The sequence below is a fragment of the Dasypus novemcinctus genome, chromosome 12, assembly GCF_030445035.2.
Source record: "Dasypus novemcinctus isolate mDasNov1 chromosome 12, mDasNov1.1.hap2, whole genome shotgun sequence".
Classification (NCBI taxonomy): Eukaryota; Metazoa; Chordata; class Mammalia; order Cingulata; family Dasypodidae; genus Dasypus; species Dasypus novemcinctus.
The window spans coordinates 6081585-6153673 of NC_080684.1; the positions used below are offsets into that span (position 1 = coordinate 6081585).

The window sequence follows — 72089 nt, forward strand, 5'->3', positions numbered from 1 at the left end:
CAGATTTGGGTCCACGCTTTTTGTATGGGTTTTGTCTATGAATTTTTAAAATAGCAGTTTTGTTGATATATAGTCATATACTGTGCAGTCCATCCAAAGTGTGTAATTAATGGCTTTTAGGATAATTGTAGAGTTGTGCATTCATCACCAAAATCAATTTTAGAACATTTTTCTTTCTCCAAAATGAAACACCCTATACCCTATAGCACTCACCTCTCAATCTCCCTATCTTTCACAGGCCTAAGTAACCACTAATCTAATTCTGCCTCTACAGATTTATTTATATTTTCTTTTTATACAAATGAAATCATGCTATATGTAGTACTTTGTGCCTAGTTTCTTTCACTTAACATAATGGGTTTTTTAAATTATTGTAAGATTTTTTTAATTAGAAAAGCTTTAGGTTTACATAAAAGTTATGTAAAAAATACAGGATTCCCCTATACACCTTTATTGTTGACACTAGGAATTGGTGTGGTAACTTTGCTACAATTGATTTAAAAAAACAAAATATTCCTGTTAACTATATTCCATAGTTTGCATTAAATATATTTTTTCCATATATGAGTCTATTATTAACATCTTGTAATAGTGACATATTTTGTTACAGTTAATGGAAGAACCATCTTATATTTGTGCTATTAACACAATCATCATCCACAGCAGGGATCACTGTATTATACAGTCCCATGTTTTATCCACCAGCCTTCCTTCTAGTAACAGACACGACCCCATTCTTCCTTTTTTTCTCTTTATTTTTTTAATATTACATTCAAAAAATATGAGGTCCCCACATACCCCCCCACCCCCTCACTCCACTCCCCCACCCATAACAACAACCTCCTCCATTATCATGAGACACTCATTGCATTTGGTGTTTACATCTCTGAGCACCGCTGCACCCCATCGTCAATGGTCCACACCATAGCCCACACTCTCCCACAGCCCACCCAGTGGGCCATGGGAGGACATACAATGTCTGGTAGCTGCCCCTGTAGCACCACCCAGGACAACTCCAAGTCCTGAAAACACCCCCACATCTCATCTCTTCCTCCCACTCCCTACCCCCAGCAGCCACCATGGCCACTTTCCCCACACCAATGCCACATTTTCTTCAATTACTAATCACAATAGTTCATGAATAGAATATCAGTAAGTCCACTCTAATCCATACTCTATTCCTCATCCTGTGGACCTTAGAATGGTTGTGTCCACTCCACATCTATATCAAGAATTGCTGGATGCAATTCTCCTGCTTTAAGTTGTAGGCACTCTTGGCTCCCTGGTGTGGTGGTTGACCTTCTTCAACTCCATGTTAGCTGAATGGGGTAGGTGCAATAAACCAGAGTGTAGGAGCTGCAAGTCTGCTGAGGCCCAGGGCCTGGCTATCACATGGTCATTCCAGAGATTCAGGTCCCCTGGGTATACCCAAAACCCCAGCACCAACTACAGTTATGGTAAAAGTAACCAGAGAGGCTTGTGGACAAAGATCACATCTGAGTCCAGCTCCATCACACAGAAACACAAACTCCAAAGTAGGGCCAACTGACATGGCACTGAACTCCATCTGCCATGACCATAGAACCTGTGGGTCTCTGTAGCCCTCAGAAGAACCAATACCTGGGGTTGTATCTACTTTTATCTGTGTTTGGGACTCTGCTGAGGTATGCATAAGGGCAACCCCTCTGATAACATCCTGGCTCTTTTTTGGAAACTCATAGCCATATAAACTCATTTGTCCTTTCCATTTCCCCCTTTGATTCAGGTCAAAAAGCATTTTTAACTCCTGGTATTATATGTAGACTGAGATACTCTGCTGGTCTGAGTTGACCCTTTTATTCAAGGTCATTTTCTAGTTACATCATCAGCTGGTACTTGGTAGTAATCCCTCGGCACCAGGGAGGCTCATCCCCAGGAGTCATGTCCCATGCTAGGGGGAAGGCAACACATTTACATGCTGAGTTTGGCTTTGAGACTGGCCACATCTGAGCAACACAGAGGCTCTCAGGAGGTAACTCTTAGGCACCCTGCAGCTCTAGGCCTAGTTCTTATTTCAGGTGCACAGGCTCACAAGGATAGTCCTTAGTATCAAGGGCTCATTGTTGGACCTTCCTTCTTTTTTGGTCTTTGCCATTGCACTTGGGGGATTGTTGCTGTTCCTTTAGGGACTGTGATAGAGCTCCCCGGCTAGGAACTCATCACTCCCTCAGTTGTTGTTTTTAATTGTAACCAATATGAAAATATCCAAACATTTTTATGTACCCTGGATATATGCCCTTGAGGACTTCCTGCCAACCATGTGTCCCCTGTCAGTAACATCCCTACCTGTCATTGACCTAGTTTTTTTCTCTCCCAGCGTGGTTGGGTGTGACAGCCTGCCTGATGAGATCCTCTCTTTCCTCTTCCTGTGGCCATTTCAGTGCTGGCTGTTGTCTTTTTTGAGATTCAAAGGAGGCTCAGCTGGCCAAATTCATTGAAGAGAAAGCTCTCTCTATCCTCAGTCTGACCCCTCTTCCTTCCAGGGAGGAGAATGCTCTTTCCCCACTTAGTTGGCTGCAGTGAGCCAGGGGTTTTACGGAGGCTGTTAGCCTTGAGGGTGGGGTCTATGTAACATTTCTCGCCACAGGGATGAGTAACTCCCAGTTTCGTTTGTCCTCTTTGTCTCTCTGTCCCTTTCCCTCCTGGATGATGCACAGCTCTCTCCTAGTCTGCAGAACCCCCACAGCAGCTCCTTCATATAGCTTTTTGCCCTTCCTATCTTGTTTTTGTGAGAGAGTTGGATTCTGTCTGCCTACTTCGATGTAAAAACATTCATCCACCTGTTGATGAGGAAGAAGTCTATATGTTGCTTGGCAGTGAACTTTATGTTTCTCAATAGGGTAAAACCCTAGGTAGGTAAAATTCCTCTGCATGCCAAAAATTATGAAAGACCCTATAGCAGGGACAAAACAGTACGGATGGCTAGAAAAGTGAAGGTAATGTGGAGGACTATGATGTTTTCAAACTTTAGTGTTTATAAGGTTCACTGGGGAGCATTAAAATGCAGATTGCAAAGTTCCACTCCCAGAGTTTCTTTCTCAGTAGGTCTAAGGCAGGACTCAATATTTTGCATTTTTAACAAGTTCCCAGATGATGCTAATGCTTCTGGTCCAGGGGTCTCACTTTGAGAACCACTTCGATAAAGGATATTTAGGAATTTCTGCTTTGGATTGTACAGTATAACTTTCCAGGTGACCAACCATCCTGTTTGTTCTGAGACTGAGGGGATTTGGAATTTTCAGTGCTATACCTGGGGAAGTCTCCCAGCAAACCAGGGAGATTGGTGACCCTGTATCATATTGCCAATATATTTTCAGTAAAAAGCTAAACTACTCGTTAACGTTTTCTATACAAAACTTTGTTTATGCTTCTTTTTAATTTATTAATTCATTACTTCAAAGTTGATGTTAAACTTTGGGTTTTTTTCACTGATATGTTAAGAGTGACCTCAATGCTCAAGCTGCATTTTGGAGGTTATCATCTAGGATAGCCTAGGTAAAGTACCCTGCTGTAACTATAACTAATTGTCCCCTAGCACTGAATAAACAATGTTGTATTACTAGTACCATCAAGTTGCCAGTATTTTGGTTCAGGAAGCAAGTAGAAATAAAATAACTTAATAAGAGTCAGGATGGTCCTTGGACTACCATTTCAAAGTGGGTACTTTCACAAAATTCTCAGTTATACAAATGACAAATTTTGGGAAACTCAATGTTCAGGAGTGGGTGTTACACAGTTAAGTATATCCTAATTTGTTGTGAGTTCAACAAATTAGGAATGTCTGAATTGATAAGGATGGGCTAGGCTATACCACAGTAATGGATGCAAATTCATAATGGCTTAAACCAACAAATATTTTTTTCTTGCTCACACTACTTAACCTTGGAGTCCCAACAGAAGTTGCCAATTTTTGCCATGTTACTAAATCATTATAATTCAAGTAGATGACACGAAATAAAGACTCTTTTTCACAAAATAATTATACAAGAAAAATTGGGGTTTGGAATCCTTAATGGAGAATATAAGGGGAATGTCAGTGGTGATACAGTTTTAAGACATAGGTCTCATGATAACTGACATCATAAAAATTCCCAGAGGTAGTTATTTTAATGGAAGGTCTTGATTTAAAGGCAGACCTTGAGGAAGCATTTATACGTTATCAGAAATGTGGTAAACCCAAAGTGAACAAGTGCCAACTACTTCATAATTTTGTAATTAGTAAAAATAACTCATTGTGAAGCATTCTGTGAAGACATCTATTGGGCGCAAAGGATTTCATAACCTTCTTAAGTAAAAATGTTTTTGCATCAATGATTTCATTATCTGAAGATTATTATTCACTGGTTTGAGATGCTGTTCTGGAATCTCCTTTTTTACAAAGCTCCCAAGGATATTTTGATATAATTAATCTGCAAATGAATACTGAAAAAAAAAAAAAAAGAAACATGTATTTCAGGTAGAAACAGATGGGGATGGAAAGTAAATATAAAATTATTGGGCCTAGGGAATTATTCACTTCAGTATAAATTGCATATTAGTATAAAACATGGATCTATGGAGTTATTTTGTTACTGTTGGTCAGATGTTATAATTTCTAGCCCTGCCTCTGCCACTACTTTCTGTGTTACTTCAAGTAAATCACTTATTGAACTTCAGCTTCTTGTCAAGTAGGTTATTAATAAAGATCCTGGGAAGCAGATGTGGCTGAACTGATAGAGCGTCTGTCTACCATATGGAAGGTCCAGGGTTCGCTACCCAGGGCCTCCTGGCTCATGTAGTGAGCTGGCCCACATGCAGTGCTGCCGCACACAAGGAGTGCCGTGCCACTCAGGGGTATCCCCACGTAGGGGTGCCCCACGTGCAAGGAGTGTGCCCTGCAAGGAGAGCCACCCTGCGTGAAAAAGCACAGCCCACAGTGGTGCCACACATACAGAGAGCTGACTCAGCAAGATGACACAGCAAAAAGAGACACAGATTCCCTGTGCTGCCTGACAAGAATGCAAGTGGACACAGAAGAACACACAGAGAATGGACCCAGAAAGCAGACAATGGGGGGGAAGGGGAGAGAAATAAATAAACCTTAAAAAATAAAAATTAATAAGAATAAATATTACAAAATAAATAAATAAAAATCCCTACCAGTTCTAGAACCTCATTTCCTTGAAACTTTCCATTTAAGTTAAAGGAGTGTGTGGGACATACATGCAAGTCAGATATTTAATATAAGATCTTGGTGACAATTATTGTGGAAGGAAATATATATCATAAGTGTCTCTCTTTGTTTTACTCCCTCCAAAAAAAAATGCCCTCTATTTCTGGGGACAGCCAGTAGGCTATAGGGTATGTGTATCAGAGGTTTTTATAATTGAGCATGTCATTACTCCTGGATCATATCAACCCGATCTTAAATAGATAAACACAGCAGTGACTCAATAACAATAAAATGTGGGATAATGGGGAAAACAAAGTGAGCACCATCTTGGACTTGGATCATAACATGATTTTATTCCAGTGTGTTTTAGTTTCCTCATTGATAAAACAAATGCCATCAATGGGTTGCCTTAAAGAACAGGAATTTTGAGCCCAAGAGAAGTCCAAAATCAAGGCGTCATCAAGGTGATATTTTCTCCCAGACCACCGTGAGCGTTGGGGACTGCGTCCTGGTGATGGTGGTCCTTGGCTTTTCTGTCACATGGCAATGAACATGATGGCCTTTCTCGACTTCTCTGAGTTCCACTGCTCCCTGGTTCCTTCTCTGTCTCTATGGCAGTCCCTATAAGATCCCCAAGTAATAGGATTAAGACCCATGACTGAAGTAACCTCATCAAAATGTCCCTTTTCCGAGGGGTTCTTACCCACAGGAATGGGTTACAGTTAGGAACGTGTTTGCTTGGGGGACGTACCTCCCAACCAGGAGTAGGCGGTTTCAATACGTTCTCATGCCCATCCCTTATTCACTCTCTACTACTGAATAGGGGGCCAGTCAGTTTAATTTGAGAAAGTTGCCTAATTGGGACAGACTGAATTCAGTTTTAACCTAGAGGAAGAGCTGAACTGAGCATCCTGAGATTAGTAAACCTAAACTAACCCCGGCTCCTTCCTGATGTAGTAATTAATTCCAAAGCAACCTGACATGTTACCCGAAAGATCACTTTCTACAAAACATTGCTGACCAGACGTTTTCCGTCTTACCTCCGGCCCACAAGCAGCACCAGAATACAGGAATTGTTCCAAGTCTGTTTAACCGATAAAAGTCTACAAATTGAAGAACCACCTACGTGAAAGCCATCTGGGGAACTACAATTCCAAGTGACCATACCACCGCCCATTACGATGCTCATGCCTATGACTTGGTAACAAAGACGAAAGGTGGACTGAGCCAATCATAACAAAAGGATGGCCTGAACAATGAAGCAATAGAAACCGTAATAAGAAAAAACAAACATTTCAGACACAGAATCCCCCCTTACCTAAACACTCCAAATTCCTAAAGAAAAAACAAAACAAAATTGTCTTCTCCAGTTCCCACAGAGGACTGTGATCCGGCTATCGGAGTTCACTGAGAATGCCAATTTAACTAAATACTTTTCGAGGGTGCCAACATTTTCAAAGTGGTCTCTTTTTAAACTAAAAACTCTTCTAATTTTTAGTTGGTGACGCTCATTCAGCAGCGGAAGGTCGCTCCCGTCCTTCAAGTTTTAATCTGAACGTTTCAATTCTTACTCCCACAACCAATAATCCGCCCCCCACCCAACACACACACATTAAAGTTGTTGAAATCAAACATCCCGGAATTGAGGGTGTTAGTAATTCGGCTGACTTGTGAGAAAAAAGAAATACCAGGGTGGGTGCGGGGAGCAGGCGAGCGCCCACAGTTACGAGCTTGGGGATTGCAAACTTTGGGGCACACCGCCACCTACTGGTGATAGATGGGAATGAGCAGGGGTAAAAGCCGCCTAGACTTGCGAGCTGGGAAGCGGATTTTACTTCCGTGCCGCAAGCCGCGCGTCTGCGCGGAGGATACCCGAGACCCGCCCCTCCCGGCGGCTCCGACCACTCTGTGCGCCCAGACAACGTGATTGACGGAGCAACCTCCCGGTCCTTTACCTACATGAGTCCCTCTGGAAACTGTAGCAGTATCCTTCCGGAAGTTCAGCGTTCGTTCTCCCCCAGCATGCTCTGCCTTCCTGTTACTCTCAGTTCCGTCCAGCCACTGCTGCTGGACGCTCCCGTTTCGGTCCCGAATTCTCGGCTCGAGTTTCCAGGCCCGAGAATCTGGCACAGGTTTTCCAGAAGCGGGGTCTTGGGTAGTGACCATGGGAGCAGGAATGGCGCCCCTGGAAGGTTACTACTTCGTGGCTGCTCTGAGCTGTACGTTTTTAGTGTCGTGTCTCCTCTTCTCCGCTTTCAGCCGGGTCCTGCGCGAGCCGTACATGGACGAGATCTTCCACCTGCCGCAGGCGCAGCGCTACTGTGACGGCCACTTCTCCGTCTCGCAGGTGAGCGTCCCCAACCTGTCCCTATCCTAGAGCACACCGGAGAAGGCAGACCCGTCCCCGCGCCATCTTTTCCCAGCCTTTTCCTTAGCGCCCCCGCCCCAGCCTCGAAACATCAAAAGAAGGGCTAATGTTTTGTTTCTGCCCCAGAGATCTGTGGAATATTTGTTAAATGAATAAACAAACGGTAGATCTGTCTCCTGGGAATGAATGGTCAAGGAGAATAGTAAGGGATTGAGGGCCTTACTCTCTTTGGCAACAGATGATCTGTCCCACTGTTCCCCTTCCAACCCCGAGATGAGAGGCAATGGACTGCTCCTAGGAAATGTCAGAAAACTTCCCTTTAGTTCACCGGCCAGCACCTCACTGTGTATTTTGGAGGCAGGGTGGGAATGTGGGGGAACTTCAGCCACCAGTAGGTGACAGTTTACACTAATTCCATTCCTGGCTGTTTTTTGGAACTTCCTGTTAACTGTATAAACTGGCAGCCAGTGACGTGGCATCATTTTTAAACGTATATAAGGTTATAAAACTACCCCAGTGCCAATCATTACTGCAACTGTAAACAAAAATAAATAAGTAAATAAATAAATCATGCATCCCTCCTCTTCTGGAAAGGCAATATAGGATACTTGTTAGAAATAGAAAGTCTGTAGACAGATTTGATTTTAAATCTTGGCTGTGCTGTTTACTAGTTATGTCACTTTGAAAGGTTTCTGAGTCTCAGGTTATTAATCTGAGTAGTAACTAATGACAGTATCTGCTGTAGTGAGTACAGAGGGTTTTAATACAGTTCCTGGCTCAGGACATGTTATTATGGAACCTGTGATAGAATCTTTCTAAACACCTCTTTCTCTCCAAATTCCATCAGAGTTCTAACTGATGTTTCCATGCTTTTTATTTGCATTTAGTCGTCAAAATACAAACTGTCTGAAGTTTGCAAAATAGAAACTGATTTTAAGTTGTTTTCCAGTGGTTGCTGATACCTTAACAATTACAAAGTAGGTGTAGAGGGAAAAAACCAAACAAAACCTCTCCTTAGAGGTGGCATCTGATCTGCCCTGCACTTATTTAAACGTGTGATAAAATAACTTCTCAAAATGCCCAATTGTTGGTAAAGACAAAACTTGTGCTTGGCATATTTGTGTCTGTCTTGTAGTTATTCCTTCTTGCTTTTACTTCATTGTCGGCCTTTCATTTTTTAGTGGGATCCCATGATTACTACCTTACCTGGCCTGTATCTGGTGTCAGTTGGAATGGTCAAACCTGCCATTTGGATCTTTGGATGGTCTGAACATGTAGTCTGCTCCATTGGAATGCTCAGATTTGTTAATCTTCTCTTCAGTATTGGCAACTTCTATTTACTCTATTTGCTTTTCTGCAAGTTACACCCTAGAAACAAGGTATGTTTTCAGAATAATTTATTACAAGTTTATGTACAGTCAGGTCCACAATTCTAATGATGTAGTTTTACAAGATTTGGTGAAAACTGTCTTAGTATTTGTAAATATTTTGTGAAGGTAAAGCAAGTCCTCTTCTCCATTTTAGAAGCAATTTTTATGTAAATACTTTCTTTGCTTGTAATATCTTAAGTAAATTTTGATTATTGAACCAAACCAATTCAGTTAATATTTACTGAACTTACTTTGTTTTTTAGGCACTAGAATTACAGAGACGAATGACAGTCTTTTCCTTGCAAAACTTGTGTCTTTGTTGTGGGAAACAGACTTTACCTGAAAAAAATTTTTTTCCATAAAATAAACTTTGTTTTTATAGATGTTTTGGATTATAGAAAAGTTACATCAAAACTATGAGGGATTCTCATATACCCCCATTCCTTCTTCTTCCCGTATTTCCTCCTATTAATAAGATCTCACAGTAGTATGGTATACCTGTTAAAATTAGTGAATAAATATTGAAGCAGTGCTGCTATTCAAGGTCTGTAGTTTGCCTTATGGGTTACACTTTGCACTGTACAATTTTACAGGTTTTTGCTAAATGTATTGTCCTGCATCTGTCATTGCAATATAATGCAGAACAATTGCAGTGCCTTGAAAATGCCCTGTGCTGGAGGAAGGAACAGATATTTGCAGAATTTTGGTGGTTTAAAAATGCAGGCTCTTGAGGTCACTTGCCTGGTGGTAGATTGACTGGGTTTGAATTCCACCCCTGACCCTTACTAGTTGTGTTACCTTGGGCAGGTTACCTCTTTCTTTGGGAGTCTATACCCAGATGTGGGATTGCTAGATCATATGGTAATTCTTAACTTTTGGAGGAACTGCCATACTGTCTTACACACCGGCTGCACCATTGTACATTCCCACCAACAATGAATGAGTGTTCTTATTTCTCCACATCATCCCCAACACTTGTAATTTTTCTGGTTTTTTATTACTATCCATTCAGTGGGCGGGAAATTGCATCTCATTGTGGTTTTGATTTGCATGTCCCTTATGGCTAATGATGTTAAGCATTGTTTCATTAGCTTTCTGGCCCTATATATATCTTTTTTGGAAAAATGTCTTTTGTCCATTTTTAAATTGGGTTGTTTTTTTGTCGAGTTGAAGGATGTCTTTATGTATTCTAGATATTAAACCCTTATCAGATATGTGGTTTCAAAATATTTTCTCCCTTTATATAGGTGGTTGTTTTACTTTCATGGCATGGTAAAGTCCTATGTTGCCCCTAAATTTTTAATTTTCACAAAGCGCCATTTATCTTTTTTTCCTTATCTTTTTTTCTTTTTTTGCTGGTGTTTTGGGTATAAAATCTAAGAAACCGTTGCCTAGCACAAGGTCTTAAAGATGCTTCCCTGCATTTTTTTCTAGGAGTTTTATAGTTCTGGCTTTTATATTTATTTAGGTGTTTGATTCATTCTGAGTTGCTTTTTATGTATGTTGTGAGGTAGGGGTCCACCTTTATTCTTTTGCAAATGGAAATCCAGTTCTCACAGCATCACTTATTGAAGAGACTATTTTTTCCCAATTGAGTCTTCGCTGCCTTGTCAAAAATCAGTAGGTCATAAACATGAGGGTTGGTTTCTAACACTTACTAGTTTTGTTACCATGGGCAGGTTACCTCTCTGTGCCTCTGTGTCCATCTTTAGTGGAAATAATAATAGAATCTACCTCATAGGACTGTTATGAAGAATAAAGAAGCTAAATAAATGGTAGGTGCTTAGAATAGTGCCTGGCATAATAGTAAGTACTCAATATTAACTGTGATATTAATTTTAGTTTAAATTGATGGCTTCAGTAGTGTAAATATGATAGAGAAGTAGGCACAAGACTGTCCGAGGTTACAGAGAAGAAGCAGAGAAGCACTTCTGGCAGCCTGACTGAATGGTATTGGGTAAGGCTTCACAGAGAAGGTGATACCTGCACAAATTCTCAAATGAAAGGGTTTTAGAGTGGGCAAGGAATCTGGACAGGAGAAATAGCATAAGCACAGGTAGAAAGGCATGGGAACTCCTGTGTGAAATTGCAGGATTGGAAACTCCAAAGAATTGAGGTAGTAGGGGAAAGTCATGAATGTCCTCATATGTCATGGAAAGGACTTTGTGTACTTTATCTTGTAGGTAATGGAGAGCCATTAATTTTAATTGAGGGAATGACGCTGTGGTTTGATGAGTTAGGTTAAGTGAAGGATACAATTACGGGGGATAAGAACACTTTTAAACTCTGAAAGAGTCTGTCAGAAATGCCAAAAGAAGATATTTAACTTTAGATAAGACCCGTTACTTTCAGGAAGACCCCTGTAATTTCATCACGAAATTAATAGGATCACTATTATACTAATATAAATACTGTATGCATGTTTGCATTATTTAGTGTAGTAGACGTTTGAAGGGATATCCTTAAAGGATATTGATGATGGTGCCTAAGTAGAATGCTTTTCAAAAATGCTGAGGCTTAAGCTCAGGGCAGTAGAATTACCTGCACTGTGTCCTCTTTATCTCCATATTCTCCATATTCTCCATAGAACTGTCTTCAGCGCTTTGTATACAGAAACTTCTTAACAAATTGCTGAATGAATCAAAATATTTTAGGCGATAGGCACTTTGGCCCATACATACATTCTTTTAGTGGCTTCTAAACTGATGAGTGTAACTGAAAAGGTACAAGAAGTGGTCTTGTATATGTTATGTTGTGTTTTTTGTTTGTTTGCAAAGCTAGAAATAAGATTATATCGAATAATTTTATTTAATTAAGGTTCAGGTTGTTTTCTGATTTTTTTAAAAAAATAAATATCTTTATTAGCTCAGCAGAAATAACGTATTTGCTTTATCATGAAAATAATTTTAACTGTGTTTTTTCTGCCTCCTAGGCTGCCTCAAGTAACCAGAGAATCTTGTCAACATTAACAGTAGCTGTATTTCCCACGCTCTATTTTTTTAACTTCCTTTATTACACAGAAGCAGGATCCATGTTTTTCACTCTTTTTGCCTATTTGATGTGTCTTTATGGAAATCATAAAACTGCAGCCTTGCTTGGATTTTGTGGCTTCATGTTTCGTCAAACAAATATCATCTGGGCTGTCTTCTGTGCCGGAAATGTCATTGCACAAAAGTTAACTGAAGCTTGGAAAACTGAGGTACAGAAGAAGAAGGAAGAGAGGCTTCCCCCTATAAAAGGACCATTTTCAGAATTTAGGAAAATTTTTCAGTTTCTTTTGGCTTATTCCCTGTCCTTTAAGAACTTGAGTATGCTTTTCCTTTTGACTTGGCCCTATGTTCTCCTAGTACTCGTGTTTTGTGCTTTTGTGGTCGTTAATGGTGGGATTGTTATTGGTGATCGGAGTAGTCATGAAGCCTGCATACATTTTCCTCAGCTATTCTACTTTTTCTCTTTCACTCTTTTTTTTTCCTTTCCTCACCTACTGTCTCCTAGCAAAGTTAAGACTTTTCTTTGCTTAGTCTGGAAACGAAAAATTCAATTTTTTGCAACTGCCCTAGTCTCCTTGCTTTTAATTTGGAAATTCACTTATGCTCATAAATACTTGCTAGCAGACAATAGACATTATACATTCTATGTCTGGAAAAGAGTTTTTCAAAGATATGAAATCGTGAAATACTTGTTAGTTCCTGTCTATATATTTGCCGGTTGGAGTATAACTGACTCCTTGAAATCAAAATCGATTTTCTGGAACTTAATGTTTTTTGTATGCTTGTTTACTGTTACAGTTCCTCAAAAACTACTAGAATTTCGTTACTTCATTTTACCTTATGTCATTTATAGGCTTAACATACCTCTGCCTCCCATATCCAGACTTTTTTGTGAACTGGGATGTTATGTAATTGTTAATCTCTTTACTTTTTATATCTTTCTGAGCAAGACTTTTCAGTGGCCAGATAGCCAGGACATTCAGAGATTTATGTGGTAATATCAGGGTTGTTTTGAACTCTAAAAGCAGACTTAATATTTGGACTATTTCCACAGTGAACAGCTGAACAGGTAGAAATGAATGGAATTTCTTTTAGACACAGTGGTGATCCTTATATTGCTTAAGATCAGATTTTTAGAATTTAAGTGCTTAAAGGGCTGGGTAAGTTTAAGAGCTGCTCGAAAAGCCAGGATAATAATGGGAAAATAAAATTGTTTACAATTATCTCATGATATCTTTTCTGCTACTGCTGGCCAGTCAAAAGCATGGAAACTTTTTATACAAGTTTAGGAAAACTGATTTTGTTTTATAGCGCTGGAACTTACTTATTAATCCCATGTAGAGAGCAGTAGCAGGCAAATTATTTGAAAAATATTTACAAATAACCAGGCAGTGTTTTTGATTGAAAAGGTGCTTAACATTTCAGTAAATACATAGTTTTATTCATAAGACTGAATATATTTATAGACAACACATGTCAAAATTAGAGGCTCATATTTGTTTAAGAATGAAGTTGTTGGTTCTTGTTTAAAATCTGGAAATGAAGTTCTTTTACCAGTTCCTATTATGAAATACATTATGGCCAGATATAAATCATGTTGGTGATAATGCCTTCTAAAAGAAATTTTCCTTCTGAAGTACATAACTATTAGTTTCCCAAGGCTCCTACGTTACCACAAAATTGGTGGCTTGAAATGGAGAAATTTATGCTCCCACAGCCCTGGAGGCCAGAGGTCTGCAATGAAGATGTGAGTGAGGTTGGTTTCTTCTGGAGCCTCTGAGGAGAAACTGTCCGGTGTCGTCCTCTTAGCGTGCTGTGGCTGCTCCTGGACTTGCAGATGCATCCCCGCAGCCTCCGCCTCTGCTGCGCATGGCCTTCCCCTCCCGCTCTCTGTGTCTGTCTGCTCTCCTTTGTAAGGACACAGTTGGACTGTTTACTTGAATCCAGGATAATCTCCCCTTGAGATCCTTATTTTAATTACATCTTCAAGGTACCTTTTTCCAAGTAAGGTAATTGCACAGGTCCTGGGTGGATATATCTTTTGGTGGGACACTATTCATCCCACTATAACCAAAGGAAACGTTAGAATAAACCTCATAAAATTTGTAGGAGAGAATTTTTTTTGCTGAGATCTCTTAAATAAAACTGTTTCTTTACTGAGTGGTTTAAAAAAAAGTGATCTGAGGTCATTTAATTGTAAAGCTAAAAACAACTGGTATTTGATTCCATTATTATACACACACAAAAAAAAGATGCGGAAGGATGTCCTCTGATCTAGCTTTATTTTATGGAATAGGGAACAACTGCTCAGGTAGGAATTTTTTGAATTGGTGTTTGGATCCTTTCTTTACTGTTTTGAGTTCATTCATTGAGTTGTCATTCTGTTACAGGAAAGTATTATTTGGACATGTTGGCTTTGACATGGAAACTTAGAACTGTGAATAGAATTCATTTTTTAATCTAGTTTTATATTTTTTAAACTTTTAAAAATGGCTGTTAAATGTAAGCACATTACTTTGTTCTTAATGTTGGATTGTGCTCTGTTTTAAATGGAATTGGAAAGTGTTCTGCATTTGCAAATATAGAATTGTATGCTTGTGAAAATTACAAGGATAGTTAATGAGTAATAAATGTGGAACAGTCTTTTGTTATTCTCTATACAGTACTCAGAAAACAGATTTATTTGATTGTCATAACAAGGATTGGTGTCAAATGTTTATGCAGACTTTTACAATTAGATACTTTGGAGAAAATCTGAATTCAGAGGGAAATTGGTTAATCTTCCTTTTTTTCCATGAAGTATATAAAATATAGTACTTGGCATTTAGCAAGGAATGCCACAAATTAAAGGGTGCTATTTAGTTTTACTGATTATTTTAAAACAGGGATGCTTAACAGTAATTTTGAGTTTAAGATAAATGTTTTGTTAAATACTCTTAGGCATTTAGAAGATTGCTATTTGCTGATGCATTTTCTAAGACGTGTAATAGATAAAATGATTACATAAGAAATACACAAACTCAGCTATTGTAACACATCTAATCATTTTGCCCTTAATTGTTCAAGATGTCATACCAGACTCAACTTTGCATAATCATTCCTCTTTTTAAAAACTGGGAATCATTCCTTGCATTTAGAAATATCCTGAATTACATGTTTTGGACATTTTTTACAAGTTAGCATATGGATATTTTTGACAGAAATTTTTAAAATTAGACTTTGTTGCATTCCTTGATTAAAAAGGGAATATAAGAAAGAGTGTATTGACATACTAGATAGCCTAAGGAGCCTATTGTTGAAGTCTGTGAGTAGGATTATTTTAAAGAGTATCATATAAACATCTATCCCATAAATGATCTCCAGAAATAAATCTTTTTAAATTGGTTCTACCTTATTTAAAATCTTTGGATTCAGAGTATTATTTTTATGTAGTTTCACTAAGTTTTCAATGTACTGTATCTTTTAGCACATATTATTTATGTTTTCTCTTAGTGAATACCCAGAAATCTTTTATACCAGCATATGAATGTGTGTTTAAATGATTTGGGAATACCGTTTTCCTCAGTTAAAACATAGCATGTCATTATGGCAAAAGAAACAGTTTTCACTATCTGGCCTTTTCCTTCCCTTCTTAAAGTTATTTCTGAAATGTGTTTCATATGTCGTAAAGTACCTTAATAGAAATAACTTAATGTAAAAACTTAATAGCACTTCCAGTTGAACTTAACTGCCACTTTTTTTTTTTTTTAAGATTTATTTTTATTTATTTAATCCCCCCCCCCCTTGTCTGTTCTCTGTGTCTGTTTGCTGCGTCTTGTTTCTTTGTCCGCTTCTGTTGTCATCAGCGGCATGGGAAGTGTGGGCGGCACCATTCCTCGGCAGGCTGCTCCCTCCTTCATGCTGGGCTGCTCTCCTTACGGGGCGCACTCCTTGCGCGTGGGGCTTCCCTACGCGGGGGACACCGCTGTGAGGCACAGCACTCCTTGCGCGCATCAGCACTGCGCATGGAACTGCCACTTTTTTTGACATTATTTACTTCATGGGAAATTTTCAGTTTTTATTTGGAACTCCTAAGTAATGGTCTTTTTTTTTTAACTCAATTTTAATTAAAATACAGATTAATATAAAGGAATACATTTATGTTTATTTGGTTAGGGAGCATTTATTGTCTTTGAAACAGTTAAAATTTCATTTAAAAATTTAAAACATTCAAATATGAAGTGACTTAAAAATTAAGAAAAAGTATTCAATTTGAGAGTCATGGTGCTGTCATCAATTAGACAAATAGTTTAATCTTTGGTCCTCATTTCAGATGAGAATAATATTTATCCTAACTCCAGTCAGTCCCTGTTATGAGTCTTGCCTTAATTCAGAAAGGCTTCGGTTCCTACCATGTATTCATGAAGTTCATAAACATGTCATTTAATAACTATTCAGTAAAAGTATGCTAAATGACATTTTTAGTATAGAATAGAGTGACTATTGTAGAGAAAACACAAAATGCTACATACACATGAACTCATTTTAGGAACCGCTTTACACATTTCATGAAAACCATGTTCATGTAAAATATGTTATCATCAACCATTAAGCTATAGTAGCAGTAAAAATCTTGATGATTTAATATTTTAAAAGGAAAAGAGATTTCAGCAAATTACAATTATTTTTGTCATTTTAGTTAGGCTGCATTTTACCACCATAGGAATAACTATTAATTATTTAGAGTACTTTTTTATATATTTAAATGTTGACAAGGAACAATTTTCCAAAAGTTGAGAAATGTATAATAAAAATGGATAGATTGGAATAATATTTTTAACACATTGTTGACTGTAACACAAAATCTTTAAAATTTGGAAATTATTTCTAAAGTAAGACATTTTGTCAAAGAGAAGTAATCGAATTATGTCTTTATATTGTACTTTTTAAAATGGAGCTTTTGATGAGTTTAATGTTAACTTATTTGACCTCAGACCTTCACCATCAGATCAAAGGAAAATATTATTCTTTGAGAGAGAGAATATTAAACATTACGTTGGCTCTTCACACTGACTGAAATTTAAGTTGATTCATTTCTGCCTACATATGTGAATGGCACATACAAGATGAGAAAGAGAGGAGGAAAAATAATAATACTTGCTATCATTTGTTGAGCACTTACAGTGTTCTGTGGTATTACACTGGCTGATTTACAACTCTTAATCAGTTGGTCCTTTTCATAGTCCTGTGAGTTAGATGTTGATTTCTGTTTGACTCTTGAAGAAACTAGAGGTCCTACAGGTCAGGTAATTTATCCAAAGTCCACACTATCACTAAATTAAAAAATGAACATAGATTGTTCTGACTCCCAAGCTTGTGAGATTTGAATTGTGCTACTCTGCCTTACTGTGAAAAGTTTTTCATTAAGAGAGGTAGAATATCAAGAGAGAGGTAGCAGTCTGTCTTTAAATCTGCATTGGCCAGACCCTTCATGACATACTTTGCATTGGATGAATTTGTTTTTAAAAAGCCCAGAACCTGATTAAACATCATGAACAAAGTGATGAATGTTTAAGTTGTGTTGCAAGAGAAATGGATAAGGAATATGGGATATTCAACTTGGAAGAGATTTTCATGACTTGATAAGTTCTCATAATATTTGAGGAATATTTGGAAGAAAAAGTGGACTTTCTTTATATTGCCTAAAGTATAGATTAAGGGCCAAAAGTTAGGTTTCAAGTCATGAAAAATATACATTTTCTATTTGTTTAGTCTTTTCAAAGGAATGCACCCAGAAGAAAGTAAGTTCCCTGCTCCCTGTAAGCAAGTTTCTGTTTGTCAGGGATTCTTAAAGAGGATTTGGATAGCAAGAAGATAGTTGGAGTATTAATAAAATGACTTTTTAAGATATCCCCAAACTTGTAATTGTAAATTCATAAATGTGTCATAGTTCTTTTTTTTTTTGCATTAATTGGTAAGTCATGGTGAAGCACGTACTTCTGGTGACTTGCATGCTGTGATATATTTTAATTTTTGAACAAAAACTATAGTTGTTACTCTGTTGTAGGAACAAATTTGAGATATACAACTTAGTAAGATGTATTCTAGATATAATGTTGAAATTACTACTCATCATGGCATTTGTTTTCTATTATTTTTTTAGTGAAAAGAATGGTTCTATAAGAAAAGGTCCCCTCTCCCCACCCCCAAGGCAAGTACTCTATAAACTTTTAATGCAGTGTCCACTAGGTGGTGAGATTGTGCTACATTTCCAAGTGTTCCTGTCATGACATCTTTTTTACTAATCTGAATTTAAACTTTAAAAAGTTTTGTGTTATTTTGAATCACAATGTAATGTATAGTCATCCATGTCTGTTTATTATGATGTTATTCAGAATATTTCTTGAGCTGTATGATGCTAAGGTATATGTTAAAAAAAAAATTCATGTCTTTTATAATCTTATATTAGATGAGTTAGCCTAATGTCTCTCCCATCTAGCATTTTTTACTTCATAAGGCATAGTCAGGATCTTTCCCCATAAACAGTGAGTGATGATAAATTTGAAAACATCTAGCATTATATCTGGCACTGTTTTAAGTGCTATACCCATTTTCTCTCATTTAATTTTCATAATAACTCTTTGGAGTCAATTTTGTTAATATCTCCACAGTACACATGGGGAAACTGAGGATAGAGAGATTAAGTATTTAGTCCAAGATTACATAGTCAATAATGGTCGAGCTGGGATTCACACATAAGCAGCCTCACTCCAGATTCTATGTTCTTAACTACTGTCAAGTATGGCAGAAGGGACACAAAGAACACAAAGTGTACCTTCAAATCCATAGCATTTTAGAAATAGAAGTAGTGATACAGAATGTGATTATACTCCTTATAGGTCAGGAAAATGAGTCCCAAGCTGATCTTGGCTCTTCTAGAGGCAGATAACCTTCGGTTTACCGTGTGTCTTCCATTCCTTTTTTGTCACTTTACCTCAAAGAGCTATGTATGTGTGTACATGTCAATTTAAGGGAAGAAAAAATATGTAACAGCTCAGACCTGGAGTCTTAACCGATAATTTACACTGAAATAATAACCTTTGTGTTAATTTGAATGACTCCAGCTACCAAATGGAGTACAGATGTTTCAAAATTAGTTTTTAGTCTTTCAGAGAAACTGCTGCTGTGTGAAGCAAATTGGTTAAATATGACAGACTTTGGATTTAAAAAAACAATACTGGACGGAAGAGTAGAATCTTATATTAAAAAAGTATGTATATGTGGTTTAGATGCTTTTAGGTTTTATATTTTGTTAGACAGTTTCTTTAAAATGGAAATGTTTATTTGACTTGTGAAATTGTATAATGTGCTCATGTCTTTTAAAACTTTGTAAACGTTCTTTGTAAGAATAAGACATTTTCCCTTTTTAAAAATCTAATTCAAATTTTTTGTTTGTAAATAAATTTGTTTCGTAATATTTCATAATTGTTTTTATTACATTCTCTTATTTTAAACTAAGAGCTAGCAGCTTTTTCTTTCACTTGTCCTTTTCTAGCCATTTTTCCCTACCACCCACCTAATCCTAAGCTTTTTCAGTTTTTTGAAATAATAAAACTGAATACTGTCTTTTAAGTATCTGTGTAAGAGCCCATCACTAGCCTGGGTGTGTATATAATCTTCCTTTTATTCTCAAAATAATCCTAAGAAGTAGTTTTTACCTAATTGAAGAAAGTTGAAATTACTTGCCCAAAATCTGCCAGCCAGTAGTTTACAGAGTCAGGATTTGAACCCATCTCTTTCTTTTTCCATTATAGGAGTAGACTCAGGAAAGTATGCTTTAGTCACATTAGTTATGCAAATGTAAAGGAAGCAAGGACATAGAATGATTATGTGTATTGTTGAAAGTGGTTCAAAGGTTTTGCTAGTCCCAAGTGAAAAGGGATTATGTGAGGCTTTCAACAACCACTACTACAGAGACTGACTTGAAAAACAGAAGCCACCCAGTTAAAAATTGAATAATTTTAGAGGTTGGGAGTATTTGATGAACCATATGTTTAGGAAAAAGTAAGATTTATAGAAGCCTACAAGAATGGGCCAACTTGGAAGCTAAAGAGCTGACTATCTTGTTTGTGATGTGTCCAAATATCAGAAATTCTCATCAGCCCCTTAGTATTCCTTAGCTAAGTTTCAAAGAAGAAAAAAGAAACGGATGTAGAGTTAACATCTTTGAAAACCTTCATTAGAAAGCTTATATATACCTGTTGCTTCTGTGATTATAATCTATTTCCACTGTCAGTAGCTTATCTAGACTTGTCATAGAGGTAAAATTGAGGCTCCCAGTCAATAATGGATCTCCAAATCTTGTATCTCACAGACCTGGCAAGACAGGATTTGTAGGCAGTGCAGAGGGGATTGGGTTGTCTAGTAGGGAGAGTGTGGACCTTATTTTTCCTACTATTTAAGAACCAAGTTTTGATTTCTAGCAGCCTACATACCAGACATAGAAAATCTAAGCAACAGTGACAGGGATCCTCTGGGAAGGACAATAGAAAGTGTTATAATTAGAAATGAATTTCCAAATATTGGAGCACTTTCTACATGTCTTAACTCTCACTGATTTCTGGTTTGATTTTATCGTGGCCAGATAGCATTCTCTCAATTTTCAGCCTTTTGAAATTTATTGAGCCTTATTTTGACCAATATTCCATGTGAAAAGGATATGTATTCTGCAGAGTTGATGCAGTCTTCTATAAATTGTTTTTTGATACCAAGTTGTTTGATAGTGTAGCAGTTTGATATAGTTATCATTCCAAAAATAGATATTGAATTATGTTGTAAACTGGTCTGTACCTGGGCATGGTTAAATTATGATTAGGGCTTTGATTGGGCCTTGTCAGCGGGGTGTTAAGTCCCCATGCCTTGGTGGGCGGGGAATTACAGATATAAGGCGTGGCAAAAGACAGATTTTGATGTTGGAGTTTTGATTTGGGTTTGAAGCTGGAGTCTTGACCTGGACCCCTGCCAAGTAAGCACACAGAGGAGAGATGCAAACCCCAAAGAGAGGACCTGAGCCAGGAGAAGAACACAGAGGACTAGAGACAGCTCCTTAGACATGGCAGAAACCCTGGAGAGAGAGAGAGAGAGCTGTTCCCCTGATAGTCTACATCTACCTGAGCCTGGAGATAAACAAGACCTGGGAAGAGAAGAACCCAGGAAGCCTGAACCCTTACAGACATCAGCAGCCATCTTGCTCCAACATGTGGAACTAGACTTTGATGAGGGAAGTAACCTATACTTTATGACCTAGTAACTGTAAGCTTCTATCCCAAATAAATACCTTTTATAGAAACCAACCCGTTTCTGGTATTTTGCATCAGCACCCTTTTGGCTGACTCATGCAGGTAGTTTGTTCAAATCTTCTTGGCTTTACTAATCTGGTTTTTGGCTAGTTGTTCAAGCAGTTGATGAAAGAAGGGTGGTAAAATTTCAAAATGTGATTGTGGATTTGTCCATCTCCCTTTTTTCCTACAGTTTTATTTATGTATCTTGAAGCTTTGTTATTGTTTACACATACGTGTATGATTGTTATGTCTTCAGGATGAATTGATCCTTTTATCAATATGAAATCTCTCTTTATATTGATGGTAATGCTCTTTGTCTTGAAGTATACTTTGGCTAATATAATATAGTCATGTAGCTTTTCATGCTTGTTTATGTGAAGTATCTCTTTTCCCTTCATTATTTTCAACCTGTGTTGTTGTTGTTGTTTAGTTTAAAGTGGGGCACTTTAATACAACAAATAGTTGGATCTTGCTTTTTTCATTCAGTCTGATAATCTGCCTTTAATTGGAATGTTTATCCTGTTTATATTTTTTTAATCATTGATATAGTTGCATTTAAGTCAACCATTTTGCTATTTGTTTTCTATTTATATCATTTTTAAAATTTAAATCAGCTTTATTGAGGTATTATTACATAAAGCAAATCACACATGTTAAGTATGCATTTTGATATGCTTTGAGAGATATACAGAATTGTTTAACCACCATCATAGTCAAGATAAAGAACATTTTCAGCAGCTCAAAAAGTTCCCTTGTGCCTGTTTGCAAACAGTCTTCTTTATCCCACTCTGAAACCCTGGCAACCACAGATCTGCTTTCTGTCATTATAATTTTACCAACCTGGTATAATGTACTTGAAATTTACCTATGTTGTTGGGTGTATCAGTAGCATTGATAAAACACAATTTGTTTATCCATTCATTAACTAGCAGACATTAGCATTGCTTACAGGTTTTGTCTTTTATGAATAATGCTGCTGTGAGTATTAGTACACAAGTCTTCGTTTGGACATATGTTTCCATTACTGTTGGATAAATAACCTAGAAGTGTGATTGTTGGATCATATGTTTAGAAGAAATGCTGTACTATTGTTTTTTCAAACTACATTCCCGTGAGTATTCCCACCAGCAGTATATGGGAATTACAGTTACTCCACGTCCTCACTAATACTTAGTAATGTCAGTCATTAATTTTAGTCATTTTAGTTGGTTTCTTGTGTTTTAAATTGCATTTTCTTCTTGACAAATGATGTTGAGCAACTTTGATTTGCCTATTGACCATCCATATGTTGTCTTTGGTAGTGTTCTTCAAATCTCCTTCACATTGTTTAATCAGATTGTTTATCTTAATATTTTGTTGTAAAAGTTATTTATTTTGAATACAAATATTTTAGATATTAGAAAAGGCTAACTTGACAATTTTTACTTTTATGTTCTATGCTTTTGGTGTATTAGGCAAGACATCTTTCCTGAATTGAAGTCAGAAATATTTTCCCTGGTGTTTCTTCTAGAAGTTTAATAATAATGTTAGCTCTTATGTTTGGATCTATGATCTATTTTGTGTTAATTTTGTATACAATGTAAAGTGAGGGTTGAGCGGATTTTGTTTTTGTTTTTATGTATGGATATTCAGTGACTCCCACGATTTCATGAAATGACATACATTTCCATTTAATTACTTTGTATCTTGGTCAAAAATCCACCGAATATGCTTGATCTATTTCTGGTCTCTATCCTGTCCCATTGATCTTTTTTTAAAAAAGATTTTATTTATTTATTTATTTATTTCTCTCCCCTTCCCCCCGCCCCCACCCCAGTTGTCTGTTCTCTGTGTCTATTTGCTGTGTCTTCTTCTTTGTCCGCTTCTGTTGTTGTCAGCAGCATGGGAATCTGTGTCTCTTTTTGTTGTGTCATCTTGCTGTGTCAGTTCTCCGTGTGTGCGGCGCCATTCCTGGGCAGGCTGCACTTTCTTTCGTGCTGGGCAGCTCTCCTTACGGGGCGCACTCCTTGCGCATGGGGCTCCTTTACGCGGGGGACACCCCTGCGTGGCACGGCATTCCTTGCGTGCATCAGTACTGCGCATGGGCCAGCTCCACACGGGTCAAGGAGGCCCGGGGTTTGAACTGCAGACCTCCCATGTGGTAGACGGATGCCCTAACCACTGGGCCAAGTCCGCTTCCCATATCCTGTCCCATTGATCTTTATGTGTACTCTTATGCATATAATACACTGTCATGATTACTGTACTTTATAGTAAGTCTCGAAATCTGGTAATGAGAGTTCCGCAATATTTGTGTCTTTTCAAAATTGTTTTGGCTATTCTAGGTCCTTTCCATTTCTATGGAAATTTTAGAACCGTCTTTTCAATTTCTACCAAAAAGCCTGCTAGAATTTTTACTGGGATTGTATTGAATCTTTAGACCAATTTAGGGATAATTGACATTAATATTATTGAGGTGTCTGACCCAGGAATGTAATGTCTCTTTCCATTTATTTAGGTCATCTTTAATGTCTCTCTGCAATGTTTTATAGTTTTCAGTGTTAGGTCTTACACATATATTTTTAAATTTTAACCCACATTTTAGCATTTTTAGATGCTCTTGTAAACTTTTTTAAGAATTTCAATTTCCAGTTGTTTGTTATTATATGTAGAAATAAAGTTAATTTTTCTATACTGACCTTGTATGCTGTGACCTTTCTGAACTTACTTCCTAGTTCTAGTACTGTTTTGTTTTCTTTTTAAATGATTCCTTCAGATTTTCTACATAATTGACCATGTTTTCTGGTAATAAAGAGAGTTTTACTTTTTCCTTTAATCTCAATGTTGTTTATTATTTTTTTATTAAACTGGCTAGAATTTCTAGTACAATGTTTAATAGGATAGGCACAATGAACATCCTTAATTATGTTTCCAGTCTAAGGGGGAAAAACCTTCAGGTTTTACCAGTAAGTAAGATGTTAACTATTGATATTTTTGTATCTTACTGCTCTTTAGCAGTTTGAGGGATTTATATCCATTTCTTTTGAGAGTTTTTATCATAAATTTTGTCAAATGGTATTTAGTCTGTTGATATGATGTATTAATTGATTCTCTTTCAAGTAAAGAATTTGGCCTTGCCCAAATGGAGGTCTGGCATTTGTCCCTGGCCCTTGGGAGATAACCTCTAAATTCTTGCAATTTCCTAAATTATTGGAGTACCTTATTTTTCATGTTGGTCCACTAAGACGGACTCATGGTGGACTCCTTGAACCACAGGAGGTGGGGGAGGTTAGGCAAGAGACTGAGTTCAGTCATATGTGTAGTCAACCAGTCGTGCCTATATAATGAAGCCACAATAAAAAGAGGACACTAAAGCTTGGCTGAGCTTCCTGAGTTGGCAGTACTCTGCAGTTGTCACACATCAGTTCAGGAAGAGAATACATCTGAGGACAAGGAGACTTTGCATTCAGAACCCTCCCAGACACTTCCCTATGCTTCTATTCCTTTGGCTAATTTCTATCCTTTCCTTGTAACAAACTATATCTGTGAGTGCAATAGTTTTCAGTGAGTTCTGTGTGTCTTTCTAGAGAATATTGAACCTGAGCGATTTGGTGGAATCCTTGAGCTTACAGTTGGTGTCTGAAGTGGAAGTATCCTTGTGTAGACTCTTGCCTCTGATTTTGTAGTTGGACTCCTTGCACTTGGGGTCAGAGGTTCTAGGCAGACTTGCAGCCTGGAAGACTACCTTGCAGTTCGACTAACTCCAGATATTAAGCCAATCATACATTCCTGGGACAAATCACTTAGTCATGATGTATTAAATAAGATTTGCTAATATTTTGTTTAAAAAGTTTGCATCTATCAGTGATATTTGGTATTGATTATCATTATGATTATCTTTTGGATATGAGAGCTAGGGTGTTTGCATGGAAATAGAAATCACAATTGAACTGAAGAGGCAAAGAAATATTTCATGGAAGAATTGGTTTTTGAGATTATACTTAATAGACTCTGTAGAGACGTGAAAAGCATTCCATGAAGGAGCATTCCATGAACAGAAATTTCACAATTTCACAATAAAACTACCACCATACATATGAGAAGTAAATGGTATTAAAAATAACAGTGGCCAAAAATTACAGATTTCTCTGTGCCAGACAGTAGACTAAGTGTTGAAAATGGATTAATTTAAGTATTAAGTCTCATAACAGCTGTATGAGGCAAATATTTTTATTATCCCTATTTAAAAGATGCAGAAAGTGAGGCATAGGGAAATGAAACAATTTGCTCAAACTATAAATGGCTAGGGACTGAGATTCAAATTTACAAAATGTGGTTCCAGAACCTTCTCTCTTAACCAGGTCGTTATACTGATTTCCTTTAGTCTTATCTAATCTGAGACCTATGTGTCAAAGGAGCCGAGGTTATTAGGTAGAACAATATTCTGCTTCTTGCAGTGAGAAGCAAGAAGACATACCTCACACACAGACCCTGTGATGAATGCGGTGTGGAGATAAACAGCTATTATTTGAGAGGGGGTGACCAGATTTCAGGTAAAACAGAAGGTGCAGGGAATGGCTCTGTGACACCCCTCTACCTCCACCCCCATCCCTGCTTTAAATCCTGTTGTCGGTAGGTGCAGACACCAGGGAAGCTCTTAGTCAGGAAGATGAAGGGCTGGGAGGCTCTGTTAAATTCTCTGAATGGCTTTGGAGCCTGGAGGAGAAATGCAGTCTTCTAAGGAGAAATTCAGGAGAGAAAGCAGGCACTGTATCAGTCTTTGCCAACACGTACTTTTGTGTGTAATTTATTTCTAGCTTGTTTTACAACCTATTAATCTCTACAAATCTGGTGAAAGAACCAAATTTAGATGAAGGAACCTGGACTGACTGGAATGATGACTTTTAAGTGGTGCTTCTTTGCATGCCTGATCTGTGTTTGCAGATGATGAGCATGAGAACTTTAGGAAAAGAAAGAAAACATCAGTGAAGTGGGAAGACTGTGAAGATAGTGGAAGAGCCAGCCAGAAAGGTTAGCCTGGAGAGAAAACATTCTTCATGTATCAGTGACTCTAAGAATCACTATCTCTGTTAAAATATTTCTTTTAGGAGGCGCATTTCTTATGGAATGAATACACAACACTAATATGAAAACAAAGATGAATGTAATAAGATCTGTGTTGAAAGACCATCCTGATCTCTGCTTGCACAAAAAAATTCAGAGTAATGTTAATTGTTCAGTGAGGATAACCGTGATGTGCAACTTTTAAGTCCCTTTTGCTAATTTTGTTTCAGGATGCAATGTCCTAAATTTCACTCAAGGTGGCAATCTTGGGCATCTTCTCAAGATCTTTTCGAGAGAGGAACTTTTTAACATTTTATTTTACCCTCCTAATGACATAAACATGAATAATTTTATATTGAAAGGCATTCTTTGAACATGTTTAGCTCTAAGAAAAGATACGTATTTATTATTTCTGTCATTGAGCATTTGAAAATGTGAGCAGTGAAAACTTGAATCCCATTCTCCATTATTAAAAGCATGTGGAAACCTTTTAATTTTCTACAGTATTTCTCCTTTTCTTTCTAATTAGAAAACCAGTCAAACTGGGAATTTATAAATAAGGTTTTAGTTCATGTAGAATTTGTGTATATATGGTGACAAAAGGTTCCATAAGGCTTCTATTGATGAAAAAATTTTGTTTCCCTTCTCTCTGGACATGAGACAAGCAGCCAATCATTCTCTGACAGCTGTGCTATAGAGCAGGTTACTTGATAAGGAAAGAAAGCAAAGTAATTGTATATGTAATGCTATGTGAGTGACATAGAGCATGGATTTTTTAAATGGTCATGAATTTTGGCTGAAATAAATATCATTTGAAAGTTTTTGCAGGTCTCGAATGGTTTCAAGTTACATGACTTGCCATGCAACTTTTGATACATTCTTTATAGCTAGAAAGCTGACTGGACTATTTCCTTTTGCATTGTTTGGTATTTTAGTGGACCTTTCATTATGTTCATTTTTCCTTATTTTCATATATGACGTATTCTGGTATTGATCTTGTATTGATCTGATCATCCAGTGAGATTTCCCCAGTCTTGAGATAAATAATTCCATTTTGAACATCAGTGATATACTATCATGTAAGCTATGAAATTCTAGATGTACCCTTTTATTTTCCTAGTAAATTTCCAGTTAAATACTTATCATTAAAATGTAAAGGATAACTATAATTCTACTTTCTTCCTAATTCAGTTTTCTATTGGAAACAAAATCTTATCAAATTGTGATAAAGGTACAGTTTTTGGAAGAAAATTAGCTCATTATCAGAAATAATTAGCAAGCATCTAAAGATTTTTTAAAAATACTTACTGAATTTGGCTTTATTTCTTAAGAGTTTGGTAATTTGGGCTTACTGTTTGGTAAGTGTAAATTAGCCATGATCAAAATTAGACTTAAAAAGTTCTAGTTTGTAAATCTTTTGTAATTGATGTAAACTTCCCACTAATCAATGAGAGAAAGAGTTGAAAAAATAAACTTTCTATTTCCTGTCCACTAAATTCTGATACAGATGTTCCTTTGTGTAAAGTAGTAAGACAGCTGTAAAAGATAGAACATTCAATTTGGAATCAGAAGAAATGGATACAAGTTCTGGCTCTGCCATTAACATGCTCTGTGATCCTGGGTAAAAGATAGCCTATCAAGACTGAATGAGAAAAGAAAATACACATGAAAATGTTTGATAACTGTAAATCTAACACAATGTAAGGGATAGATACCGTTTATTAAATGAGACTCATTCTATACGACATAACTTCGTTAACTTTTGCCGTAACTTACTGTATAATGTTAAATATTATTAGATAATTAAATCATTTGCCATCTACAGGAGACATGTGAGTTTTTGACACTATTTAAAATGAAATTTAACTTGAAGACATGGATTGTGATAACATTTTCTGTGAAAATTTTTGTATGCTTTCTAATTATTACAATTAATGAGCTTGTTGTCTTCCAAAAATGTAACAGTTTCAACTTGATGTTCTAAAATATGTTAATATTTGCCTCTTCCGTCACTTTTACTGAACTTTTGGTTGACGCTAGGGTTGGTGTATGCTCAGGAAACTTGAATCTCTGGACTGTCCTTGTGCCAGCTGGGCCCTGAGCCTCAGCAGAGTTGCAACACCTGCTTTCCAGTTTGTTGGACTTACCCAGGTCAGCTAAGAGGGAGGTAAGGAGGGCCAACCACCAGACCAGAGAACCAAGGGAGTCTACAACTGCAAGCAGGAGAATCCCATCCATCAGTCATGTGGGACCTAAGGCCCTTCTCGATTTAGAGGTGGAGTGGACACTGCCATCCCCGGTCCTCAGGGTGGAGGAATAAAATGTGGATTAGAGTGGACTTGCTGGTATTCCACTATAGAAGTATTGTGACTCTAACAATGGAAGAAATTGTATCACTGATGTGGAGACAGTGGCCATGGGAGTTGTGGAGGACAGGGAGAAGGAAAAAGAGGTGTGATATTGGGGCATTTTCAGGACTTGGAGTTGTCCTGACTGATATTGCAGGGACAGATGCAGGACATTATATATCCTGCCATAACCCACTGAATGCACTGGGAGAGAGTATAAACTATAACGTAAACTATAATCCATGCCGTGTATCAGTGCTCCAAAATGTATTCATCAAATGCAATGAATGTGCCACACTGATGAAAGGTTGTTGACATGGCAGGAGTGGGGTAGGTGGGGAGTGGGGGGTATATGGGAACCTCTTATATTTTATAATTTAACATTTTGTGTGATCTTTAGATCTTTAAAAAAAATAAAAAATAAAATACGGTACATATGGTGCATTATTTAGAATTACATTAGGTGGGCTCTTCAGTGAGCAGAGAAGAGATAATGGCAGTCAACAGGAGGAGACAAGTAAACATGAGTTACTAGAGGATATTGTCTCTCCATCTAAGTAAATGTGTCCCATTGCTTATAAGACTGGAATGTCCAGTGGGCCTTATGTGAGACAACAGTTCAGTGTCACTTGCGATGAAACCCGAGTTCAAAATACCCACCTTCCCTTTGGTTTCTATCTCCTTAATCCCACCCAAACACTCAGAAGTTGTAGTTGGAGCTGTTTATTTCCATTCTCACCATAACACAACAGGCAGACTTTCACTTTGAGCCATACTTAAATTCATAAATGTTTTTCTTTCACTCTGATGCTACTGAGCCACTCACTTGTGGCTGATAGAGCAGCATTTGTTAAAGACGTAAGTCACGTGTTATATCAACTTTATTCAGAAACAGTCCTCTGAGGGCTGCTATCATAAGAAGGAGGTATGAACCGGACTGCTGTCTATACTCATGCTGTAGAGGCATGCACCAGTCTTTTTATAACAACCAGAAATGTTTTAAGCATAATAGGTATGCATGTGTGATTTTATTTCCCAATTTTCTTCTTAGGACCTCCATAAAAACGTAATAACCAGCTCAACCAATCATTTGTTAAGTATCCAGTGCTCTTCATTTGCTTCTAACAGGATGTACAATTCATATCTAATGAAGATAAATATATATGGGGTATATACAGGAGCCTCCTGTGTTATTGCTCTCCTCAAAATTGAGTATTTTTCTGCACTCATCACATCATGGAAATTGCCAGCTGACTTGACTGTAATCCTTGCTAAACTATCAACTTTAAGAATACAATAATTGTAGCTATCATTTTCACAAACACCAGGCACATAAATCTAGTAGATACTCAGTAGTTGTTGACTGGCCATTCAAATGATTGAGTGTCAATAACCAGATGCCTAAGAAGGCCAATCCCAAATAATTTTACACTGTTGACAGTGCTAGTCAAATTTAAATCTAGCTACTTTGGATGGAATTTTTACTTCCTTTTGTTTTATCTGAGATTCAACTAACAATGCTTAGAGGCCAATTTATTTTTCTAGTGGAATGCATCCCTAGTTTAAAAGTACCATATACAATTTCCTCTCACAGAAATTCAGTTTATAGCAAAACATATTAATACCTTGAGTATTCCTTTTATATAAATGTGTCAAAATGTTAATTTGAAAAATTTATATGTATTAGGAACAATTAGCATTCAGTTAGAATGTTCAAAATAAACATTTACTTAGAATTGTGTATGTATATAGTAACTAAAAAGAAAAAGCTTTCTTTGGTTTTGATAATTAGGGCTAGTTATGGTAACAGTTTGGTAATATGCAGTGATATAAAATATTTGAGAAATACCACCGATTATCTGATATTATTTAAAATTAAACTATTCTTGCATGTAAATGTAGGGATAACTGACTTATAGAAAAATTGAGGCTAACGATAAAAAGGTATTACTCTTTGCAGTATCAGCATTTATGGTTGCACCTCATGTCTCTGTTGCCATTTACCCTTTTTCAAACAGTATCCTTTGACTTGCATTTATATTGATAAATTCTTCAGGCAGCCAGTTCCACACAGCTGCGCTCAGAAGATGTGTTGGAGCTATGAGTCACTGAGGTTTAGTTTAAATACTGCATATTTGATGTTACAATGGCACTTTTAAAATGGTATACCACTATACCTAAATTTTTCTTTTTCCAAATCCAGGCATGTCAATGGTAAATATGTAGTATTTATTTTCTTATTGATGGCATAATTACGTTATATTGCTGGAATGAGAGTGTGATTTTTGCTCCTATTTATACTGGTATTGAGGGAGGGATGCTTGTCATCCACATAAATAAATAGGACTGTTATTGGACGTCATCTTCCCATAGTGGTATTTTGAGTCAGAAAATGTGCCAGTCAATTTACTCATCTTTTATTGTTACATACTGTATTAGTCAGCCAAAGGGGTACTGATGCAAAATACCAGAAATCTGTTGGCTTTTATAAAAGGTATTTCTTTGGGGTAGAAGCTTACAGTTACCAGGCAATAAAGCATAATTTACTTCCCTCACAAGTCTGTTGCCACGTGTTGGAGCAAGATGGCTGCTGACGTCTGCAAGGGTTCAGGCTTCCTGGGTTCCTCTCTTCCTGGGCCTTGTTCCTCTCCAGGCTCAGCTCCTCTGCTTGTTCTATAAATCCAGCTGTACACTACCAGGCAAATGGCTTCCCTGACCTTCTGCTGTGTCTATTTGAGCCTTCTCTCCTTCCACACATACATGCTTCCCTATGTGTTTACTTCCTAGGTTCCAGCATCAAAACTCCCAACTCTGTTCTCTGCCATGTTGTTTCTCTGAGTCCCCACCTATCAAGGGGGTGGGGATGCAACATCCTACTGATTTGGCCCTATCAAAGCCTTAATCAGTATTTAATCATGTAAAAGTAAAACTTCTGAATCCAATATAATCTAACATGTCTGAAGAGACAGACCAATTTACAAACATAATCCAATATCTACTTTTGGAATTCATAAACAATATCAAACTACCACACCTACCTTCCTATTTAAAATAGACAATTCTTGTACTTATTGGGGATGTCCTTGTGCTTACAGAAAAAGGTGATTTGAGTTGCAATGATTTAACTCATGCATAATTTGGGATAAGAAGAAGTTATAATCCTTATTGAGAAGTTGTTTGGAATTTGATATTCATAATCAATACCTTTTTTTCACTATTATAGATCACAAAGTAAAGGGAATATCAATAAAGTAATAATCCCACAGGGGAAAATGTAGGGCTATTCAGTGGATTATCAGATAGCTGTTGCTCCCTAACAAATCAACTCAAAATTTAATGCTTTAAAACAACAGCTATTTAGTTCATGAGTCAGTGGGTTATCAGTTTAGGCTGGGCTCAACTAGGTAATATTCTGGTGATATCAGCTAGGTCCACCAATGCATCTATGTTGAACTAAACTGTTTTGCATGCAAAAGCAAAAGGAAGTTGACCGACTGTTGACTGAGATGATGGGAATGACCAGGCCCGATGTCTCTCATGGGCTAGCTGGGGCTGCTTCTTGGGGTGGTGTTGTCATAGGTCCCAAGAGCAGCAAGTGAGGGTAAGCCACAGTGCACAAGCAGTTTTCAAGTCTTTGCTTGTCGTGTGTTTGCTCTTGTTCTATTGGACAATGTAAAGCACATAGCCAAACCCAGAGTCAGTGTGGAAGGGCACTACCCAGAGGCTTGGAAGAAGGGAGTAGAAGAATTTGCAGTCATGTTTTCAATCTATCACAAATGGATTATTCAAAAACAGATTCATGGACTCCTACTTTGCTCTTTTTAAAAGTTTTATTGGTAATTACAATTAATATTAGACACCAGATTGTTGGTGGGTTCAACAGCAAGTGTTTCTGGTTTCTTATGCTGTTAAATCATTAGCACTGACGATTTATTTCACCTTCATAAAGTTCAATATTTAATGTTTATAATATATTAATTTACTCATTTTTAACTTTTTAGTATCAGTTTCACATACTGTCTGGATTCATGTAGTTAACAGTGAATTGAAAAGGTAATTAAACATTTGACTTGAAGGTGCTATATAACATTGAATCATGTTTGATTGCAAATCCCACAAATTAAAAAAATAAAACATAAAAAAATCTTCAGCTATAAGTCTTGAAAGAGTAGGTTGCAGCTGTCACCAAAACCCCAACTTTTCCTTTTGGAATATTTTAAATGATTCATTACACTGACCTTAGTAAACAGGTGGTTTTATATATATATATATATATATATATATCTGTAAACAAAATAGTCCCCTTTTGTGTCTACCTTTTTAGAAATTATTAATTTTGTGGTCTGAATATTTTGGAACCTCCTTTGTTGGAATTATTATCAGAATTTTGAAATCATACTTTTTTTTGGACTTTTTTTTCTCTTTATTTTTTTTTAATGTTACATTAAAAAAATATGAGGTCCCCATATACCCCCCACCCCCCTCACCCTGCTCCTCCACCCTTAACAACAACCTCCTCCATCATCATGAGATATTCATTGCATTTGGTGAATACATCTCTGAGCACCGCTGCACTCTGCTTTTTAATTACAGAGCTATAAATACTGTTTGTTTTTCCGTGGTTTCTTCTCTTCCTGTTTCATGAGCTCATCCGATGACATTTTTCTGTCCCTGAAGCCAATGCCAGAGGATCTTCCAGTAAAAGATCTGGTAGAAATGGACTCTGCTCTGTCCTGAAGCCCAAAAACCTGACAAGCCTTACCTGAGTTTGTGTCATTCCACCTGCTGCATCCAGTTATTGTTAACTAAGTCCTATGTTCCTGTGAGGATCTATTCATTATAAGTAACAGAAAAACAGTGTCAAAACAAACAATTAATTAGAAGATCAAAGAAAGAGCTAAGGAATCCGATCCAAACTTTAGATAGGACTGGCCCTCAGAATTCTTTTCCTTTTTTCTTTGTCTCAGGATTCTTTACCTATTGCCCTTATGCTCTCTTACTGTAGCCAGATTTTTCCACTCTGTGGAAGAATGATGAAAAAGAGTCCTGTGATCATGTAAGCATAGCAACTATAGAAGAAGAGTTTCTGCCTTCTTTTACCTTTAAAAATTATTCTGTTTCCAGAGTTTGAGAAGCTGGTTATCATTAAATACAAATTATTGAGTTTTAATATGTGCCAGGTACTCTTCTATGAGCTTTCTAAAACTATTCGAGAAATCATATGAAGTAAGTTCCATATTATGTGCATTTTAGAGTTGAAGAAATTGAAGAACAAAAAGATTAAGTAGCTTTTCCAAAGTCACACAGGTATTAAATGGCAGAACCAGGATTCAGTATGAGGAGATTTGTTCCAAAGATGAGGCTCTTGTGATTTAGATGTTTTGGACAAATAGTGGTAGACTGTTTCCCAACTTTCCACATGGACTCCTCTGAGGGAATCACAATTTGTGCTTTAAAACAGTTCTATATCACCAATTACTGGTTCTTTTTGAAAAGACTGCAAATTTGGAGTACATATATTGGTTTTGGTTATTGTTTGGGCAAGATGCATTTCAGGAGTTGGAAAAACAACCTCATTTTTATCTGGTTAGCTAGGAAATAAAATGAATAAATGATCATATAAAGCACAGACCTGTCAAAAAATCTTATGTTAGATTCATTCCACCTTCATTATGAAGTGTTTGAGTTTTGGATTATTTTATTATAATTTTATGAAGAAATACCAGAAATACTGTAAATAGAGTATACTCTAATTAGAGTATTCAAAATCAATAAAATTAGTTACAGTAATTTATAAATTAAAGTTCACTACTGTAGGACAAATTCTTTGAATTATGGAGCAACAAGATTCTGTACCTTTTGAAATGTGGTGTTGTTGAGTAAGCCAAATTTCCATAAACAAGGGAATTTATTTTTCTGTCAATTTTTTTTAGCTTTGATTCCTTGTCAACTGATCTTCAGCCTTTTTAATTTTTATTTTTTTGAGTTGCACAAAACATGCCAAACTCCTCATTCTGAAAATCCTTATTGTGAAAAGACTGAAAAGAGGTAATATGGTTTAATGACTCTGTTTCTCTCACCTCTTAGCTGTTTCATCAAGTAGAGGAGCAATTCCTTCTTTTCTTTTTTTTTTTTAAGATTTATTTATTTTCTTCTCTCCCCTTCCTACCGCCCCGGTTGTCTGTTCTCTGTGTCTATTTGCTGCGTCTTCTTTGTCCGCTTCTGTTGTTGTCAGCAGCATGGGAATCTGTGTTTCTTTTTGGTGCGTCATCTTGCTGTGTCAGCTCTCCGTGTGTGCAGAGCCATTCCTGGGCAGGCTGCGCTTTCTTTCGCGCTGGGTGGCTCTCCTTACAGGGCGCACTCCTTGCGCGTGGGGCTCCCCTACGTGGGGGATACCCCTGTGTGGCAGGGCACTCCTTGCGCACATCAGCACTGCGTGCGGGCCAGCTCCACACAGGTCAAGGAGGCCCGGGGTTTGACCCGTGGACCTCCCATGTGGTAGGCGGATGCTCTAACCACTGGGCCAAGTCTGCTTCCCAATTCCTTCTTTTCTGAGGACTGCCCTTAGCAAAAGGAAAAGAAAATTCTTTTGAAACTGGTCATAGCTCTTAAGATACCATAAACAAAGACAAATAAGCAAACTCTGACTCCTGAGGTGAATCATCACCTGAAGACATGGCTTATCAGTAATTCCCAGAGGCTTTATTATCCAACTTTATATAGATATATTGTTGGCAATACCAGATGGGTTTCACATTCAGAAGAGAACATTTTTTGTGAACTAAAATAGCCATATGTAGTTAATAAGTTTTATGCAAATCCAAGTTAACACAAGATATCAAAGGAGTTTTTTTTTTAAGATTTATTTCTTTCTCTCCCCTCCTTCCCCCGCTGTCTGCTCTCTTTGTCCATTTGCTGTGCATTATTCTGTGTTTGCTTGTATTCTCATTAGGTGACTCCAGGAATCTGTGTCTCTTGTTGTGTCATCTAGCTCCATCAGCTCTCCCTGTGGGTGGCACCATTCCTGGTGTGCTGTACTCCTGCATGGAGCAGCACTTCTTCTGCAGGGGGCACACCTTGCACAGGGGGCACTCCAGTGTGAGGACTCACCCCTGCGCAGGGGGCATCCCTGCGCAGGGGAGCACTCCTTGTGCGTGGCAGCATTCCGTGTGGGCCAGCTCACCACATGGGCCAGGAGGCCCTGGGTATCGAACCCTGGACCTCCTATATGATATGCGGAAGCTCTATCTGTTGAGCCACATCCGCTTCCCCAAAGGACATATTTTTAAGAATACCTAGAGGTTCTTGCAATATAGAAATTTCTCCTATATTTTGCCATATTACCTAATGGTCACTCATTCCATACTGTGAATTATGTTAAATACTGGTCCTGCCCTCAGAAAGAGGAAGAAAACTGACATTTGTTGAATAACATATGTGGGCTAGAAATAGATATTCATTCAACATGTTTACTTTGGAGTTCAAGACAGAGCAGTGAAATGAGTTGACAAGATACCTGAGTTCAAAGAGGATGCATTCTAATAGAAGAGACAGACTGTAATAAGGAAACAAAATATTTTCAGATAATAGTAAGTGCTATGATGAAAATTTCAAAGAGATGACATGATAGAGAGTGGCTGGAAGGAGACCCTTGAGAGAGAGAATGCATCTCTGAGAGGGAAATCTTTGGATTGGATCCTGAATATTAAGAAGGAAACACCAGTGGGAACTGTTGGGGGAAGAGTGTTCCAATAAATGAGAGGAGCAAATGCAAACACCCTGAGATCTTTTTTTTTTTATGTATTTTTAATTTATTTTTTCAAAATACTTAGATTACATAAAATGTTACATAAAAAAATATAAGGGACTCCCATATGCCCCACTCCCCACACCTCCCACTTTTCTCCACATTAACAACTTCTTTCATTAGTGTGATACATTCATTGCAATTGATGAACACATTTTGAAGGACAGCCACTAAGCACGGCTTATAGTTTACAATGTAGTTTACACTCTTTCCCACACAGTTCTCTAGGTTATGGCAGGATATATCATGGCCTGATATACAGTGCCATTCAGGACAATTGCAAGTCCTGAAAATGCCCCCATATTACACTTCTTTTTCCCCTCCCTGACTCCAGCACCTCCAGTGGTCACTGTTTCCACCTTAATGATATAATTTCTTCCATTGCTAGAATCACAATAAGTCTATAGTAGAACACCAGTAAGTCCATTCTAGTCCATATTTTATTCCCCAATTATGAGGATTCTAGGATGGTGATACCCACTCCCCCTCTAATTGAGAGGGGCCTTCAATCCCATATGGCTGATGTGTGGAATTCTCTTGCTTGCAGTTGTAGACTCTCCTGGTTCCTCAGTGTGGTGGTTGTTCATTCTCACCTTATTGTTAGTTGTCCTGGATTAGTCAATGAACTGAAGAGTAGGTGTTTTAACTCAGCTTGAGGCTCAGGACCCAGCTTGGCACATGGACAGCCCAGAGATTCAAGTCTCTTGGAAGTACACCTAACAACTCCAACACCAACTATAGGTTCAAATAAAAGGGATAGAAGAGGAAAGTGTAGAGAAGTCACATCTGAGTCCAACTCTGTCACACTCAGGAGCACAAACTCCAAAGTAGGGCCCACTGGCAAGGCATCAAACTCTGGAGCTATCTGCCATGACCATAGGACATGGGTGTCACCAGAGCCCTCAGAGGCCCCATTGTTTGGGATAGAATCTACTTTGACTGTCTATGAGATCCTGCTGAGATGTGCATAAGCATTACCTCTCTGATGACTTCCCTACTTACTTTGAAGTCTCTTAACCATATAAACTCATTATCTACCTTTTCCCCCTTTTATTCAAGGTCTTTTTCCAGTTGCATTACCAGCCGGTACTTGGTAGTAATCTCTCAGTACCAAGGAGGTTCGTCCCTGGGAGTCATGTCTCATGCTGGGGGGAAGGTAATACATTTATATGATGAGATTGGCTTAGAGAGAGGCCATATTTGAGCAACATGGAAGCTCTCAGGAAGTAGCTCTTAGGCACCCTGCAACACTAGGCTAAGTTGCAATTGCAAAAGCAAAGACTCTTAAGCACAGCATCAGTATCAAGGGCCCTTGAATGGACTATCCTTTACTAATCATTGGCCCTGTACTTGGGCGATTACTGCTGTTCCATTAGAGAATGTGGCAGAGTTCCCCAGGATGGGAACTCAATATTCTTTCAGTTATATGAATCTCTACCCACTGTGGCAATGCCCCATGAGAATTTGGACATATTTACATACCTTATATATAGGCCCAGGTGAACTTCCTCCCTTGTATCCCCCATCACTGACACCCCACACCAATGGTCCTCCCTTGCCATTGTTGTAACCCTTCTGTGATCCAAAACGTCTTAAAAAATGAAGCCATTAAAATAGCCAAATTCAATTAATAGGAAAATGAAATATTGATAGGTTTAAATATAAGAAAAATAATAATAATTTAGAAAAATTAAAGAAAATTGGGATTTTTTAAAAATTGAAAAATATTAAAAAATTTTTTTGACATTTTGCCTTTCACCACTGTAATATCTGTTATCCTGTATGTATATGGCATTTTCTTCCATTTCTTTACCAGTGTCTTACTTTTTATCATTTGTCTTCAAAGAAGTTTTAAGTCACAGTAAAGTCACATAGAGAATATAGGGGACTCCCATACATCTAACATCCTTCCCCCTTTCCCCCTCCTGTATCAATAACCTTTTTACATGTGCATGGTACATTTGTCACAACTGATATACAAATATTGAAACATACCTATTAACCATGGTCAATGGTTTACATTATGGTTTACATTGTAGACCATACACTTTTATAAATTTTTGATGAAATCTAATATGGCCTGTATCCATCAATGCAAAATCATGCAGAACACTTCCATTGCCCTCTAAGTACCCCCTCTCATCTATTCTATTCCTCCCTCCCCATCCCCTCAAGGCCTACGGCAACCACCAACTTCACTCCTTGAAGGACAAGATTCATAGATACTTGCAACAATGCTGAGTGCTTCAAACACTAGTCTGTCCTCTCCTATTAGGAATTGCCCATGCTATCAAGAGACACCCTCCCCTCTGTTTTAGAACATATCGGGCCCCCCCAAGATGGGAGTCCAACTCCTTCCCACTGACACAACACACTATGACAAAAAGATGATTTGCACGTTCTCTAGAAGACTGCCCCAGATGTGCTCTGTCCCAAATGCCTCTCATCCAACACCTTAAACCAGTAAACCTTCCTTGTTATATTGCCAAAAGAGCTTTCTCAACATTGTAGTTTCCACGTACCCACCAATCTCCAGTGTTCACCTGCTCCCTCCACCAACCCTTCCCCCAGTTCCATGGAGCATCCAACACATCCTCCCCACCTGATCCCCTGTCAAGCTTGTACCGCCTAACCCAATAGAGTCCCTATACCCTTGTCATATCCCTTCACTGCACAACTACTCACTTCCACCTTATCATAGATATTGCCCGTATGGGCATTGGCTTACAAACTTCTCCCTTTCTATTTCCTATAAATCTATCTTCCAGATTCTAGCTCTCTGAGCCTGCTCAATTTGCTTAATTCATATCAGAGAGGTCATGTAATATTTGTCCTTCAATGCTTGCTTGCTTCACTCAATATAAGGTCAAGAATCATCAATGTTACCATATGTGTTAGAACTGTATTCCTTCTTAACAGCTGAGTAATATTCCATTATATATATATACCACATTTTGTTTATCCATTCAACTGTTGATGGGCATTTGGGTTGATTCCAACTTTTGCCAATAGTGAATAATGCCACTGTGAATATTGGTATGCATATATCTGTTAATGTCCTTGCTTTCAATTCTTCTCATTATATACCCAGTCATGGAATTGCTGGATCATATGGCAGATCAGAAGTTTTGTGAGGAACTGCCAAACTGTTCTCCACAATGGCTGGACCATTCTACATTCCCACCAGCAGTAGATGAGGGTTCCCATTCCTCCACATCTTCATCAACACTTGTAGTCCTCCTTTTTTAATGGCTGCCAGTCTACTGGGTATAAGTTTTGATTGTAGTTTAGGTTTGCATTTCCCTAGTAGATAGTGATGTTGAGAGTCTTTTCATGTGCTTTTTAGCCATTTGTATTTCTTCTTTTGAGAAGTTTATGTTCAAATCACTTTCTCATTTTTTATTTGGGTTGTTTGTCTCTATTTATTTTTGAGATACAGGATTTCTTTGTATAGGCTGGATGTTAGGCTCCTATCAGATATATGATTGTTGTGAGAAACTGGCTTACCTATTCCTTACTGTAAATGTTATATCTGTTCTATTGTATGTTGCAGTTGTTCCCTATTATTTTAGATGATGTTGCAGTTCAGATAGCAAACAGCTGCTTGGTAGTTTCCAATAAGTACAATGTGGAAATTAGGGTCGAAGCTCTCAGTTCCAGAAGCTGTGAGCCTGCTGGTTCCATCCTTGGTTCCTCTCTCATGTTTCTCCCTGTCCTTTATTTCTGTAAGTTCTGCATCACCTTCCCTTCAAGCATGCCGATTGCTGAGCTGGGTCTCAGGAACTGGCGCCCAATGTGGGGCTTGAAGGGAAAAAGGATCACCTTGAGCGAAATTAAAATGGTTGTAAGGGTGCAGAGCCCCAAGTGTTTTGGAAAACCTTGAAGTCTTTGAGGGTTTGCTTGTATTTCCCCAGGAGATGGAGAATGTCCTGTGTGGGTACCAGCTCGTCAGATAAAGCCTTGCCATGAACACCAAGAGACAACAAAAGTTCCTGTGGAACCCAGAACCTCCGATCATGCAGATGGAGAGACAGATGCTGGAAACTGCATGGCTGGGTCTCATTCCAAAGACTAGAATAGCTTTACATCAAAGTATCTAAACTACAGAACTTGTTCAAGCATGGCATCATTAAGCAAGTATGACCTGGGGACAGAAAGAGATTAAGAAAGAAATTGAGAGGAGGAAAACTGGAAAAGAAATGTTGAATTATAAAAGGAAGTAATGAAGAAATTCTAGATTAATAGATTTGGAACTGCTTTTGTGCTTGTTCAATATCAGTGTATGTGTTGTAATTGTTTCAGTGTGTGTGATTGATTAAAAAAAGAAAAAGGAAGGAAAAAAGAAAAAAGGGAGGAAAAAACAGAAAAAGGAAGGAAAAAGAAAGAAAAAGAAAAAAGAAAAAGGAAGAGAAAAAAGGAAAAGGAAAAGGAAGGAAAAAAGAAAATGAGAGAAGAAGGATAAAAAGAAAGATGTAAAAGTTAAGTGAATATTGAAAAAGGTAAAAAGTTTGTGGGAGTGCTAACTGAAATGTTGTAAGGGGTATTTTGTCCTTAAATAAAATGGGATATAAAAGTTAAGTGAGGGAACCAGTTCAATAAAAGTGCATATCTTAAAGAAAAAAAGTTAAGCAAATATTGAAAAAGGTAAAAAGTTTGTGGGAATGCTAACTGAAATGTTATAAGGTGTATTGTTAAAATGGTTAGTTTTATAAAATCAGAAATGGAGATGGGAAGCAGACTTGGCCCAGTGAATAGGGCGTCTGTCTACCACATGGGAGGTCTGTGGTTCAAACCCTGGGCCTCTTTGACCTGTGTGGAGCTGGCCCATGTGCAGTGGTGATGTACACAAGGAGTGCCCTGCCACATAGGTGTCCCCCGCGTAGGGGAGCCCCACACGCAAGGAGTGCGCCCCGTAAGGAGAGCTGCACAGCACGAAAGAAAGTGCAGCCTACCCAGGAATGGCACCGCACACACGGAGAGCTGAAGCTGATGCAGCAAGATGACACAACAAAAAGAAACACAGATTCCCATGCTGCTGACAACAACAGAAGCAGACAAAGAAGAACATGCAGCAAATGGACACAGAGAGCAGTCACTGGGGGAGTTGGGGGAAAGGGAAGAGAAATAAATAAAAAATAAAACTTAAAAAAAAAGAAATGGAGATATGCAGGACAGAAATAGTATCAAGTTGTAAAAGTATTGTGGTAGCATTCAGTGAGATGTGTTTTGTAAAAGAAAAACAAGCCTGAATGAATACAAAAAGTACAAAAATTGAGTGAAAAGGTCAGCAATGGACTTTTGCAGTTCTTCCTCAAGGCTTTGTGCCCTGGCCTGCTGGCAGTGAATCTGGCTGCATAGAAGAATCCTGTGGCAGTGACCCTACTAAGAGACATCAGACAATGATATTTTAAGGGCCTGGAATTGGCAAACAATTGGGACAAGCTGTAAGGTCCTCTATCAAATTCTTAAATGTTATTTGGTTGAGTAAAACAAAACTATACTCTCTGCTGTATTTGATAAAGTACCATGTTTTCTCATGTTAATAGAATTTGTAATATTGTTGGAATACTAAAAATCTTTTATCCCTCACTGAGATGTGTTAGTTAGGAAGGGTCCTTCATGGGAGTAGGAGGACCTCCAGCAGGCTGCTTTAAAAAATAAAAAAAGAGGGAGAAGGTGGATATTGACTTAGCCTGCGAATTGGATGTGGTCCCAGATCCAGTGAAGATGCTAAGAGCACTGTACAAACTGGGGAAAATGAGATAATTTTTGATCAAGTACTGGCCTGTATAGCCTTGTTAGTTGGGAATCTTAAACCCATGAGAAATGAAAGTCTATTTATTAAATGTCTGCTAGTTGGAGGTCTTATTGTTTGTTGTTGCAGTTATGGATTATGTAGAAAATGCTTGAATACTAATCAGAACTTTAATAATGTAACATATTATGTACTTAAGTGATTTGATGAACTGTAAGTGATATATATATATATTATATATATATATATATATATATATATATATATATATATATATGTACCTTGTTGAATATATAAATCTCTTGTTTTAAGTTTGAACAATCCTGGGACCAAATGTATTGAGAAAAAAATTTAATGAGTATTGTTCAAACTTAAAAGTGAAAATATTATGCAGGAAGCTTTGTTAATCAGTGAAATGTCATGTGCATAGACTTGGTAAAAACAAAAAGGGGGAAATGTGGGACACTGACTTACCTGTTCCTTATTGTAAATGTTACACCTGTTCTATTGTAGATGTTGCAGTTGTTCCCCATTATTCTAGATGATGTTGCAGTTCAGATAGCAAACACCTGCTAAGTAGTTTCCAATAAATACGATGTGGAAACTAGGGTTGAGGCTCTCATTCAGTTCCAGAAGCTATGAACCCACTAGTTGCATCCTTGGTTCCTCTTATTGTTTTCTCTTTGTCCTTTATTTCTGAAGTTCTGTGTTGCCTTCCCTTCAAGCAAACATATTGCTGAACTGGTTCCCAGCATATGGTTACTGAATATTTTCTCCCATTGGGTAGGCTGTCTTCTCACTTTTTTTTTTTTAAGATTTATTTATTTTATTTATTTCTCTCCCCTTCCCCCACCCCACAGTTGTCTGTTCTCTGTGTCTATCTGCTGCATGTTCTTCTTTGTCTGCTTCTGTTGTTGTCAGTGGCATGGGAATCTGTGTTTCTTTTTGTTGCGTCATCTTGCTGTGTCAGCTCTCCGTGTGTGCGGCACCATTCCTGGGCAGGCTGCACTTACCTTCGCGCTGGGCGGCTCTCCTTATGGGGCACACTCCTTGTGCATGGGGCTCCCCTATGCGGGGACACCCCTGCGTGGCAGGGCACTCCTTGCGCGCATCAGCACTGCACAGGGCCAGCTGCACACGGGTCAAGGAGGCCGGGGGTTTGAACCGTGGACCTCCCATGTGGTAGACGGATGCCCTAACCACTGGGCCAAGTCCGCTTCCTCTTCTCACTTTCTTGACAAACTCCTTTGAGGTGCAAAAGTTTTAATTTTGAGGAGGTCCCATTTATCTATTTTTTCTCTCACCACTTGTGCTTTGGGTGTGAAGTTCATGAAGCCATTTCCTACTTCAAGGTCCTGTAGATGCATCCCTGTAGTTTCTTCCAAGGTCTTTCTGGTCTTGGTTCTTTTATTTAGGTTTTTGATCTATCTTGAGTTGATTTTTGTATAAGGTGTGAGATGGTGTTTCTCTCTCATTCTTTTCGATATGGATATCCACTTCTCTAAGCATCATTTGTTGAAGAGGCCATTCTCCCCCAGTTGAGTGGGCTTGGTGACCTTGTCAAATATCAGATCACTGTATATTAGCGAGGATCTATATCCAAACTATCAATTTGGTCGGTATGTCTATCCTTGTGTCCATACCTTGTGGTTTTCACCACTGTAGCATGTTTTGAAGTTGGGTAGTGTGATTCCTGTGAATTCATTTTTCTTTTTCAATATGTCTTTGGCTATCCTGGGTCTCTTGCCCTTCCAAATAAATTTCAAGTTTTTACAATTCAGTAAAAACTGCGGTGTTGATTTTTATTGGGTTTGCATTAAATGTGTAGATTAATTTGGGTAGGACAACATCTTAGTAATATTTAGTCTTCCTATCCATGAACAGGGAATATTCTTCCATTTATTTAAGCCTTCTTTGATTTCCTTTAAAAGTGTTGTATAGTTTTCTGTGTATAAGTCATTTACATCTTTGTTAAATTTATTCCTAGGTATTTGATTTTTTAGTTACTATTGTAAATGGTAGTTTTTTTCTTGATTTCCTCTGCAGTGCTCATTATTGGTGTAGAGAAATGCTACTGATTTTTGCACATTGATTTTATAACCTGCAACTTTACTGAACTCAAAAGTTCTAGAAGTTTTGTTGTAGATTTCTCAGGGCTTACTATGTATAGGATCATATATTCTGCATATAGTGAAATTTTGACTTCTTCCTTTCCAATTTGGATGCCTTTTATATCTGTTTCTTGCCTCATTGCTCAAGCAAGTACTTCTAACCCAGTGTTAAATAGGAGGGGTGATAGTGGGCATCCTTGTCTTGTTCCTGATCTTAGAGGGAAAGCTTTTAGGATTTCACCATTGTGTATGATGTTAGCTGTTGGTTTTTCATATATACCCTTTATCATATTCAGAGTTTCCTTCTATTCCTGTTTTTTGCAGTGTTTTGTAAGGAAAGGGTGCTGTATTTTGTTGAATGCTTTTTCTGCATCTAAAGAGATGATCATGTGATTTTTTTCCTTTCATTCTGTTTATGTGGTGTATTACATTGATTGATTTTCTTATATTGAACTATCCTTGCATACTTGGGATGAAACCCACTAGGTCATGGTGTATATTTCATTGATGTGTTGTTGAATATGATTAGCAAGTATTTTGTTGAGGATTTTAGCATCTAGGTTCATTGAAGAGATTGATCTGTAAGTTTACTTTGACATATTTGTTTGGCTTTGGTACTAGGGTAATGTTGGCATTATAGAATGAGTTAGGCAATGTCCCTTCTACTTCTATTTTTTGGAAGATTTTAAGCAGGATTGGTGTTAGTTTTTTCCAGAATGTTTGGTAGTATTCATCTGTTAAGCCATCTGGTCCTGGACTAATCTTAGTTGAGGGTTTTTGATGACTGATTCTATCTCTTTACTTGTGATTCATCTGTTGAGTTCAATTTCTTCTTTCATTCATGTAGACTACTTTTGTGTTTCTAGGAATTTGTCCATTTCCTCTAAATTATCCTTCTCATTGGCGTATAATTTTTCAAAGTATCCTCTTATGATACTCTTCATTTCTGTGGGGTCAGTGGTGATATCCCCTTCCTCATTTCCTATTTTGTGTATTTGCATCTTCTCTCTTTTTCTCTTTGTTAGTCTAGCTAAGGGTTTGTCAATTTTAATGATCTTCTCAAAGAACCAGCTTTTCGTTTTATTTTTTCTAGTGCTTTCTTATTTTCTATTTCATTTAGTTCTGCTCTAATCTTTGTTATTTCCTTGTTTCTACTTCCTTTGGAGTTAGTTTGTTATTCTTTTCCTAATTCCTCCAGGTGTATAGTTAGGTCTTCAATTTTAGGTCTTCTTTTTTGATATATGCATTTATGGCTATGAATTTCCCTCAGTACAACTTTTGCTGCATCCCATACATTTTTATATGTTGTATTGTCATTTTCATTCATTTCAAGGTAGTTGTTGATTTCTTTTGTAATTTCCTCCTTTACCCACTTTTTTGTCTAAGAGTATGTTGTTTAACCTCCCTATCTTTGTGCCTAATCTGGTTCTTTGGCCCTTACTGATTTCCAACTTCATTCCATTGTGGTCAGAGAAATTACTTTGTATAATTTCAGTCTTTCTCTGTTCATTGAGAATATTTCTGTGGCCTAGTCTGTGGTCTATCTTGGAGAATGATCCATGTACACATGAGAAGAAAGTATATCCCTCTGTATTTGCATGTAGTGTTCTGTATATGTGTGTTAGGTTCAGATCCTCTATTGTTTTAATCAAAGTCTTTGTTTCTTTATTGATTCTTTGTTGAGATGTTCTGTCTAATGGTGATAATAGTGTATTAAAGTCCCCCACTATAATTGTAGAGGTATCTATTTCTCCACTTAGTTTTTTCCAGTGTTGCCTCATGTATATTGAGGTGCCCTGGTTAGGTCCATAAATGTTTATGATTGTTCTTCTTGAACTTTTACACCTTTTACTAATATATAGTGTCCGTTTTTGTCTCTTACAATAGTTTTGCATTTAAAGTCTATTTTGTTCAATATTAGTATAGCTACTCCTGCCATTTTTTGGTTATTGTTTATTTGTAAGATTGTTTTCCAGCCATTCACTTTCAGCCTCCTTGAATTACTGAGTCTAAGGTTGGTTTCTGGTAGACAGCATATAGATGGGTCATATTTCCTTATCCATTTTTCTAATCTGTGTCTCTTGACTGGTGAGTTTAATCATTAACATTCAGTGTTATTACTGTCAAGGAATTACTTGCATTAGCTATATTTTCTTTGGGTTTATGTATGTCATGTTTTTTTAAATTTCTCTTTTTTTCTTTTTAGTTGTTCTTACAGTCTCCTCCAACTTTCTCTTTTTTTTTTTTGTTTCAACCTGAAGAACTCCCTTTAGTATTTCTTGAAGGGCAGATTTCTTACTGGCATACTCTCTTAATTTCTTAATTTCTGTTTATCTGTGAATATTTTGAACTCTACATCATTTCTGAATGCCAGCTTTGCTGGATAGAAAACTCTTGGCTGGAAGTTTTTTTCTTTTAATACCTTAACTATGTCATACCACTTCCTTCTTTCCTCCATGGTTTCAGATGACAAATCAGCCCTTAATCTTATTGAGCTTCCCTTGTGTGTGATGGTTCTCTTTTGTTTTGCTGCCTTCAATATTTTCTCTTTGTCTTGAGCATTGGACAGTTTGACAAGTATGTGTCTTGGAGTAGGCCTGTTGGGATTTATACTGTTTGGGGTGCACTGCCCTTCCTGGACATGTACATCCGTCTCCCTCCATAGAGTTGGGAAGTTTTCAGCCATTATTTCCTCCAACACTTCTTCTGTCCCCTTTCCCTTCTCTTCTCCCTCTGGGATGCCTATAATGCATATGTTTGTGTGTTTTGTGTTGTTGTTCAAATCCCTAAATTTTTAAATCTTTTATTTTGTGTTCTACTATCTGTTTGATTTCAGATGTACCATCTTCTACTTCACTAGTTCTTTCCTCTGCCTGTTCATATCTGCTCTTATGCACTTCCAGTGGTTTTTTTTTATATTTATTATTATTATTTTTTAATTACATTAAAAAAAATATATGAGGTCCCATTCAACCCCACCGCCCCCACCCCCTACTCCCCCCACAGCAACACTCTCTCCCATCATCGTGATACATCCATTGCACCTGGTAAGTTCATCTCTGAGCATCACTGCACCCCATAGTCAATGGTCCACATCATAGCCCAGACTCTCACGTTCCATCCAGTGGGCCCTGGGGGGATCTACAGTGTCCCGTAATTGTCCGTGAAGCACTATCCAGGGCAACTCCACGTCCCGAAAACGCCTCCACATCTCATCTCTTCCTCCCATTCCCCACACCCAGCAGCCCCCATGGCTACCGTTCCCACACCCATTCCACATTTTCTCTGTGGACATTGGATTGGTTGTGTCCATTGCACACCTATGTCAAGTGAGGGCTTAGATTCCACATGGGCACTGGATGCACTCCTCCCGCTTCCAGTTGTAGACACTCTAGGCTCCATGTTGTGGTGGTTAACCTTCTTCAACTCCACGTTAGCTGAGTGGAGTAAGTCCAGTAAATCAAAGTGTAGGAGCTGAAGTCTGTTGAGGCTCTGGGCCTGGGTGTCATATTATCAGTCCAGAGATTCAAATCCCCTACATATATCTTAAACCCAGCACCAACTACAATTCCAGTAAAGTAGCATGCAAGTCTTGTGAAAAGAGATCCCCTCTGAGTCCAATTCCATCACGCAGAAACACCAGCTCCAAAGAAGGGCCATCTGTCATGGCAGTGAACCCCTTCTGCCATGACCATAGAACCCGTGGGTCTCTTTATCCCTCAAAAGAACCAATACCTGGGGTTGTATCTACCTTATCTGTCTCTTAGACTCTGTTCAGTTGTACATAGGGGTATTCCTTCTGACAACCTCCAGACTCTTTTTTAGAGACTCACAGCCTTATAATCTCATTTCTCCTTTCCATTTCCCCCTTACATTAGGTCAAACCACTTCCCGAAGTCATGTTATTATATGTAGACAGGTATATTCTGCTGTTCCGCATTGAATCTTTAATTCAAGGTCATTTTCTAGTTGCTTCTTCAGCTGGTATGTGGTAGTGATCCCTCGGTGCCAGGGAGGCTCATCCCCGGGTGTCGTGTCCCACGCTGGGGGGAATGCATCACATCTACATGCTGAGTTTGGCTGTGAGAGTGGCCACATTTGAGTAACATGAAGGCTGTCAGGAGGAAACCCCCAGGCACAATGCTACTCTAGGCCTTGTTCTTATTGCAGGTGCATAGGCTCAAAAGTGTAGCCATTAGTATCAAGAGCCCACTGTTGGGCCCTCCTTCCTTCCTGGTTCTTGCCGTTGCACCTGGAGGATTGCCGCTGTTCTCCCAGGGCCCACAACAGTGACCCCCCGGCCAGGAGCCCAGTACCCCCCCAGCTGTTGTTTTTAATTGTTTCCACTATGAGTATATATAGACATTACCATATACCCTGGGCATATGCCCTGTATAACTCCCTGTCAACCATATATATCCTGTCAATAACATCCCATATCAGTATTCCTCCGCTGCCATTGTTGAACCACTCTGTGATCCAAAACTTCCCGTAAAGTGAATCCCAACATAATGTCAGCTTCAGAAGAGTCTTAGATCACCAAAATTCATATATACAATATACAGTATTTCCCTAGATCCACCATAAAGCCTTTTCCCTTCCACAGCAATAATCTTTTAACTTATTCATATCATATTTCCTGAAACTGATGTACAGATTCCGAAACTATAGTTTTCAAACAAGGTAACATTTGTGCTTACTATGTGGTCCATACTTTAGGTTGTACAGTTTTCTAAGTTTTTTAGTTATCCTATGTTTTGTCTTATGGTTTTCATTATTAGTCTGTCGTCCCCTATATGTTTTTGGTGTAATATTAGCTGTTTTATATTCATCCTCGTGTACTCTCACATAACTCCTCTTTTGCCCCCTTATTTACCTTTGTTCCATCCATTGCACGTTCATTTTCCCCTCCCCTTAGGGCCCACAACGCCTGCCAATCTAATGCCCTGGGAGCCGTATCTTTCTCACGAGAGATACAGTTCTCTCTATTCGACGGCATTAGTCTTCCCCCGGATATGGGTCCACCCCACCCAATGGTAGAACCCACCTTGGCAAAATGAGCCTTCAGCTATTCCCTCCGGAGTCCGTCCCGCATCAGACCATACCCCCTGAGTGTCCTAACCAGGTAACCCTCCTACTTATACTTTGATACGTTTTACTTCCAGTGGTTTTTTAAAAGATTTATTTATTATCCCCCCCTCCCCTCCTCCTGCCCTGCTGTTTTAGCTATTTGTGTTGTCTTCTCTTCTTGTTTTCTCTCCTCTAGGATTCACCAGAATTCAATCCTGGAGACCTCTGATGGGGAGAGAGGTTCCCTGTCAATTGTGCCACCTCACTTCCTGGTTTTTGCTGTGCCTCACCTTGACTCTCCCCTTGTCTCTCTTTTGTTGCATCATCATCTTGCTGCATGACTCGTGTGCATGGGGTACTTGCTCACTCTGTGGGCTCTCACATGGGCACTGGCTCACCATCCAGGCATTCGTGCAGGCACTGGCATGCCATGCAGCCACATTTTCTCTTCTTTTTTTTCACCAGGAGGCCCCAGGTATCAAACCCAGTTCCTCCCATATGGTAGGCAGAAGCTCTGTCACTTGAGCCACATCCGCTTCCCCCGGTGTATTTTTGATTTCTTGGATTGCACCATCATCACCATCATATCCATTATCTTTTTGTATATGTTTACAATTCTTCAGTATGTTCTCCCAGTGTCTTCTTAATATCTTTAGTCTCTGCCTTCCCTTCATTAAGTTATTCCTTGATATTTGCTTGGACAGCTTTGATCTGTTGTTTGATGTTCTGCATCTTTTCCTGTTTTTTAGTTTGCTCATTGGACTGGGCCATGCCTTCCTTTTTCTTGGTATAGTTTGTAATTTTTTGTTGCTGTCGGGTTATCTTTTTATCTTGATGGGTTTTTTCAGTTGATTAGTTTCTCTACTCTAGGGTTTTATTTAGTTACTGTTTTTGTGTTTGTGTTAAGTTTTCACTTTGACACTTTGGTCTTATTCTCTTTCCTTTCTGTTGTCTATGTTTCCTTGAAGAGAAAAGATTAGGGCCAGAGAAAGTGAAAGAGGTAAGAAAAGAAAAAGGATAATAGTAATAATAATAGCAAAAGTTAGAAGAGGAACCATATAAGACATAGGAAAATGAATATGTAACTTATATAAACAGTGTAGAGTATTAGGAATAAAACAGTGGAGTATGTACAATGAAATAGGAAACCAAATAGAGAAAAATATATAGAAGGCCAAACGATGATGAGAGAGGGAAAGAAAACAACGGACAAAAAGAAAAAAAATTAATAAAGAACGAAAACAGAATAGATGAGATAGAAAAACCAGAAAAATTGAGAACTATACAAAGAGAGGTGGAAATAAGAACAAGAGAAAGCAGAAGATAGAAAGATGAAAGAAGGAAAAGAGATAACATTGGTAGACAAAATCAGTATACACAAAAAAGGGGAAAACAGGGAAGCAGATTTGGCTTACCTGATAGAGCATCTGCCTACCACATGGGAGGTCCAGGGTTCAAACCCAGGGCGCCCTGACCCGTGTGATGAGCTGACCCATGTGCAGTGCTGATGCGTGCAAGGAGTGCTGTGCCATGCAGGCGTGTCCCCCACGTAGGGGAGCCCCACGAGCAAGGAGTGAGTCCTGTAAGGAGAGCCACACTGCGTGAAAAAAAAAAAAAAGGGGAAAACAAGGAAGAGGAGACACAGCAAATAAGAAATAAGCCAGCAGCACCTAATTAAAAAAAAAAAAAAAGAGAGGGTAGAGAAAGAAAAAAATAAGAAAAAAAAAACCCTACAAATAAGCAGTCAAACAAAAACTAAGGAAAAACAGCCTTCGCTCTTAGGCCCCTGTGGAGCTTCTCAGGCTGCTGGTGTTCATCAATCAATTACCCTACAGCCTTTCCTCTGCAGGTTTTGAAGTGGGTTTTAGTGAGTAAACTAAGTTAAAAATTTTTTTTAAGTAAACTTTTTTTTTTTTTTAGGAAAATAAGAGAGCCAAGAGAAGCTAATATAAATATATTGTCTGTGTTTTCCCGTCGTCAAGTACCAGCTGGGTGTTTAATATCCTGGTGTATTACTACCCTTAAGAAGAGCCAGGAATCGAACCAAAGACCTCATCTATTCAAGGTGGCAACTCCTCCAACGAGCTAAACATTCTGCTGGGCCAGGCGCCTCTTTAGAAAGCTGTCCAGTCATATCCTCTCGGGCGGGTTTGCCTGCAGCTGGCTAGGTTCCTGCTGAGTAGGAGCCTGTCTGTCCCTGCCCCTTTCTGTCACTGCTTTCTCCCAGGGCAGCTGGACACGGTAGCCTGCGTGAGGGGATCGCCCCTCACCTCTCCAGGTCTGGTTGAGTTCCCTTTTGAAATTCAAATGGGACTCTGGTGACTTAACTCACTACAGAAAAATGACTCTCAGCCCTCTTCCAGACCACCGCCTCCTCCCTGGGCTCTTGGAAGTTCCTTAAGGGCTTCCTACCGCCCACCTCCCTTCGGGGACTGAAACCAGGCCACGTTCCTCTATCCCAGGGCGATTAGGTAAATCAGGCTGCCTCAGCCGATTCGCCTCTCCCCTCTTCCTGGTGCTAGCTTGAGCCAGCGAGAATGCTCCTCAGAGGGGTCGGGGCCTCCAAACCCGCAGAAAGGAAAGCCCTCTCCACCTGCTCCAGAACCCTGCCACTCTAGGAACTCCTCCCGCTGGGTTGGCTCGCGGGACTGGGGGCTCCAGCAGCTTTTGGCTTTGCCGGTGGGGCTTAGCTGTCCTGCAGTTTCCAGCCTCGGGGGCAAGACACTCAGGGTTTCCCTTGAGCAATTTTTCTCTTTGTCCAGCTCTTTCCAGATCAATGCCCTGAAACCTCCAGCTCTATGGGATCCCAAAAGAGCGCACTCGGACAGAATCTCGCCCCCATTAGCCATTTTTTGTGAGAGACCTGGTGAGCGCGCAGTTCCACCTCTGCCATCTTGCCACCTTCCCCCACCCCGAGCTCTTTACACTTGCTTTTCTCTATTAATCCTCTCTGTATTTAGGATTAGGCTAATTTTATATGCGGCCAAAGAAAACCACGGAATGTATGTAACTAATTTACATAAGGTCACTCAGCCAGTTAGGAGGATGCCGGTGGGAGTTCAGGGTAGTCAGAGCAGGAATCCCACGCTCGCTCTTACATTCACCTGCTTCAGGCGATCTGAGCACATATGCAGCCTACGGAGCATAAGGAATGTCAAGGAGAGAGAGGCGCCTGTCCTAAACATTGTAAAATCTACTACATGTCCCTGCGTCTCCACTTCATTTTATTTCTACAAAGATTGATATCTGTCCATTTATTGATTCATTCATTTAATAGGTCTTTTTTAGTGTGTACAGTATAACTATAGAATTTGTGTTAAGGGTTTGGAATACAGGAAAGGAACTATGTTCTTTCAAGAAGTTGAGCATGATTTGTAATATATTATTTGGAATTTCTACCAGTATAATCTGTTCTGCCAAAAACTGTATGGAAGAACATGAAGCAAATTAGAATTCAGTTTTTCCTTCAATCTTTAATATCTGACTCAGTGCATTTGGGAATAAATAAAGCCAACCCCTCTTTTACTACCCTTTAGGTGTGGTGGGTATTCGAGAAAATACGGCTCTTGACTGGGACATGGAGACTGATTGACCATAAGCAAAGAATGTATTTATTGAGAAGCTCTCCCAATGGGGAGGTCTGAAGAACAGACTTCAGCCCACTCCTGGAAGGGGGCGACTTGAATTTATACAGAACTTTCCTAGGTGGGGAAATGATAGTTAGTGGGAGGGGGTTGAGGGTCTGAGTGAGATAGTGGGAGGGGGTTGAGGGAGTTGATGGTTTTTTGGAATCCTGCAGGAGCAGATGTTTCTTTTCATCTGTAGGGATTAAAGGATATGTAAATAGTGAAGGTTTCCAGCTCCATCTCCCTCTGATACACAGGTAGAGGTAGTAAAGATCTCCATCTCCCTCTGCTATGCAGATGGGAAGATCTCTATCTCCCTTTATTCCTGTCTCCAGGAGGTTTCTTTGTTTAACCTGTGGGGAAGTGCCAAGCCCTGTCCTCAGACACAGCGGAGGGGGTTTGCCTTTTCCCAGTGCATATCAGGGGAAACTGAGCTACAGCTTGTTAATTATTGCAAACCTTTAACAGTGGGAATGGACATCTTTCCATTGTAAAATAAAAGAGTAAATTACCAATTGAAGCAGGTACTAAGATAGGGAAGTAAGATCTGGAACCTGGCAGAGTCCCCGTGGACATCAGTAACCCCAAGACGGCTGCGGGAAGACCTCCACCCCAGGATTCTGCCACCTGGAACAAAGACGTCCTCCTGGGAGCAAGGAAAAGCCGGATGCTCCCTAGGCACTTTATCATTGGGCCCTCACTAGGGGGTTGATGGGGGGTGACCAATGAAAACAGCCAACAGCTGGAGCCCCCCCCCCATTAGCAAAGGGGTGGGATATTTAACAGTTTAAAAGCAGGCCCAGCCTGAGCTCCCGCCCTGCTCTCCTGCCTCTGGACTGTCCCTGCCCTCTGCGCTGCTCTCACCATTTTTCCTCTGCCACGTGGCCACGCAAGTAAACCTGGGGATTTGTAATCTATAATGGGGAATTGTAGCCTGTAAATCAGCCCTCTTTATCCATTTTCACCCCTTCCTCTCTACCTGGGCCCCCTGCTCTGTTATTTTCTCCCATATCTCTTTCCTCCCTACCTGAATAGATACTGGCCTAACTCACCCGGGGTGCTCTTGAAATTCATTTCTGCAGCATAGCCAAGAACCTAGATAAAATCCGGTAACAATGATTTATAAGGTACTGAATTATTTTGAGTCTATCTCTGATTTCAGAAATTCCAAATGAAAAGAAACGTATCTTAAATTCATCTTTGCCAAGATCTCCTATTTTCAGCTAATTTTTTTGTTTTTCTGGTGTGGTTCTGTGCTTAATCTCTTACTGGCTAATGGCTAAATAGGACAACAGCAAAGCAAAAATAATGAAGGCATATATACCTACCTATTTCCTGTTATTATAAATGCTTTTGCTAAAGGAAATCAATGGTCATTTAAATCAATGTCTTACTTGCTATTAAGTCATTACTGTTCTAACACCTGGAGTCTAAAGAACTAGAAACTTTTTATATATGCTAAGTACTCAATATTGCTGAATGGAAAATTAAATGCGCCACCTATTACTCAATCTTTTCATAGTCTTTACTATCTAACATTATGTTTTTATTTGTTGTATGGTTTTGATGTGGGTGGGAGGCTGTGTCTTCAGAGATAACCTAAGCTGTCTGTGATTTGGGGGTGTGAGATGGTAAGAGGCTGCAGTCCTGTCCTTCGCGACCATGGCAAGGACTCCAGTCCCAGGAAACAGTTTAACAATGCAAGGTCTATAAACTTTAAGTATTCAGGGGAAATGCAAACAAAATATGCTACAAGCTTATCTAGAATGTCTGAAGTCCATGCTAAAAACTTATCTAAGATGTGGAAGATATATATGCTAATTCAAGCCTATTGAGAACTGAAACTAAAGGACCATTTGGCCTTCCCTCTCTGTATAAAAGAAACTCAAAAGTCTTGGTCGGGGCTCGGGTTTGCAACAGGAAGGTCCTGAGTCCGGCCGGCCGTCAATAAACCATTTTTCCTTCTCAGAATCATTCCTGAGTCCTGGCCTCTTTATACGCAAATAATTGAACCTATCTCAAATTCTACAACAATTTCACTAAGATAAGGGAGCTAGATAACTTAAGCTACAGAGGCATTTTAAGGTCTTTGGCTTTTGCTCAAAAGGATGAGCAAGCACCTTTGGAAGGTTTTAAGGGGGAGTGACATGATCTGACCTATGTTTTAACAGAACAAGTCTGGCTGCTCCTTTGAATATAAACTGAGAAAGAAGGATAGATGAGGTAGGAAGCACAGCAATAATCTGAGTGGGATAACAGTGCCTTTGTTTGGAGGGATGGAATTCTCCAGGAGCTATAGAATATGGGCAACCAGTTGCCAAGCACTTGGTTTTTTCATCATTGTATGGCTAGGGTCTAGAACCATTTCTGGAGTATAGCATGAGCTCAATAATTCTTGTTTAATAAATTGACAATGGTTTTGTTGTTTTCTTTTCACAGCTTTGTATTCTCTTCATCTGTTTTTTACTTAGTTTTAAAATCTAAGCTATTTTCCTCATCATCAATCTTTTAAAGTTAAAGAGAAACAAAAACAAACCAAGTTTATTAATTTTAATTCAAGTTTTTAAAAAATACTTTTATGTGATGACTTCTTGGGGATATTAAGGATATCAGATGCCAACAGAATGTTCCAGGACAGAGAGATGAGATTATTGCTTAGGGTCAGGGCTATGCCACAGCCCAACAATTTACTTTAAAATTAAAATTGCTACATGGAATTTAATTTCCTCCTCAGAAGGGCGATAACCTTTCCGATGAATCTGACTTGTTTTTTTTTCACTTACTTTAAATGGAACCATGCGACTATAACATTAAAAAGTGCCTAAATGGCAGGTTATAATAAAGTTGGTGAAAAGGGGCACCAGTGTGTATTTGGTATGCAACTTTTTCTAAGAAAGCAGAGAGAAAACGGATGTTGCGTGTGCTTGCACACCTATAATTGTATGGATTACATAAAGTAATGCTAAGTAAAGACGCAACTAATGAGATTGTTGCCTGTAGGAGGAAGCAGCAAATAAACTGGATAGACAGGGAAACATTTGAAAGGATATATTTATTTCATTTTTGATAACTTACTATGTTAATTATTACATACTCAATGAATGAAAAAATAAATAGCATTTAAAAGCTGTGAGAGGGCGGGAAAGAAGAGCTTGGGGAAACTTTTGAAGTGAAATGGAAAATTACTTCAAAAGTGTTTATTTTGTCCCTCCCTTAGTCTTCATATATTGCATTTTTTGAGCCCAGAATTCTCAGATAATGAAGTATATGTGAGAAAATAGTAAATAATAATTGATCATGCTTTGTTCATCTGTTTTTCATTAAAGAATAAAGTCTTAGTCCAGGAAGCCACTGAGGCTTCAAGGGCTAGAAAGCCAATCTGTGAGGAGACCTGGGAGTTCTTTGGTGTTCTGAGGCTGAAAGAAGTGAAACTGCGCAGGGGAAATTTACGTATTCCATTTCCGCTTCCACGGTGGTTACAGGAATCTCAGGTATTTCCGAGCCCAGCCTGCCCGTGCGCCGGGGCGCGCCGGGGCCCGCGCGAGGCGGCTCTGGGGGCGGCCTGTCTGCTGGGCGCGGCGGCCCAGGCTCCTCCTCCGCTGCCCTGGCCCTGGGTGCGCTGCAGCCCACGCCCGCCACGCCCGCACGCGGCAGGAAGGGGCTGGGGCGCGGCGGCCGCTGCCCCGGGAGCCCTGCACACGCGCCCCCCGCGGGCTCCCGCGCCAGGCGGCCTTGGGGGCCCGCCCCTCCGAGCCTTCTCGTGCCCGCGGCCGAGAGCCTGAGCGCTGCCCCCGGGGGAGACGGCCACCCGCCTGCTCTCCCCGCCTGCCCCTGCCCGGGGCCTCGGGAGGGCGGGAGCCCCGCGGCCTGTTTCTCTCTTTGGATGATGCCTTCAGCACCACCTTTATTTCCACCGTAGGAGCAGACTTTAAGCTGGGACAGTGGAATGACAGGGAAGGAAGGGCAGGCTACAGCTAGGGAGACAGCAGGCCGGGAGCGGCTTCCCACCGTCGCTAGGAGGCGGCCTTGGGTATCCCGCGAGGGAATGACATCACCGAGGGCGGTGTTGTGAAAACATCAGCAAACTGCTTCGAAACCTACAGGAGCTTGCCAGTGTGGAAAGAAGCACGAGGAGGCAAGCATGATAGGGACGCTGAAAGGGTTGTGCCTCAGGGAAAAGGAGAACAGTTCACAGGGGAGCATGGTGTCAGATTTTTTGAGACTAGTGCAAAAGCAAATATAAATATCGAGAGGGCGTTCCTCACGTTAGCAGACGATGTCCTTCCAAAGACCGCGGTGAAAGAGCCCAAGAGTGAAAATGTAGATATCCGCCGCGGAGGAGGCCTGAGGAGCTCGAGCAGATGTTGCTGCGCGCCCCCCTGTGCCAGCAAGTGCCACCCCCACCCGGTTTCTCTAATTGCCGCAAAACAAACCACTCTGTCCATTTTGAACCCTGAACAGATATTTTTATTCCTCATCTTAAATCCACCTATCTTATTTGTTCTTTCATCTGTGACTGCTTGCTGACTTCATTTTAAAAGTACTTGCTGAGGCAAGCGAACTTGGCCCAGTGGTTAGGGCGTCCGTCTACCACATGGGAGGTCCACGGTTTAAACCCGGGGCCTCCGTGACCCGTGTGGAGCTGGCCCATGCGCAGTGCTGATGTGTACAAGGAGTGCCCTGCCATGCAGGGGTGCCCCGCGTAGGGGAGCCCCACGCGCAAGGAGTGCACCCCGTAAGGAGAGCCACCCAGCGTGAAGGAAAGTGCAGCCTGCCCAGGTGTGGCGCTGCACACGCGGAGAGCTGACACAACAAGATGAGCAAAAAAAGGAAACACAGATTCCCGTGCGGCTGACAACAGAAGTAGACAAAGAACACGCAGCAAACAGACAAGGGGGGGGGGGGGGGGGAGGGAAATAAATAAATCTTTAAAAAAGAAAAAAAAGGATAGGAGAGTAAACTTAAATAGATCAATGCTAAAAGTACTTGCTTAGCTCACCACTGTATTTCAGCTGTATTATATTCCAGTTCTTCTAGTTCTTCTTACCAACGTTAAAACCCATAGCAATCATTTGAACTCTATTCTGCAAATTGTTTAAGAACAGGGTAAGTTAAGTTTGCTCTGCTGCTAGCATCCTAAAGTGATACCTTTGTTGAAATAATTGTAAACAGCATGATTCATTTCTAGCAGAGGCTGAGTTTAGGACAGTAGCTTCCATTGAAAAGTCCTTCTGTGTTGTAGATAACATTTTAATGTCCTCCTGTCTCACATAAACAATATAGGGACCTATCTGCTCTGAAAATCCATGAACTTTTCAGATAATGCCCTAAAAACAATTGTCTATGCCTCGCTGGTGGTGGTTCTTAGGTTTTCGCCTCACTTGACTTTATCATTGTTTTCTACTTGTAAAAAAGCATTGCCAAATAATTCCTAATTTTCCACTAAAAAATAATGAAATGATATTAAGCTTCCCAAAAAGTTTAAAGTTAAACCTACTGTTGTTTGATTAACTTTTACGGATTTGTTGTTTTCCCTTTCTCTGGATTGTGGCAATAGCTTTTTTGTTTTCAACTCTTCGTAATCCTGATTAAATGCAGTGACTTAAGGTTTGAGAGCTAAACACTGGGATTTGGGATACCAGACAGTTTTGTTTGTATAATTTGCACTGTATGTAGAAGGGATATGGTTACCTTTTGTTAAATCTGCACTTGCTAATATGAACAAAGGGAAATGCAGTATAAATCAATTTTTGTATTATCTGTTGGAAACATGAGTTTTATTTGCTTAATAGTAGGGCTTTGCCCCTTTTCTGTAAGTCTTTTGGGATCCTGTGTAGAAGCTGTTCTCATTAAACACCAAACAGTTAAGTCCATTCTCGGGTACTAGTTACAAATTTGGTTTTATGTTCTACTTAACAATTTATATAAATGAAATATTTCTAAAAATAAATAATAATAACACCTTACCCTTCTTTAGAATTTTATTGATTAGAGTTGTTTTATTTGTTAATGCTATGATATAGTTGAGTTGTTGCCTATCAGATTTATCTTTTTAGCAAGTTCTCCCCCACATATACTCTTATCAGTGGACAGAAACTAGTGAAGTCTCTGTCAAAAGTCTGGCAAGGAAATATTTTTCTTAAAGTGGTAACTAATGCCCCTAACCAAGACTCTGTGTTAAAATGTTCAGGTTTTCTTTTCCCTGGTTTTAAAAAAAAGGCATATATGTCTAAATTAAATTTTAGTAAAAGGGAAAGAATTGTATCCAGGTCAAGTTCCAACATACTGAGTGTTAAATCAATTGAAATATAGCTGCAAAATTCAATGGTTGGCATGCTTAACATGCTGGAAAATTAAAAGAGCTTTGCACAAAGTTAGAATGGGACCTGTTAAAAGATGCTGATTCTATTCTCTTTTCTTACTCAGCATTTGTAGGCTCCATGGTTACCAAAGGGCTGTTTAAATGACACATTCTGGCTATACTGAAAAATAATACTTGAGAATATATGGGACTTCGTACTGATTGGTTAAAGCTATATTATTTTCTTTCCTGGCATATTATCTGACTCAGTGTTTTCTTCCTTGACACTGCTGTGATAATAGCTAGAATTCTTAGGTTTTTGTCCTCATTCACCCATAACTTTACCCCCAATACCTGTTTTCTTTTTTCTAAATTGGGGAGAAAATTACCTTTCCAACATCCAAATTCACTATTTGTATGCTGTGAAACTTTTTTTACTAATTAAAAATGCTTTTATTCTTAATTGAAGATAAAATTTTTAACTATCTAAGAAGATCTCATTTTATCATTAATAATAATTGTGATATTAACCATTTTCATTAAATCTCAGAAAATTATGGATACTGGTTCTTGATTATATGTTACTTCTTTTAAGAAAACATCTTTCTAAAGCTATTAAGAAAGGCTTTCTTATCTTCTGCAACACATCTATTCCTGGTAACAGTCAGTCAGAAATTACCACCATAATTAAAAGAGCCAGAAAGGTTTTTAGGAATGAGTATACATCCAAAAATGTTTTGGTGCTCAAGATTTAAATAACAAAGAAGAATACCGCTTAACCATGTCCACTGCTGTGAGGCATCAGAAGAGCTCATTTCACTGAGAAGAACTAGTGCAGAGCGCTACACTGCGGGCCACCACACAGCAAACTCCCCTGGGAAGGTGGCTGACAACCTTACAGCTTTCACAAAAACCAACACAAAATGAATCATAGACCCAGCGTATAATGCAAAACTAAAACTTATAGAAGAAAATCTACTTGACCTTGGATTTGCGGATGAGTTTTCAGATAAAATGTCAAAAACATGACTCATGACAGGAAAAGCTGATCATTTGGACTTTATCAGCTTCACAAAAGAAACTGTTAAAAAAATGAAAAGATAAGTCACAGACTGGGAAAAAATTATTTGTAAAACATATATCTAATAGGGGAACTTGTTCTTATAATATAAAGTGTACTCCTAAAACTCAAAATAAGAAAACATATTACCCAATTAAAAATTGGGTAAAATATCTGATTACCTCTTCAAAGATATAAACATATGAAAAGATTTTCAGTATTTTTTGTTAGCAAGGAAATGCAGAGTAAAACAATGAGATACCATTATACACCTATTAATCCCCCCCCAAACACACACACACACAAACGACAACACCATAAAGAATAAGGAGCAACAGTTACTCTCTCATTCTTTGCTGGTATGAATGCAAAATGGTACAGCTACTCTGCTTCAGATTGAGAGGGCGGCTTGATCTTATGGGGGAGGTGGAAGGAGCTGTTTTGCTTGTAGTTGCAGATATTCTGTGCTTTTTGGAATTGGGGTTGTCCATGATCATCATTTTGTTAGTTGTCCCCGGCAAGTCCAATGACCTGGAGTGTAGGTGTTGGCTGCAACTCTGCTGAGATTCAGGGCTCACCTGGCATAGAAACAGACCAAAGATTTAAATCTCTGGGACATATAGTTAACGAGTATAGTCCTAATTAGGTTCAAATAAAAGGGGTAAAAAGGGCCATGTAAGGAAATGATAAGAGTCTAACTCTGCTGGGGAACATATATTCCTAGGTGAGGCCCAGCAACGAGGTTCTATTTCATGGGGTAGTGTCCAGTTGTGTCTGGAGCCCTGGGTAGCGCTGTGTGGGGCTTTGTTTACTGTGGCAGTGAGATCTGCTCGAGATGTATATGAGCGTAACCTCTGGAATTATCTCCTGGCTCACTTTGAAATCTCTTAACCATAAAAACTCTTTCCCCCCTTCCCCTTTTGGTCAATGTCTTTTTCCAAATGCATCACTGGTTGGCTGGCACTTGGTAATATTTTAGTGCCAGTGAGGCTCATCCACAGGAATCATGTCCCACCCTGGGGGGAAGTTAGTGAGTTTATTTGCTGAGTTGGCTTAGAGAGAGTCCACATTTGAGCAACAAGGAGGTTTTCAGAGCTAACTCATAGGCAGTAGATATTATTAGGCTGTTTCAATTTTAAAAGAATAAGGTTCATAGTACAAACATTAATATCAAGGACTTGGTGTATTGGCCGGTTTCCTTTTATTAGGCACTGCCTATGTCCTTTTAGAGATTCTTGCCACTCTATTAGAGAATGTAGCAGGCTCCCCAGGATAGAAATTTAATATTTTGTTGGTTATTGTGTGGGTCTCCACCCACTGTGACCACGTGAATACATTCATATTCCATACAGGCTTGCCCAGGATGCACCCTTCCCCGTCCACCACCACTGCCACCCTGTGCCCATACCAGCCCCTACCATAGTTGCCAAGAAAACTCTCCCACAATTTTATTCTCAGCCAGAGTCCTCCACCTCCACAGTGTTCACCTGTCCCTTCCTCCTCTCCCCACCAGCTTTATGGATAGCCCAACCCACGCCTCTGGCCCCACTCACACTCATCCCCCATCCACATCCCATCCACACTGCTGCACCACCATCACCCCTGTCCACGGTATCGAAGATTCTGCCCAGATGAGCATAGGCTTTCCACTCTCTACTCACTTTCTGTATTCCGGTAACCTATCTCCCAGACTACCTTTGTGACTCTGCTCAATATCCTGAGTTCATAACAGTGAGATCATGCAATATTTGTCCTTTAGTGACAGGCTTACTTCATTCAACATAAGTTCTTCAAGATTTATCTATGTTGTCGCATGTGTCAACATCATTCCTTTTTCCATCATATGTATATACCACATTTTGTTTATCCATTTATCTATTGATAGACCCTTGAATTGCTTCCAACTTCGGGCAATTGTGAATAATGCCTAGATGACCTTTGGTGTGCATATATCTGTTCATGTCCCTGCTTTCAATTTGTCTGGGTATATTCCTAGTAGTGGGATTGCTGGATCATATGACAATTCTATAATTAGCTATGTAAGGAACCGACAGACTGTCCTCCACAATGACTTCACAATTCTACATTCCCACCAGCAGTAGTTGAGGGTTCCATATCCTCTATAACACTTGTAGTTTTCTGAATTTTTAATAGCAGCCAGTCTATTAGATATAAGATAATATCTCATTGTGGTATTGATTTGGATTTCCCTAATATCTAGTGATGTTGAGCATCTTTTCATGTGCTTTTTAGTCATTTTTTTTCCTCTTTGGGAAAGTGTCTATTCAAATCTTTTGCCCATTTTTTAAATGGGTTGTCTGTTTATTTTTAAAATGTAAGATTTCTTTTTATATGCTTGATATTAGGTCATTATCAGAGAGTTGGTTCCCAAATATTTTCTCCCATTGAGTAGGCTCCCTTTTCACTTTATTGACAAACTCCTTTGAAGAGCAAAAGTTTTTAATTTTGAAGAGGTCCCATTTATCTATTTTTTCTTTTGTTGCTTGTGCTTTGGACATAAAGTTTATGGAACTGTTTCCTACTACCAGAACTCATAGATGCTTCCCTACATTATCTTTTAGGAATTTTATGTCTTTGATCCATCTTGAGTTAATTTTTGTATAAGGCATGAGATAGTGATCCTCTTTCATTCTTTTGAATATGGATATACAGTTTTCCCAGCACTATTTGTTGAATAAACTGTTCTGACCCAGCTGGGAGGGCTTGACAGTCTTGTGAAAAATCACTTAACCATAGATCTGAGAGTCTATTTCTGAGTTTTCGATTCAGTTCTATTGGTCAATCTATCTTTACACCAGTACCATGCTGTTTTCACCACTGTAGCTAAGTAATATGTTTTAAAGTCAGAAATTGAGAATCTTCCAACTTCATTCTTCATTTTTAAGACATTTTTGACTATTTAGGGCCCCTTACCCTCCCAAATAAATTTTAAAAATTTCATATTGGCTTTTCCATTTCTGCAGAAAAGGCTATTGGGATTTTTATTGGGATTGCATTGAATCTGTAAATCAGTTCACTACCTCCTCCCCTTGCTCCTGCTGGCATGGGACATGACTACTGGGAATGAGCCTCCCTGGCACTAGGGATTATTATCAAGCACCAAGTAACAATTCATCTCAAAAAAGACCTTGACCAAAAGGTTCCAAAAAGAGGAATGCAAGAAAATGAAAAATGAAATGCAGGATACGGGGTATCCATCACAGCACTGACTAAAGGAGTTCCTTGAATGATGGCACAAAACACAATAAAAGTTGAGTAAAAACTGGAGAGTTACCATTCCATGCTGGGATGAGAAGACAGATATTTCTATGAGGAATGTCTAAGGAAAGAAAGAAACAAATTTATGGATAACTGATGTGTTTCACTATCAAAAGTAGTTTAAAATAATTTTTTAAAAAATTAAAAAAAAAAAAAGTAGTTTAGGGGGAAAATATTCCCCCTATGATAGATAAGTATTAAACTAAGCAAATTATAAGAAGGCAATTATAAATTCTATTTCTAAAAAATACAGTAATATGTAATAGTAAATATTGATATTACCAAAAATTATGATATAAAAATATTGGAAGGATGGGAACTTGAACAGTGTACACATAGAGTGAGGAGGAAGACAGCAGATAATGTTTGAAAAATCAAGAAAAAAAGAGTAAATGCATTTAGACATAGAGATATGAATAGCAGAAGAAATGAACTGAGTAATTAAAAGCAGTTGTCAACCTTAAGAACAAGAAGAAAGATGTTTTTAAACTATATTAAAATTAAGATATTAAATATAAATGCAAAAGAACAAAGTAAGTCTAGTGGGAAAAGCACTAGACAAATGTTGGAACCTCAAGTTCTTATTTCTAGTGGCATAACAAGCTGTACACTTTATGCATTTCTAGTTCTTAATTTTCTCACTTATGAACTCAAAAATTGGACTAGATCATTCCTAAAGGACACTCTAAAATTCTATGGCAAGAGGAAAATGGATAACAATAGTTTTAAAAGAAATAATACCATATTTTTAGGGTTCATAAAATCTTAGTAGGTGCTAGTACACTTAAAGATTAAATGGATAGAAAAGATAATGGCAACATACCTTTTAAAGAACATAAAGTGTGCCAAACTTTGCAATGCAATGAAAATTAAGGTACAATGGTTAGAAGACCATAGATACTTAGATTAGAACAATAATGAACATTAAACAGCGAGGCTCTACCAAAAAAAGTATGACCAACTAGATTTTGACAAATTTATTCAATGAACTACAAAGTAAGTAGCTAAAGGAAACACCAGTATGAGGGATTAGTGTATTTATTTTTAAATATTCTTGTTTACAGAATTAAGAGTTGACATTGTCTGATGAATACATTTGCCACTGAGTGGCTCATAGTGAGCTGGAAAATTCTTACATCCAGAAATGATAAGTGCATTCAGTTTAGAAAGGTGACTAGGTTGGTACAGAGGCCTCCATAATCTTCTATAATGGTACAAAAATTTTAAAAGGATACCACAGGGCATTTAGTATGCCTCATAATCGTCACTAAAGAATGCAGATTTACAAAAGGGACTTTGAGAATTCAAAATTTTGCATGTGCAAAGAATAATAAATGGTTTTGACATGAAACATAATTTAATTCTTTAGGGAGAAAGTAAAATTTCAATACATATAAATGATTCAAGTACCTACAAAGTAGGCATAATATAGTTATTTTAAGCTGTGGGGGATAGGGTAGAGAATAACCATTCCAGAGATATAATCTGAGATAAGGCATGGAAATTCTAGTGCATGTATTATAGTTATGGGGGAGTGATCACACCAGCTTTGCCAGAGTAGATTTTAGGAAAGTTTGGAAAAATGGATGAACATCTGATTATGGACAGTTTTGTATGTCAGCTAAAGACCTTTTGCATTTTATCACATGAGCAAAGGAAGATGTAGAACAAATAAAATGTGAAAAAGTCTTCTGGATTGTGGTGGTAATATTGTGGAGGAAGAAAATCGTAGTATTTAGCAGGTAACTTTAGACTTCCATGTATCTAGACTGGAATCCTGGCTCCATGTGACTTTGGGCAAGTTACTTAAACTCTTTATTAAGCCCCAGTTTCTACATAACATTTTATCAGAATTAAATGATATATTTTATATAATGTACATGGTATAGGACCTGGCTCACTATACAGAAACTTAAAAACTTACAAAAAGGATTCAAATGGAGAAGAGGCCAAAATTTGAGGGACCATATAAGACATCATTAACATAGATTAAGGTAATATCAATGAGAATAAAAAGTAAGGAATGAATGGAAAAATTAATGGCCCTTATGAATAACCAAAGGAGTGAAGAAGAATGAGAGGCCACTGCTGACTCCAAAGCTTGGTGTCTTAGTGACTGGAAGAATCCAGGCTGATATTTTCAGGAATGTGATAGGAGAGGGAGGATTGGAGGGAATATACAGAAAGTACTGAATATTCTGTTTTAAACACATCAAGTGTGAGGCAATGATGAAACTTCAGTTAAATAAGTCTAACAGGCAATTTGAGATACAAGTTTGGAATATCCTTCCTTAAACACTTATTGGAAGCATATTTCCAAGTTCTGCTCTTGATTATGTTCTTGTATCTATAGCCTTCACATGAGTAATTTCAACCAGTTTGACAGTTTGAACTATCACCCTCCCCCTGAAGTCCCAGACCTACATTTTCAAAGGCATACTGGACATTTCCACTTAGATGTCTCATAAATACACAAACTCAAAGCCACCATCCTTGTCCTCAAATAGGCATTCTCACTGAGTTTCCTGTTCCTATTAATAGTCCCTCCAGATCACCCAGAGTAGCAACTTGGAGTAATCATTTATGTCTTTTACTTGTAAAATCCTATAAAAATAAGCTGTATGAACAGAGAGGTTACCAGTCTCCTGGAAAAGGTTGAGAAGATCCTACTCACCTGTACAACACATGCATAGTTAAGGTATTACCTACTTTTGTGGCTTCTAACTACAAAATTAATTGTGATTATAGATGAAAAATTGGTAAATTAAGCCACATTAAAATTAGCAACTTAATGAGCATCAGAAGAGTATCAAAAGTCTCTTAAGAGACTTAAAAGGCTACCTAGATAGTGGGAAAAGTTATTTTACACACATATATCTAACAAAGGCATTATATCCAGAATATATGAGAAACTCTTACAATACTACTTATTCATGCGGGAAAGAGAAAGGGAGGACATTCCATTTTTTCTAATCATTTTAAGGAAATTAAAATGAAATCCACAAAGACTGCAGATTCACCAGAAGGGCTAAAATGCACAACAAAACAAAACATAAAGGCAGAAAATTGGTAAGGCTGCGGAGCAATTGGAACTATCATGCACTGCTGCTGTGAATGTTAATTGGTATAAATACTCTGAAAAAGTGTTTGGCATTTTCACTAAAACTGAACATGTGTATACTCTCTGATCCAGAAACTCTGCTCCTAGGTATGTCAACCACAAATTTATACATATGTTCAACCAAAAGCTTGTACATGAAAGTTCATAGCAACATGCTATGATATTGCTCCCAACTGGAAAATGACCAAATGTCCACCAGCCATTGGGTGTGCTTCATTTATATAATGTAGTACAATATAACAATGAGAATGAGCCAACTACACTTACAAATAAAAACATGGATAAACCTTACAAGCACGATGTTGAGTGAAAGAAGCAAAACATGAAGGCGTATCATGGCTAATTCCATTTATATAAAATATAAAAGCAGCTGAAAACAATCCATGTTACTAAGGTCAGTAGAGTGGGTAAGAGCAAGTGGAGTTTTCTGGGGGCACCAGTAATGTTCTCTTCCTTGCTCTGTGCTGATTTATGAAGATTAAATGAATTTTCATATATCTCAGAGTAAATTTAAAATATGCACACTTTTTGGCATGTATAATGATCAAATTTTAAAAATTTTCTGTAAATTTCACATCTTTAATATTTCTCCCTTTGGTACCTTCTTAATCTCAGGCCCTTTTTATCTCAGGCCCTTCTTACCTTAATGTAAATAATTTTAGCTAGTTTTCCACATCCCCCATCTCCCTTTTGATTCATTTTAATTGCACTTGACAGATTAGTCTTTCTCAAGATCTCCAATCATGCAACTCCTTACTATGAAATTAAGTATAAATCCTTAATCTGACTTTCAAAGGCCTTCATATTTTATTTCCAAGATAGTTTACCCTTAAACTGCACCAGAACGTTTGTTGTTAATCTAACCATGACTTTGTGCCCTACTAGTCTGATGCTACTTTTCTTTCTGGAGAGGTTTTCACCATCGTCTGGGTTGAAACTTCATTTTTCCAGGCCCGATTCAAACATTTCCTGTCCCCATCAAACACTGATGTTGGCCCCTGCCACTTTGGAATATGGTCTTTCCCTTTTAACAGTTCCTTAAGTTATTGAATGTCTTTTCTTACAGATTGCATGATCTTCTACCATGTAATATGTTGTTTGTCTTATTCTCCCTTTTTGATTCAAACCACCACTGGGAGAATAGGAGCTTGGTCTCTTTTTCCTACCACCTGCCACACTTAATTCAAGGTTCTACACACAGTGTAATTAGAAAAACCTAATAACTTTGCTGTGGAATTAAGTTTTTAAATTAAGTTCCCCTATAACTAGAATATCAATCATGGGAGGAGTGCCTTTGAAAATGGCTGAACACAATTGGGAGTATCCACACATAAAAAGCGTTCCTTGTGAAGCGGCTGTGGCTCCATCAGTTGGGCTCCCGTCTCCCATGTGGGAGGTCCTGGGTTGGCCTCCCGGGGCCTCCTCGTGAAGGCAGCCTCGCCCGCACGCCGTGGAGAGCCACCAGCCTGCCAGTACTGTGGAGGGCCGCCAGCCCACAAGGGCTGCAGCAAGCCAGCTCAGCAAGGTGACGCAACAAAAAGGGAGACAAGTGAAAACACAGAGGAGCGCACAGCGAATAGACACAGAGAGCAGACAACAAGCAAGCCACAAGGGGGGCGGGGGGGGGGGGGGGGGAGGTGTTCCTCTTTGCATTCTTCCAGAAAACAAAGCTGCAGAGAAATTTATCATGATTCATAGTGCTGGAGAAAACAAACTAAAACTTAAAAAAAGAAATAAAAAAGCTGGGAAAGGTAAGGATATAGCAGTTATACATTTTTCACCAAAATCATATAAAAATAATTGAAGTAAAGATTACTTTTTTTTTTTAAAGATTACTTTTAAATGCCTGAACTAAAGCTGCATCTTTATTTTCCGTATTACTGAGGATTGTAGTCTATGTTACTAGTTAGATTATTATACCCATTTGTTTTGTCTGTAGAATTGAGTTGATACCTTTGATAATATCCAGTTAATATTTTTAACAATTTAATTACAAAGTATTTTAGCTCAAAACTAACAGGTGGCTAAGATTTTTCCTTTTTCGTGGGTAGAGAGGTTCAGTTGGGTGTATAACATCATGGCTAATGTTTGAAATAAGTCATCATTTAATTGATTTCACTAGAAGAATGTAAAGAGAAAGAAAAAGCTTATGTTTTAATGCAGTGGGCTCTTTTAAGACTGAAATGAAAAATGAATGGGCATGTTGGGTAAAGTGAATAGAGAGAGAAAAGAAGAGGAAGATTATATAGAGAGCTAAAAGTTTTTAGTTCTTCCTCTGTGCCATACCCTGTGATATCACATTATACTTGTTATCACAATTGCCTTGAAATATTGGGTATTATTATCAATGGAATTTTATTCATGAGGAAATTGATGCTCAGAGAATTTGCTCAAGGCCACATGGCTTATAAGTGACAAAGTTATAGTTCAAGTAAGGAAAGTTTAAGAAATAATAGTTTCCTTTTAGAAGAGTAGTGGGCAACAGGCAATAACCAATAGTAATTATTTTTCAATTATGGAAGTTGATTAATGCTTAGAGATTAAAAAGAGTAAAAGAAAAAATAAAAAGCATAAACTAAGCATTTATTCTGCATATTTTGTGAACTGGAGCAAGGAATTTTGCTTTTTACGTGTTCTAATTTGTGAAATGGAAATTATATGTACCCTACATACCTTATTTATTTTAAGGATAAGTGATGTTAGGAATGTACACTGTTTTTCCTAATCTATAAAAAGCTACTCACATATATATTATTACAATTATACATTTTGAGCCTGTGTAAGATGATGTGTTTAGGTAATAAAACTGAGAATGGAATGTATTTAAATTCCATAAAAGTGATGAAAGGCTAGGAATCATGATTTTGAATTTTAAATATTGCAGCAGCAATCACAAAACTTATTGGAAAATTATTATCATTGTGAAACTGAAAAGGGCAGCAAAACCATTTGATTCCCAAGCATGTCTTGGTGTCACACTAAAAAAAATATGAATCCAGAATTTAAAAATAATTGTATTCAATTTAATGTTTATATTACTTCTGTCACAGTTTGATATAGTTATAAATTCCAAAAATAGATATTAGATTATGTTTGTAATCTGGACTGTACCTGGGTATGATTAAGTTATGATTAGGGCTTTGATTGCCCCATGTCATTAGGGTGTTGCGTCCCTACCCTTCATGGGTGGGGAAAGATAAAAGACAAGGCAAAGGACAGAGCTGAAGCTTTTTCACACTAGGGGTTTTTGATGTTGGAGTTTTGATGTTGCAGTTCAATGCTGAAGCCTTAAGCTGGAGCCCCTGGAAGTAAGCATGCAGAGGAAAGAGAAGCAAGCTCCAGGAAGAAAGGAACCCTGAGCCCAGGAAGAAGCAAGCCCTGGGAGGAGAGGACCCCTGAACCCAGAGAGAAGCAAGAGCCTGGAAGGGAGGAACCCAGGAAGCCTGCACCCTTGCAACCGTCGGCAGCCGTATTGTTTCAACACGTGAAAATAGACTTTGGTGAGGGAAGTAACTTACGCTTTATGGCCTGGTATCTGTAAGTTCTTACCCCAAATAAATACCCTTTTAAAAAACCAACCGATTTCTGGTATTTTGCATCAGCACCCCTTTGGTGACTAATACAACTTCCTTTCCTGTAAAAAAAAAAATCATGGCAGTTACATTCATAGCATACAACTAATTTCTTTTTTTTTTTTTGAAAAAAATCAGAAAACTTCATTAAAGATATTAAATAATACCTACTAAAAAGAAATATATCATGTTCAAATATTAAAAGACTCTACAGTTAAAATGGCAATTTGCCCCTAAGCAATGGAATAAAAATCCCTAAGGAGATTTTCAAGGAACATGATAAGCTGATTCTAAAGTCTATGTGGGGAAGCGGACTTGGCCCATGGTTAGGGCATCTGCCTATCACATGGGAGGTCCGTGGTTCAAACCCTGGACCTCCTTGACCCATGTGGAGCTGGCCCATATGCAATGCTGATGCGCGCAAGGAGTGCCCTGCCACGCAGGGGTGTCCCCCGTGTAGGGGAGCCCCACGCGCAAGGAGTGCGCCCCGTAAGGAGAGCCTCCCAGTGCAAAAGAAAGGGCAGCCTTCCCAAGAATGGCACTACACACATGGAGAGCTGACACAACAAGATGGCGCAACAACAACAAAAGAAACACAGATTCCCAGTGCCGCTGATAAGGATAGAAGCGGTCACAGAAGAACACACAGCGAATGGACACAGAGAGCAGACAACTGGGGGAGAGGAAGGGGAGAGAAATAAATAAAAATAAATAAATAAATCGTAAAAAAAAAAGTCTATATGTAAGAGAAATGAGTCAAGTTAATTCAAGAGACTTCAGAAGATAGAATATGGAGAGAATTGACATACTAAATACCAAGAATTATTGTAAAACTATAGCAATTAGATATTCTTATTAGCCAATTGTGGAAAGAGTCCAAATGCTCATCAGCTGACAAATGGATAAACAAAATGTGCTATAGCTATATAATACAATATTTTTCAACTATGAAAGGAATAAAGTACTATTAGCAAGCAACAACATGGATAAACCTTGAAAACATTATACTAGCTGATTGAAGCCAGTCACAAAAGACCATACAGGGTATAATTTCATTCATATGAAATGTAAAATAGGGAACTCTATAGATAGTAGATTAGTAGTTGCTTATGGCTGGTAGGTGGGACGGGAGGATATGGAAAGTACAGGATCTCCTTTTGAGGTGAAGAAAATGTTCTAAAATTCACTATATACTAAATATGAAATATACTAAAAACCACTGAATTGTACACTTAAATAGGTGAATGTATGGTACGTGAATAAACCCAATAAAACTTTTCAATAGCTATAGTAATTGGGATAATGTGGTATTGGTTTATGTAGCCATGGAAAATTTAATTTGTACTGGAATAGCAAGCCTAGAAATAGACCCCTCATAAGAAATCTTGTTTTAAGACAGAAATAGCATTGCAGACCAGTAAGGAAAGCAAGAGGATTTCAATAGATGATGCTGGATATTCATATGGAAAAAAAAATTGTACCTCTCTAATTAATACCATAAAAAATCAGTTCCTGGTGAATTAAAGATTTAAACACTGAAGGAAAACCTATTAAACTTTTAGAAAACAAGATAGCATATTATCTTTATGATCATGTGGTAGGGAAATGAAACCTTTATAAAGACATATATTCAAATACACTAAAATTTAAAACCTCTGTTCATTAAAACATACCATAAACCCTTGGAGCAGTAGCTTGTTTCAGTCAGGCACAGGAAATACACAAGATAATCCTGGAACATTATTTTTGTACAGGAT

At 38.4% G+C, this 72089-nt stretch overlaps 1 protein-coding gene and 1 non-coding gene across 3 annotated transcripts; both read left to right on the forward strand.

The window, feature by feature from the left end:
- Window positions 1-5774: 5774 nt before the first annotated feature.
- Window positions 5775-19375, forward strand: ALG10 (ALG10 alpha-1,2-glucosyltransferase). 2 transcript variants are annotated; one of them, XM_023583865.3, is made up of 4 exons: window positions 7017-7538; window positions 8741-8938; window positions 11862-12128; window positions 18062-19375. In XM_023583865.3, exons 1-4 carry the CDS (start codon window positions 7356-7358, stop codon window positions 18062-18064), a joined length of 651 nt encoding a protein of 216 aa, XP_023439633.1. In that variant the 5' UTR covers window positions 7017-7355; the 3' UTR covers window positions 18065-19375. The 2 variants fall into 2 exon arrangements, with proteins under 2 accessions (XP_058163764.1, XP_023439633.1); XM_058307781.1 differs by having other exon boundaries at window positions 5775-7538; window positions 11862-19375.
- A 46878-nt stretch (window positions 19376-66253) lies between these two features.
- LOC111759770 (U6atac minor spliceosomal RNA) lies at window positions 66254-66375 on the forward strand. The gene has a single exon (XR_002793663.1). It is a non-coding gene; the product is annotated as a U6atac minor spliceosomal RNA (small nuclear RNA).
- Window positions 66376-72089: the final 5714 nt, after the last annotated feature.

What these genes read in the sequence shown, in the direction of transcription:
- ALG10 (XM_058307781.1), top strand. Translation starts at nt 7,356, where the DNA reads ATGGGAGCAGGAATGGCGCCCCTGGAAGGTTACTACTTCGTGGCTGCT. An exon ending in GCCACTTCTCCGTCTCGCAG is followed by an intron (nt 7,539 to 8,740) that starts GTGAGCGTCCCC and finishes TTCATTTTTTAG; the next exon opens with TGGGATCCCATGATTACTAC. An exon ending in AGTTACACCCTAGAAACAAG is followed by an intron (nt 8,939 to 11,861) that starts GTATGTTTTCAG and finishes TCTGCCTCCTAG; the next exon opens with GCTGCCTCAAGTAACCAGAG.